This window comes from Felis catus, chromosome E3 (assembly GCF_018350175.1).
Source record: "Felis catus isolate Fca126 chromosome E3, F.catus_Fca126_mat1.0, whole genome shotgun sequence".
Taxonomy (NCBI): domain Eukaryota; kingdom Metazoa; phylum Chordata; class Mammalia; order Carnivora; family Felidae; genus Felis; species Felis catus.
In genome coordinates, this window is record NC_058383.1 from 32,295,609 (window position 1) to 32,355,502 (window position 59,894).

The 59,894-nt window shown below is 51.2% G+C and overlaps 2 protein-coding genes and 2 long non-coding RNA genes across 15 annotated transcripts; 2 read left to right on the top strand and 2 right to left on the bottom strand.

Moving 5' to 3' along the window:
• Positions 1–211: 211 nt before the first annotated feature.
• TVP23A (trans-golgi network vesicle protein 23 homolog A) lies at positions 212–39,591 on the top strand. 7 transcript variants are annotated; one of them, XR_006590911.1, is made up of 11 exons: positions 278–420; positions 690–769; positions 26,058–26,202; positions 26,717–26,806; positions 26,992–27,120; positions 28,085–28,213; positions 28,573–28,632; positions 29,527–29,779; positions 31,015–31,100; positions 38,739–38,870; positions 38,973–39,591. XR_006590911.1 is itself a non-coding variant. In XM_011290568.3 (8 exons), the coding sequence occupies exons 1-7, from the start codon at positions 412–414 to the stop codon at positions 28,630–28,632; spliced, it is 642 nt and encodes a 213-aa protein (XP_011288870.1). In that variant the 5' UTR covers positions 278–411; the 3' UTR covers positions 29,527–30,210. The 7 variants fall into 7 exon arrangements, 1 of the variants encoding a protein (XP_011288870.1); XR_006590910.1 differs by lacking the exon at positions 31,015–31,100; XR_006590912.1 differs by lacking the exons at positions 31,015–31,100; positions 38,739–38,870.
• Positions 14,142–15,099, bottom strand: LOC123382485. The gene is made up of 2 exons (XR_006590916.1): positions 14,583–15,099; positions 14,142–14,392 (listed from the first exon to the last, which is right to left on the bottom strand). It is a non-coding gene; the product is annotated as an uncharacterized LOC123382485 (long non-coding RNA).
• NUBP1 (nucleotide binding protein 1) lies at positions 28,356–56,080 on the bottom strand. Of its 6 annotated transcripts, none has more exons than XM_045047361.1 (13): positions 55,864–56,072; positions 54,461–54,555; positions 49,561–49,774; positions 49,378–49,482; positions 47,519–47,652; positions 41,013–41,081; positions 38,417–38,449; positions 37,275–37,365; positions 36,492–36,646; positions 33,810–33,920; positions 33,432–33,534; positions 30,098–30,181; positions 28,356–29,581 (listed from the first exon to the last, which is right to left on the bottom strand). In XM_045047361.1, exons 3-13 carry the CDS (start codon positions 49,577–49,579, stop codon positions 29,523–29,525), a joined length of 963 nt encoding a protein of 320 aa, XP_044903296.1. In that variant the 5' UTR covers positions 49,580–49,774; positions 54,461–54,555; positions 55,864–56,072; the 3' UTR covers positions 28,356–29,522. The 6 variants fall into 6 exon arrangements, 4 of the variants coding, with proteins under 4 accessions (XP_044903296.1, XP_044903295.1, XP_011288872.1 ...); XM_045047360.1 differs by having other exon boundaries at positions 54,461–54,579; XR_891221.4 differs by lacking the exon at positions 54,461–54,555 and adding an exon at positions 31,120–31,202 and having other exon boundaries at positions 30,086–30,181; positions 55,864–56,080.
• On the top strand, positions 42,778–45,219 carry LOC109495291. Its single transcript, XR_002150626.3, has 2 exons — positions 42,778–44,369; positions 44,775–45,219. It is a non-coding gene; the product is annotated as an uncharacterized LOC109495291 (long non-coding RNA).
• Positions 56,081–59,894: the final 3,814 nt, after the last annotated feature.

The window sequence follows — 59,894 nt, forward strand, 5'->3', positions numbered from 1 at the left end:
CTGTGCCTCCCAGAATCAGTTCGTGGTCCCCAAATGCGCCTCTGAGCCCGAATCGTCCCCTCCAGGCGGGTGCTGGGTCCTCCATCCCTCCACTCTGGGCGACAGCTCTTTCTCTCCTAGGCGGCGTCCGCAGTGAGCCCCGCCCCCGGACCCCCGCCCCGCCCCCGGACCCTCGCCAGCCCCGCCCCCCGGACCCTCGCCAGCCTCGCCCCCGCCCGGTCGGCCGAACCCACCTCCCCCAGCCCGCGACTGCGCTCTAGGCCCCGCGCGCCCCGCCTCCACCCGCGACCTGCACCCAGGCAGCACCGCGGAGCGCAAGCTCCCCCCCGCCGCTCCCCACCGGGCCCAAGGCAGCGAGAGGCGGAGTCCTTGAGCCTGGGCTGTGGGCTCCAGGTGGGCTCTGGGGAGAGGATGAAGCAGGTAGGGCCGCGGGGAGGCCGGGGGCAGGAGGGTGGGGGAGATGACAGGCGGAGCCTGCGGGAGCGCTGGGGGAAGCGAGGAGGAGGGATGAGGAGGAGGGATGCGCCGGCCGGGGCCTGGGCCTGGGCCGGACCCCAAGTGGTCCTCCTGGACCCAGGAGGGTGGAAGGCCTGGGATTGCAGCCGCGGGGGAGGGGCCCTGCCAGCGAGGGGGTGGGGTGGGGATGTGCACCGCCTGCCTGCCTGCCACCTCTGTTTGGTGTCCCCCAGGCCCTGGTGGACGATACTGAGGACGTGTCCCTGGACTTTGGCAACGAAGAGGAGCTGGCCTTTCGGAAAGCCAAGATTAGGTATGTTAGGGACCCGGCTTTGGCAAGCATCACCCACAGCTGGAAATTCACTTAATTACATTGACTCACACACCCATTCACTCATTCATTCAGAATGTGTTGAGCACCTAGTGTGTGCCAGGCATAGGACTAGGGACATACCCTGGGCAGATCAGACAAGGTCCCTACCCTCCTGGGGCCTAAAGTCTGGGGTGCTGGGGGAGTAACAGTGAACAGGCATATAAAGATGGTCATGAGATAATGACAGAGTATGAGAAGATTTGGGAAGAAACTCAACAGGTGATGAGGGAAGGCCGTGCAGTCCGGAAGGGCCTCTCTGGGGAGGTGGCGTTTGAACTGTGACCTGAATGCTGAGAAGCCAGCCATGGGAGACTCTGGAGGAAGACTGTTCCAAGCAGAAGAACAGCAGGTGCAAAGGCCCTGGGGCTGTGTTGGAAGGTTGGAGAAAGGCCCCTGTGTCTGGGGGTGGTGGGGAAAGGCGAGGGGTTGGCAGGAGGCTGGAGAGCGGGACAGGGGCTTAGCTTTTTATTCTTACCCCTGCGTCAGCACCAGGCAGACTGACCTAGTATCCTGGGTTGAGTCACTTGCCTACCAGAGATCTTCCCAGAAGGTGGCAGGACTAGGGTGTGAGGAATGACCCACAGACACGGTTGCCGATGACCTGGGCAGCTGCCACATCTAGAAACGCCCATGGATGGGGCGCCTGGGTGGCGCAGTCGGTTAAGCGTCCGACTTCAGCCAGGTCACGATCTCGTGGTCCGTGAGTTCGAGCCCCGCGTCAGGCTCTGGGCTGATGGCTCGGAGCCTGGAGCCTGTTTCCGATTCTGTGTCTCCCTCTCTCTCTGCCCCTCCCCCGTTCATGCTTTGTCTCTCTCTGTCCCCAAAATAAAAATAAACGTTGAAAAAAAAATTAAAAAAAAAAAAAAAAATAGAAACGCCCATGGCTCAGCCACCCTTACTCCCATCTCTCCTTCCAGCCCTCCGAGTCAGCGGGGTGGGGGTCTGGTGCCTACCTGCCGTTCCTTTTCAGTTCTCGATCCAAATCCACTGAAGCCCAAATTGGAATGTGACTGCACCGGGCTACTACGACAAATTACTATAAACTTGTTGGCTTAAAAAGAGCCGAAATTTATTCGCTCACGCTTCTGTAGGCCGGAGGTCCAAAATCAGTGTCACTAGGCCAAAAGAAGGCGTCGGCAGGACCATACCCCGCCGGAGGCTGTCGGGGAAAATCTGGCCCTTGCCTTTTGCAGCTTCCGGTGGGTGCGAGGCCAGCCCCGTAGCATCTCTGAATCTCTCCCCGCTCCATTTCACGCTGCCTTTTCTGTGTCAGACGTCCCTGTCTTCCTCCGCTGGGGTTGCTTGTGAATGCATCTGGGGCCCGTCCGGATTATCGAGGATAAGCCCTCCGTCTCAGGATCCTTCACTTAATCACACAAGCAGAGTCCCTTTTGCCACGTCAAGTGACATCCACAGGTGCCAGGGATTAGGACCTGGATATTGGGGGAGGGGCATTCTTCAGCCTGCCGTAATGACCCGTGACTAATTGTCTTTCAGGAAAGACACTGTAAGGGAACTGGAATCCTGGGAGAAAATCTTATAGAGCATCCGTACTCATTATATGGCCAACTCTGGGCTGGTGGCCGGGACTACATACATACAGGACACACTCCCTTCCTTTATGGAGTTGTCCAGTCTGGAGCAGGGATGGTCCACCCCAACATGGCCGACATCTTGGGCTGGATGATTCTTTGTTGTAGGGGTTGTCCTGTGCATTGTAGGATACTAGCAGTGTTCCTGGTCTCTACCCACCGGATGCCAGTAATGAATCTAGACACGGCCAGGTGTCCCCCTGGGGGCAGACTTGCCCCTAGCTGACAATTGCTGGTGAGGGGGTAATGGGCGTAGGTGTTCCCGTGGCTGTTGTGTCTCAGTGTTTAAATCTCGTGGTGGGCAAGAGCTTGAGCAATTGTCCTGGTTAGGGGAGCGGCAGCAGCTGAGACCTGAAGGGTGGGGAGGAGTTAGCCAAGCAGGGAAGGCAGGAAGGGTGTGACACGCACTGGTTTGGAGGTGAGACCATGAGTTTCAGGAGTTGACAGTGGTTCACTGTGACTCAAGACCAAGGACGCCGGGTGGGTGTCTGAGCAGAGGATGCTGCCAGACCCCGAAGGGCTCGTAAGCACAGTTGTAGAGCTCTGCTGTGCACTAGAACTTTCTGTGAGGACGGGAATGTGCTATATCTGTGCTGTCCAATATGGTAGCCACCAGCCACCCTGTGGTTCTTCACCTTTTGGTATGTGGCTAGTGTGAACTTTGGGTGGAACTTTGGACATTTGATCTTACTTTGTTTATTTATGTTTTAAAGATTTTATTATCTTATTTTATTGTGTATTAATTTATTTTGAGAGAGAGCGTGAGCACAGGTAGAGAGAGAGGGAGGCAGAGAGAATCCCAAGCAGGATCGGCACCATCAGCGCAGAGCGTCACATGGGGCTGGAACTCACGAGCCATGAGATCATGACCTGAATCGAAATCAAGAGTCACACTCTACCCACTGAGCTGCCCCGGTGCCCGTAAAGATTGTATCGTTTTAAGTAATCTCTACACCCAACATGGGGCTCGAACTCACAACCCTGAGATCAAGAATTCCATGCTCCACCAACTGAGCCAGCCAGGCGCCCCTAATTGTATTTAAATTTCACTAACCACATGCAGCTACCATATTGGACAGTGCAGTTCTAGAGTTGGGTCACCACTGTAGAGCTTTGCTCCGGGCAGTGACAGGATCGGAGTTGCAGGACGGAGGATGGACGGTAGAGGAAGGTGGAAACAGGGAGCAGAAGCTTGGACCGCGGTGCTGGCAGGGGTGATGGAGGGCAGTGGGGGTGCCCAGAGGCACGTAGGCAGTAGAATCAGCCAGCCTTGGTGATGGTCAAGATGTAGGGTGGGGACAGGGACAGTAAAAGGGCGACGCCCGGGTTTCTGGCCTAGTGATCGCGGCAAAGGAACACTTCTGGGCTCACGGATGTTGGGTTCAGGAAGTCCTTGTTGGATTGTACTGGAATGTCTACTAGCCGGGTCTCGTGGGCAGCTGAGGAGAGAGGCTGAGAGCTGGAGGGATCGTCTGGGCAGCATCCAGAGGTCAGGGGGGCCACAGCTCATGAACCCAAATGTGTCTCAGAGCCGCCAATCCCAGAATCCTCTGGTGTGCCTCATGCAGGTTTCTGGGCCCAGCTCTGCACCTGCTTAACCAGATCCACAGGGCACGGGCCTGGGAACGCGAATTTAAAATAGCATCTCTCCTTGACTCTGATGATCAAGGATATGGAGATGGCTGGAAATTCTTGAGGATAAGTGAGCTCCTGGATAGCAGGGCGGAAAGGGGGTTCTAAACGTGGTCAATGGAGGGGTTTCACGGGGTCCAGGAACCCTCTGAAAAGTAGTGTCTAAGTTTCCTATGTGTTGCTTTAGGAAAAGGATTGAGACTTTTATTAGATTGCCAAATGAGCCCATGATTCAAAGGAGTTAAGAGTCACTGGTACAGAGCAAGAATCACTTGGGAATGTCCTGTTGAAACGGATGCCAGGTTGACTTTGAAGGGAGGTGACGTGACGGAAGGGGCCCTATAGCAGGAGTCTGGGATATTGGGGCCACTTCTTTTACTGCTTGCTGTCTTTGTGGTTTTGGAAAGGTCACCTTGTTTCGCTGAGCCTCCTTAACCTGTCTGTAAAATGGGTATAATTGTACCAGCTTGACCTCACCGTGTGGATTTTATACAATTTGTTGAGCAAATAATTAGCCAACATCTGCTGGATATCAGGCGCTGAGCCATGGGGTAGAGACCAGACCTGTTCCTCCCCTTCCTGTCTAGGTCATCGAGTTCTAGGTCATCGAGGTGCAGTGTTGTGGAAGGGGGTCTTGGGGGGGGGCACCTGGCAGTATCGGGGGAGGATGCGATCCCACAGCACACCTGGGCAGGTAGAGGAACTGTTAGCCAAGTTCTCTGAGTGTGTGTGTGCGTGTGTGTGTGTGTGTGTGTGTGTGTGTGTGTGTGTGTCTGTGTTCCTCACTGGCTTCCTTTTCCTCTTTCTTCCTCCCTTTTCTTTCTTTCTTTCTTTCTTTCCTTTTCTTTTCTTTTCTTTTCTTTTCTTTCTTTCTTTCTCTTTCTTTCTTTCTTTCTTTCTTTCTTTCTTTCTTTCTCCCTTTCTTTCTTTCTCCCTTTTCTTTTTCTTTCTTTCTTTCTCCCTTTTCTTTTCTTTCTTTCTCCCTTTTCTTTTCTTTCTTTCTTTCTTTCTTTCTTTCCTTCCTTCCTTCTTTCTTTCTTTCTTTCTTTCTTTCTTTCTTTCTTTCTTTCTTTCTTTCTTTCTTTCTCCCTTTCCTTTTCTTTCTTTCTGTCTCCCTTTTCTTTCCTTTTCTTCCTTCCTTCCTTCCTTCTTCCTTTCCTTTCCTTTCCTTTCCTTTCCTTTCCTTTCCTTTCCTTTCCTTTCCTTTCCCCCCTCTCTCTCGCTTTCTTTCTTTCCTTTTTTTTAATTGTGGAAAAACCCCACAACCTGAAAGTTACCAGTTTTAACGACTTTTAAGCCTACCATTCAGTAGCATTAAATATATTTGTGCTGTTGTGAAGCACACCGCAGAACTTTCTTGCAGATCTGAAGCTCAGTACCCATTAAACACCTCCCCCTTTCCCCCGCCCCAGTCCCTGGCATCCAGCTTTCTTTTTCCTGTCCCTGTGAATGTGACAACTTCGGATAATTCGTGTAAGTGGAATCAGACAGAATCTGTGCCTGGCTCATTTCACTTAACATAAATGCCCTTGAGGTACGTCCATATTTTAGCAGGTGTCAGAATTTCCTTCCTTTTTAAAGGCTGAACAGTGATATACCACACTGAGTCCTTCCGTTTTTCTGTCGGTGGACCCTGGCTTGCTTCTTGGGTTTAGCTCTTGCGAATAGTACCTCCAGGAACGTGGATACACACATATATCTTCCAGACCCTGCTTTCAATGCATACCCAGCTGTGGAACTGCTGTGTCCTGAGGAAATTCTGTGTGTAATTTTTTGGGGAACTTCCGTACCATTTTCCATAACACTTGTATCATTTGGCAATTCTGCCAGCGATGGGCAGGACTAATTTCTCCACATCTTCACCAGCACTTGTTATTTTCTGTTTTTTTTTTTTCATAGTAGCCATCCCGATGGATGTGGGGTGTCTCATGGGGTGTCGATTGACATTTCGTTGGTGATTGTTGATGAGAATCTTCTACTGCGCCTGTTGGCTATTTGTATGTCTTCCTTCGAGAAATGTCCATCCAAGTCCTTTGTTCATGTCTTTTTAAAAATTGTTCTTAATGTTATTCATTTTTGAGAGATGGAGAGAGACAGAGCATGAGTGGGGGAGGAGCAGAGAGAGGGAGACGCAGAATCTGAAGCAGGCTCCAGGCTCCGAGTTGTCAGCACAGACCTGGACGTGGGGCTTGAACTCATGAACCGGGAGATCGTGACCTGAGCCAAAGTCGGATGCTTAACTGACTGAGCCACCCAGGCGCCCCTCTTTGCTCATTTTTTAATCGGGTGGAGTTTTTGCCGTTGAGTTGTAGGACTTCTTTATATACCGTGTATGTTAATCCCTTATGAGATATGTGATTTGCAGATATTCTCTCCCATTCCATAGGTTGTCTTTCCATTCTGTTGATTGTGTCCTTTGATGCACAAAAGTTTTTTAGTTGGACGTAGTTCTCTTTGTCTATTTTTACCTCCGTTATTGTTGCTTTTGGTGTCCTATTGTGTTGTGTGTGTTTTAAATTGGAATATAACTCACATATCATAAACCAGCTTTTAAAGTTTATGTTTTTTAATTTATTTTGAGAGACAGATAGAGAGCAAGTGGGGAGGGGGCAGAGAGAGAGAGAGAGAGAGGGAGACAGAATTCCAAGTAGGCTTCACACCGTCAGTGCAGAGCCCGATGCTAGATTCGAAGTCACGAATCGTGTGATCGTGACCTGAGCCGAAATCAAGAGACAGATGCTTAACCGACTGAGCCCGTAGACCACCCTTGTAAAGAATACACCTCAGTGTGGTTTTCAGTGTATTCACAAGGTTGTGCAGCCGTCTCCACTGACTGGTTCCAGAACTTTTTCATCTCCCCAGACAGGAACCCTGTACCCATTCAGCACTTACTTTCCCTACATCTCCCCCCACCCAGCCCCTGGCGACCATCCATCTACATTCTGCCCCTACAAATTTGCCTGCTCTGGATGTCTCATAGAAATGGAATCACCCAGCATGTGGCTTTTGTCTTTCTTCTTTTGCTAAGCGTCATGTTTTCCGGGTTTGACCGTGTTTGCACATTTCTTCGTTCCTTTTTGTGGCTGAATAATATTTCATCGTATGGCTAAAGCACATTTTGTTTTTCCATTTGTAAGTTGCTGGCCATTTGCATTATTTCTGCTCTTTAGTTCTTTAAAAAAATTTTTTTTAATGTTTATTTATTTTAGAGAGAGAGTGCAAGCTGGGGAGGGGCAGAGAGAGGGAGACACAGAATCCGAAGCAGGCTCCAGGCTCTGAGCTGTCAGCACAGAGCCCGACGTAGGGCTGAGATCACAAACCTTGAGATCATGACCTGAGCCAAAGCCAGACGCTTAACTGTATGAGCCACCCAGGTGCCCCTCTGCTCTTTGGTTCTTATGAAAAGTGCTGCTGTGAACATTCGTGTACAAGTGTTTCTGTGGACATTTGTTTTTCAGCTCTCTAGGGCATAAACCTAGGAGGGAGATTGCTGAGCCCTACAGCAGACTCTCTGTTTTAGCCACGCTGTGTTACAGACCCGCTTTGATTGAGTACTCTGGGCTTCCAGCTGCCTCGAGGAGTAGGAAGAGCCCAGACTCGAGATCAGACAGACCCAGGTTTGGATCTTGAGTCCACCCATCTCCAGCCAGGGTTCACTGAAGTCCAGGCCTGCCTGTCAGGTCATTTCCTCCAACCCATGGGCAATTCCACACTACCAGTGGGCAAATACAACACTGCCCTGGGAGACCCAGGACATTCCCAGGAAGACCTGATGGTAACCCTGTACTCGCAGTGACCTTGACCAAGTCAGAGCACCTCCTAGATCCCCATCTTCTTGTCTGTCCAGTGGGGATCACGTTGGCTCTATTGTAGGGTTGCGTAAAGGGGACTAGGTGAGGCGACAGACGTATATAGCCGGCTGAGTGGGACCCCTGGCGCCTTGCGTGGCTTTCATAAATGGTGCCTGTTATCCGCCTTCTGTGTGACTTCTGTGTCCTCCTGCTGTGGGCAGGGCCAGGGTGGGGGCATGTCCTCAGGTGGAACAGGACATCACACTGCGGCTGTCCCTGGAGCAGGAGACTGTCTCCTGTTGAAAGTTATGTCTATACTCTCAAGGCACCGTCTTTACACAATGCGCGTAGACCCAAAGGCCATGGGGTCCCGTGGATCCCCCTGAGTAGGGTTGTTTCCTCTTGCCGCGGACAGAGTTCTTACATCTGATTTTGGTCCTAATTGTCAGGGCTGGTTTGTTGGCGGGGTTCAGTCGGTGTTGCATGGCTGGTCCTCACCCGGCCCAGGGTCTCGAGTTGAGGAGGATGCTGTCCCATGGTCCCAGATGCCCCAGGGAGTCACATGTTAGCGGGGGCCAGGCCCTTGGGCAAAAATCACCAGGAGTCAAAACTACCCCCGCAAATCCCTGACCAGTCCGTCCAGCAGAATAATGTTCTGCCTCTCAGGAAGTCTCTCCACTGTCGCTTTGTGCTCCCAGGCGGGATATAAAGCCTGCTCATCCAAATGAGCCGCCGATGGAATTGTTGGCTGTTTTTGAGGGGAAGTTAGAGGGAATGAAAAGTAATAGTAATAGCAAACACCGACCCCGCAATTACGATTCATTTAATCTGTATCGCGAACCCGTGAAATGGATACGATGGTTTTTAGTGCTTTCAGGGCGAAGGCAATTGACAGACTGGAGGGAGTTGCTCAGGGGCGCGCGGCTAGGAGGCTGCAGATCTGAGCCCTAGAGTCTGAATCTTGCATCACACCCTGCTGAGGGGGCCAGATGCTCACGCAGGGAGGGACACTTGGGATGAACCGTGGGAACAGCACTTGTAGGGCTTCCGTGTGGGGGGGAATACGTTACATTGTCCCCTGTGTCCCTGGGAGTGCTGCATTGCTCCCGGTGTTCAGAGCGGGTTTTCTTGACGTCAGCACTAATTGCTATTTGGGATCGATAATTCTGCCTTGCGGGGGTTGTCTTGTGCATTGTACGATTTTAGCAACAGTAGCATTGCACCCTATCCCCAAGTGACAGCCAGGAAAGTCTCCAGAGTGGCCAGATGTCTCCTAGGGGCAAAATTACCCCTGTTGAGAACCCTGATTGGGTTATTCTCCCTCCCTCCCTCCCTCTAGGGTTTGGATTTGGATAAGTTAAATTTACATTTGAGGGAACTCAGAGCATTCCCAACCCCTCTACGTTTGACATTGACCCAAGGGAAGCTGGTGGGGTGAGAGGTAAGGAAGGAGCAGTCGGCATGTGACCACAGACAGAGCCTTGGTGGCCACTTGCAATGCTCTGAAATCAACACAGGTGCATCTCTAATTGCCACACACACACACACACACACACACACACACACACGCGCGTGCACGCGCGCACACACACACACACACACACACACACACACACACACCATGCTCCAACACAGAAAGGAGGAGAAGAATTTCGGTTTTTCTTTGTTGTTATCCCAGAAAGTGTTCGCCTCAGTAATTGAGGACCCCTCCCCTGGACCCCTGTCCCCAGTGACCTTGGGGAGGTCGTGCTGCCCCTCCCCCCACTCTGAAATCTATTTTAAACATCTAGAAATACAACACGTAAGCAGGTCCCACCAAGAGCTGAGGGTTTAATTTTAAGGAAGGTCCATGATTACCAAGGAAAACAGCCTGCAGAATCAGGGAACTGGACAAATTTCGGTTCTCTTTGATTAGAGCACAGAATTCATATTTTGAAATTAACTCCTGTATCAACAGCAGCCTAACTTCCCCTTACTTACATTTCTTGCTAACATGAAATCGATTGCATAAGCCCCGCCAACAATAAAATCACCAGAAGGAGATTTTTGCTCAAGTGTGGCCCACACAATCAGGGAGGGCACTGGGGGATGGTGGTCAGGTTCTGATGTTTGATATCGGACAGGAGGCTAACTGTGAGGACCCATAGGATTTAATTCACTCATTCATTTATTCTGGGCTGATGCTACTGACGTGTGGGGCCAGATGTTCTTTTTTTAATTTATTTTTTTTAAGTTTAGGTACTTATTTTGAGACAGACTGAGACCGTGTGAGTGGGGGAGGGGCAGAGAGCGAGAGAGAGAGCAAGAGAGCGAGAGAGAGAGTGAGAGGGAGAGAGAGAGAGAATCCCAAGCAGGCTCCGCAATGTCAGCGCAGAGCCTGATGCGGGGCTTGAACCTGAGCCGTGAGATCATGACCTCAGCCGAAACCAAGAATCAGACGCTGAACCGACTGAGCCACCGGCTGCTCCCAGGGCCTGACGTTCTTTGTTGAGAGGACTGTCTTGTGCACCGTAGCAGCATTTCTTGGCCACTACCCCACTGGATCGTAGCGGTCCCCGAGTTGTGGCAACCGAAAATGTCTCCAGATATTTATTGCTTTTGCAAAAGGAGCAAAATCACTTCCCTTTTGAGAACCACTGGTTTATTCTTGAGCACACTTCATTTGGTTGTTAAATCAACAGAAACTTTCTAGAGCCTCTGTGTGCTGAACACTGTCTTGGGGGACACAGAGAAAACCAGACAGGCCTGGTTCTGGTCCTCATGGAACTGACATTTTAACTAAGGAGAAGGCAGTGACCATCGAAGCAAGTATCTATTAAACAAAGAAACTTTAGAGAGGGATAGTCCCAGGAAGGGAAAGCCAGCAATGTAGGAAGTGAGGAGTGAGAGGGAGAGACAGTTGGAGATTGATTAGGGGGATGGACATGTGAGGCTTTGAAGAGCCCAGTGGCGAATTTGGAATTTCATCTGCGTCTGATGGGCGATCTTTGTAGAGATATGAGCAGGGAGGGGATGGTGTGATCTGACCGACACTTGAGAAAGTTGCCTGTGACTGGCATGTGGCCATAGGGCAAGGGTGGAAGCAGCGAGATGTGTTAGGAGGCTGGTGAAGGGGCCAGAGTGGAAGTTGCTGGTGGCCTGGACTGGCTGAACTCCAGGCACACGCTTGGGGACTTGGCTCAGACGGACCTTTGTGCAGATTCTTCTAGCTCCGGGGGTGGGAGTCCAAGGTCGGAGAGAGATGGTTGGAAGCGGTGGGGCGGGGAGCCTAGATGCAGGTTTTGGAGCCTCGGGGTCCCAACTTCATCAGCATCTCCGGGGACCTCAAAGAAGGGGCAAGACTTCGGGTCCTCAGGCCCCGTCCCTGAAGGTGCCGACTCAGTCCCTGTGGATATGGGTGTGGAAACCTCCGGCAGCATAGCTTTTCTGTGTCCCAGGCCCCTCGGGAGATTTTTCTCGGTTGTCCCTTTGTGGATGATAGGGAGTGTGCCCACTGTCTTCGGCACGGGAGGGTGGGTACAGAAACCAAGCTTAGCCCTCAATTGTGCCAGGTGGTGCTCGTGAATTTCCTTAGTAGAGACCAACTCAGTGGGTCTGGGTGAGAATGTGATGGGCCAGCTCCGGGGCGGGGCCCTTCCACGGCCCTGAGGAAATCCTCTCACACCGGGGCTCAGTCTTGGGTGTCCCGGGGCGGCCTAGTCACTCCTCGCTTGTTACAGGAGCAAGGTACTTTCAAGGTGACTCAGACGCAGCCACAGCTCGTTGTAGTAGATCCTGACCTTCTTCCTGCGTTGCAATACACATGACTCTCTGCCCTGGATTTTAAAGTACTTTACAATCGAAATTGCAGAGGAATAGTCAGGGGTACTGATTCCAAGCCTCCGACATACTCTCTTAGGCCAGGAAGGTATTTTAAATGAGTTTGATTTTACCTATTTATTTACTTGTTGATTTATACATTTTTTTATGTTTATTCATTTTTGAGAGAGGGAGAGAGACGGAGCGTGAGCGGGGGAGGGGCAGAGAGCGAGGGAGGCACAGAACCCGAAGCAGGCTCCAGGCTCCGAGCTGTCCGCACAGAGCCCGACGTGGGGCTCGAACTCACGGACTGTGAGATCATGACCTGAGCCGAAGTCGGATGCTTAATCGCTGAGCCACCCTGGCGCCCCTAAAAATTACTTATTTCTTAAACAATTTTGAAGACCAGTTCAAAACATGTGTATGTTGATTGCAAGTTTAATTCCATGTCCTTGGACAACTTAAACTACAGTTTTCATTGCAGCATTAGTCATTGTTTGGGCCCCAAATTGACCCACAAACACCCGCATACATACACATGCGCAGCAGTGACGAAACTCACTGTTCTCGATGTGATGGTTTGTGGGCCCCAGATGAAGAAATCATAAAACACAGCAACAGCATACGTTGATAGAAAATAATATTTTGGGGGCACCTGGGTGGCTCAGTCGGTTAAGCGACTGGCTCTTAATTTTGGTTCAGGTTGTGAGCTCCCGGTTTGTGAAATCAAGCCCCACGTCAGGCTGACAGTGCAGAGCCTGCTTGGGATTCTCGCCCTCCCTCTCTGCCCCTCCCCTGCTGTGCTCTGTCTCTCTCTCTCTCTCTCACTCTCAAAATAAATAAACATGAAAAAAAACTTTTTAAAGAAAATATTTTGAATCAACATCCTGAAAAGGACTTAAAAACCTTTCTACTTTGAAATAAATTCAAACTTATCAGAAAGCAAGAACAGTACAGAGAACTAACACATGCCCTTGACCTGGGTTTACCAGCTGTTAATACTTTGCTGTGTGTGTGTGTGTGTGTGTGTGTGTGTGTGTGTGTAGGTGTGTATGCATACCAACCCAGGATTACCCACTGCATTTAGTTATTCTGGAATATTCCTAGCCTTTCTTTTTTTAATTTTTAATTTTAGAGAGAGAGCACGCGTGTGAGCAGAAGAGAAGGGCAGAGGGAGGGAGAGACAGACGACAGAGAGACCGGAGAGAAGGGAAGACAGAATCCCAAGCAGGCTCTGCACCATCAGCACAGAGCCCCATGTGGGGCTTGAGCTCACCAGCTGTGAGATTGTGACCTGAGCCAAAATCGAGAGGCAGATGCTTAACCGACCGAGCCACCCAGGCACCTCTCAAGCTCTGTCACTATTGAATAGGTGGCCCAGAAATGGCATTTTTTGCCCTCCCCCACCTCTGAGCTGCACCCCAGCCCCCAGAATGGTCTTTGATTCTCTTCGCCAAAGAACCCAGGGTTCCTTAGAGAGGAGCCGGTTCCAAATCTGGATGCAGAAACTGCTCTGTCTGCATGTGGCAAATTCTTTTGTTGCCAGAAAGAACAAATATGTTTTGAAATGTCACACAAATTCTAAAGAACCCAGTTTAACAGGGCTCCCACGGGCTGTGCTGGTGATTCGGTATCTGCTGAATGAATTAACAGTTAAGTTCATTAATATGAATTAATATGATTTCTGTTCTCCCATTAAATAACCTACAAGTTGGGCCCTACCACCCACGGCCTTTGTTTCCAAGGTGCTGTAAGATGCACGTTCAGTTATAGCTGTTGGGGGTGTGGGGCAAGAAATGAATACCATGTTAATAATTGTGTCCATTTGTGCGTACGTCCTGATTCCAGAAACGTTAAAATGGCCAAAATGGAAGGAGAGACCGGATTCTCTCCATTTTGTGGATGAGGCAGCTGAAGCTTCCAAGATTCAGGCAAGAGACCCAACCTCACACAATAGCTAACATCTGATGCCTTCAAATGCTGCCCTTTCTGGCAAAATCTAGTAGGTCTTGAGAAATAAAAGCACATACATGGGTGAGTTAGGTGAATTCTGCTTTCTATTTTCAGTGCCCAAAGAAAGCACCCCACTCAGATCCAGGGTAAAAACAAATAACAATACGGATTTCTTACCTTGTTCAACTTCTCTGAGGTGCCTGCCACCTGCTCTAAAATACCTGTGTGCTGGCTTCTACTCCAGCCTTCTGGAAAATCAGTCCTTTCTCTCCCTCGGTTAATAACTCTAGGTCTCCCATTTAAAAGAGGTGAGCGTAACAGCATCTGCCCCTATGGCCTCATCCCCCTACCCCCACCTCTCTCCAAGTAAGCCTGGGACCCTTCATTTTACCACCTGGATTCTTAGAGGAACCTGACTCTCCTTGTCCTTCCTCCATTTGAAACCACCTGACAAAACATAACGTGGGTTACAGTTAAAACTCTTCAACATTAGAGCCTGTATCAGTTAGCTCCTGCTGCATAACAAATTACGTCAGACTTAGCGGGTTCAGACAGCAAACATTTATTATCTCACACTGTGAAGGTCAGCAGTGTGGGAGCAGCTTAGCTGAGTGGTTCTGGTTCTGGGTCTCATGAGGCTGCAGTCAAGTGATTAGCCAAGGCTGAGGTCATCTGAAGGTCCAACTGGGGCTGGAGGAGCCACTTCCAAGATGGCGCCTTCACATGGCTGTTGGTTGGGCCCCTCAGCTCCTTGCCATGTGGGCCTCTCCATAGTGCTGACAACAGAAGACAGCTGGCTTCTCCCAGGGAGAGAGAGGAAGAGAGCAAGAGAAAGTGACCAATCTCAGAAGTGACATACAGTCATTTGTAGTATATTCTATCAGTCATGCAGACCAGCCCTGGTTCACTGTGGGAGGTGACTATACAAGGGTGTGAACACCAGGAGATTGGGATCACTGGGGAACATCTCAGAGGCTGGGTACTTACAGAGCCCAGCCCAAAGAAGGAACGGATGTGCGTGTGGGCACAGAGTGCCCCCCGGGCTCCAGGCACTGGTATGAAGTAGATATGATTATCACCATTTTTCAGGGGAGGAAGCTGGACCAGGAAGGTAGAGTCACTTGTCTAAGGTCACACACTAAATAGGAGAACTGAAATTTGCAAGGCAGTCATCTACTTCCTTGGCTACTTAAAAAAAAAAAAATATGAACATATATATATATATATTATAGAGAATTCCAAACACGCATACCACATAGAATAAAATCATGAACCCCATGGACCCATCACTCAGCTTCAGAAATGATAAACTCATGGCCAGTCCTTTGAATTATCCCCTGGTTATTTTGAAGCAAACCCCAGACATCACATCATGTCACTTCAAGCATAATTTGATATGTTCTCTCTAAAAGAAAACTCATTTTTATTTTTATTTAAAGGACATTTTCTTTTTCTTTTCTTTTTTTTTTTTTTTTAAGCTTATTGATTTTGAGAGAGAGGGCCAGAGTGCATGCAGGGGAGGGGCAGAGAAAGAGGGAGAGAGAATCCCAAGCAGGCTCTGCACTGTCAGTGCACAGCCTGACGTGGGGCTTGATCCCATGAACTGCGAGATCGTGACCTGAGCTGAAATCAAGAGTCGGACGCTTAACCGACTGAGCCACCCAGGCGCCCCGAGAAAACTTACTTTTGAAAGCAGAACCACAGTAGAATTCCTCACTTTAAAATAATAATTCCCAAATACTGTGAAATATCCAGCCAGTGTCCAAAGTTTCTTGATTGTCTCATAATTTTATTTACTTATTTGTTGGAATTGCAGCCCAGTAACATTCCCACGTTGCCGGATTTCTTAGGTCCTTTTAACCCATAAGCTCCCCAGTCTCCTTCTGTCTTTTCTAACCCTTTGCCATTGCTTTGATGGTCTGTAGAGCTTCCTCCAGTCTGGATTTTGTTTGTCCTTCAGTATTTTCCTTGGCCCCCTAGATTTCTTGCACTTTAGTAGTTGGAGCCGGAGGCTGGATGGGATTCCAGTGTGGTTGATTTGACGCCAGTTTCAAGGGGCGGGGGGTGGGGTGTCCTTCCACCGGGGGCTCCTGATGCCTGCTTGTCCTCAGCTCTGTCCCTCCCTGAGTCCTCTCAGTGTGAACTGTAGTGATCTACAGTCTCCCCCTCGTTGACGTTTTGGTCATTGGCAGGTGTACGTTACAGAGACAGGGCACATTGTGTGTTAGATTCTTGCCCTTCATTCTCCTGTGTTGTAGACACAAGCGCGTCCTCTTTTTTCTCCCATAGGTGAGCGGAGGGCTTGTAAATATCAGATGAGTTGCAGATTGTTTCTCAGATGGTCCCACCGGTGGCCGGGCAGGAGCCTCTTCCAGCCGGTTTCTGAGTCTTTTGTCCGACTTCCATGGTCTTTGACAGCCTCCTTGCTACCTGGGGTGTACGGATGCCCCGGGCTTGTGTGCGTTTGTCCATCTGTGCCTGGAATCCCCCGCGTGGAGTCCAGAGGCCAGCGTCTTGGTGCATCTCTGGCCTCAGCTCCCAGGCTCTGTGGCCACACAGTGTGTCAGGTGGACCCAGACTCATCTCTTAGTGGATGTATTGGGGGGAGAGGTTTCACCAATGTCTGTGGCTCAGTGGGGGGCAGCTGACAGGTGTGGCAGCCTGGAAACTCTAGGCTGAAACGAAGGACTTGGGTTCTGGTGCAGAGTCTGCCGCTCAGAGCAGCTGCTAGCACTTAGCGAGCCTTCCCGACCCGTCTTTGGGCAGACCCGGTTCCCTCCAGGGCGTGAAGCCAGAGAGAAGGGAGGTGGGGCCTGATTCCAGCTGCCATTACCTACATAAATGCTTCTTTGCTCAGAGCCTGGGGCGATTCACTTCACCTTGCTTCCTGGCTTCCTCATCTGCAAGATGCCTCTGTGTCCCCTTCCTACCTGGCTTCCTTGGGCTCAATTGTCCCAAGGTTGGTGTTATGGGTTGACTTGTCTCCTCTCCCCCCAGAAAAGATCTGTGGAAGTTCTAACCTCTAGTCCCGCAAAAGGTGAGCTTATTTGGTAAGAGGGTCTTTGCATTTGCAGATAGGATTAGTTAAGATGAGGTCACACTGGAGCAGGGTGGGCTGCTAATGCAGAGTGACTGGTGTCCTTATAAAAAGCCAACCCCGGGAAGGCAGGCCCGTTGAGGACGCCGTGCGACACCGGGGGCAGAGATTGGGGTGAGGCAGCCACAAGCCCAGGCACGCCACCAGAAGGTAGCGGAGCGGCACGGGATGGATCGTCCCCCACGGCCCTCAGCGGAACCAGCCCGGTCCACGCTGTGAGTTTGGATTTCTGGCCTCCGGGTGGGCAGGGAGAACTTTCTGTTGTTTTAAGTCACCCTGCTGGCGGTGCTTTGTTCACAGTAGCTCCAGGAGACGAATACAGCGGGTGGCTGCTTTCCCCGGTTCCTGCCACCCCCAGGTTGCTCTGAGGCCCCAGCAGCACTGGCATCACCTGGATGCTCATTGAGATGCAGACTCTCGCCCCACCCCCGCTCCCGCCCTCCCGAATCAGAATCCTGATTGAACGAGGGACCCAGGTGATCCCTCTGTGGAAGAAGGGGGTGGAATGGCGAGTCCCCGATGCACTGTGTCTGGGAGCAGCTGGCATTTATTGAAGCCCCGCTGCCCGCCAGGCAGTGCCCCAAACCCTCAGGAACCTTATCGTCCCCTCGTGGGTTCCCCGCATCTCCCTGCAGTCAGCGCTGCCACCGTGCACGTGCTGCTCCGCTTGGGGCACGTGATTCACGTGAACTACGCCTGATTGGCACCCCACCCCCACCCCAGCAGCCCTTCTCGCCCCGTTTCATGGGTGAGGAGAACGGGACTCTCACAGAGAGGTGAAGCCACCTGCTCAGGGTCACCCAGGTCTTCGGTGGTGGAGCTGGGATGTGAACCCGGCCAGACCGCTGATCAGCGTGTCCCAACTTGTACCCAGAGCCGCTACTCACCGCTCCCCCCGCGCCCCCTTCTTTGGGAGAGCTCCTGAGGGCGGCTCTCATTTCCCCATTTCTTTTCTCTCGCTTGGAAGTCGTGGTAAACTACACATCATGTAAAATTGGCCATTTTTAACCATTTAAAGTGAACGATTCTGTGACAGGCGTGGAACCATCACCATTGTCTGGTTCTAGAAACTTTGCATCCCCCCGAAAGGAAACCCCCTTGCCCATTGAACACAAACTCCCCGTTCCTCTGTCCCCCTGCCCCCTGCAGCCTCTCCTGTGCTTGCCGTCCCTCTAGATTGGCCTGTTCCGGATGTTTCCCAGGAGTGGAATCCTACCCTACGTGCCCCGGCTGCTTTGGCTCAGCATTTCCATTTGTTTTCCAGGTTCCTCCGCGTTGTAGCAGGTGTTAGCCCTTCGTCCCTTCTTTTTTTTCATGTTTTCTATTGTGGTTACATATGCATCATCTAAAATGGACCATTGCGACCATTTCCAAGTACAGCTCGGTGCTGGTAAGTACGTTCACATTGTTGCGCAAGCGTCACCGCCGTCCGTCTGCCAAACCGAAACTCGGTACGCATTGAGCAATGACTCTGTTCCCTCGCCGTCCTGCTCTGCTGGCTGTGTGAACCTGCCTGCTCTAGATTCCTCGTGCAGGTGGATCCGACAGTATCTCTGCCTTTTTGTCTGGCTTCTTTCACTTAAGCCTCACGCTTTCAAGGTTTGTCCTCCCGATGGCCTGTGTCCATGCTTCCTTCCTCTCTGTGGCCGTATAATGTCCCGCCATGTGGATCGGTCCTATTTTGTTCATCTACCTAGCGCTGGGCACGTTTCGGCCATCGGGAAGGTTGCTGCTGTGCACACACACGTGCAGGTTTTGCTGGAAGACAGGTTTTCCGTTGTTTTGGCTTCCAGTTGTTGTGAAAACTCTGGGCTCTGTGGCTGGGGGAGGGGCAGGTGTCTCTGCCTTGGTGCCCTCCCGGGAAAGAGGGGAGGATCCCCCCAGAGGGCCCGCATGGGCCGAGCAGCCAGGGGCCCACTGACTTGTCTCTGGGGGTCCACTTTAACTTGCTGCTAAGCCTGTCCAGCCTCTAAAGTTGGGATGCCTCTTTAAGAAGAAATAAAGAACAGAAACAAGTTACAATCCTGGCAACCCAGAGGGAAGTCTGGTTATTTTGTTGGTTTGTTTGTTTAAATTTGCTAAAACACTCAGACTTCTGTCGTGCTGACCTTTGAATCCAAGCCGTGAGGACATAGCGGTCCGCATCTGTGTAGGCGTCCCAACTGTCTGAAAACCTGCCTGTCCCGGGCTCAGTTGACAGAGGTGGAAGGGGGACATTGTCACTTGAGGCAACGAGTGACTCTGCAGGACAGAGGTGTGAACACTACCTCTGGGGCATTCTGGAGAGGAAACCTCCGATTCTGTGCAGACGTTTCGCCCCCCCCCCCCCCCCCCCCCGGCTGGCCAGGCCCACGGGGTTTCAGAAGGGCACAGAGGGGTCCCCGCTTTTAGAGGCCGGAGGGACCCGCACCTGTTTGGTTTTTTTTGCTCCTGGAGCTGAGTCCATGTTGAGGAAGGAATAGGGAGGGCCCCTTGATTGAGAGGAGCCCACGAGTCCCCTGAGGTGTAGTTAAAATGCAGATGGGGGCTCAGGAGGCCTGGTGGGGGTCTGCTGATCACACGTTTCCAGTGAGACCCCAGCAGTCGAGGGGAGCGGATGAGGGATGGGCAGGCGGTGTTGCGCCTGGGGGTCCCCTTCCTCCCACGTCTTCGTGCTGGCACGCTGCTGGGAGCGGAAGAGACACCTGACTCTAAGTGGGCGTCGGGGCTGAAGAAATAAATAGCACGCTGCTCATTTTTAACAGTTGGGGGAAAACCTCTGACAGAGGATGTCTAAAAGGAGCATCACCAGCCCAGGCTTTCTCCCCGCCCGCCCCCCACCCCCCCCCCAACAAATTGTAACCATGAATGAGAAACAGCAGAGTGATTAGCCACAGCCACCTGATGCCCCCTCTCGTCTGGTGTCCTAGGGATTTCCTGTCCAGGAACGTCAGGCACCTGGGGCAGATGTTGTCCTCCCATCTTATAGATGAGTAAACCGAGGCCCTGAGCCTCGGCCAGGGCCGTGCATTCACTCGACAAGGATGGTGTGCGAGCCTGGGTCTAGGTTCTCTGGCTCTCCCTGCCCCCACTGTCTCTGGGTAGTGGCTGGGCAGGCATTTATGTTGCAAGTAGGAGTGGCCTTTTGTTGGTTGGTTGGTTGGTGGTTTCTTTCTTTCTTTCCTTTTTTTTTTTTTTTTTTTTTTTTTGGTGCGAGGAGCTGGTAAGCCCAGAAGAAAGGACCTGCTTTCTGGAATTTTCCTCATGCATCCAACTGTAATGGTCAGTTACTCAGTTGGGGATTTTTAGGTCTGGATTTTTATTTTGACCACAGATAACCCCCAGAATATCAATTCGTGGGCTTGGTTTATTCTTGCCTCAATGCAAAGTTGAGGTTGCCTCTGATTTCTTTTTCTACTTTTTAATTTTAATTTACATAAAAGTACAGAGAACAGTGAGCCTCCATTGGGATCAACACGTGGCCAGTGTTACATCCTCACCCCTGCATCCACTCCAGCCCCTGGGTCGTTGGGATGCAAATTCTAGGCACAACCTCATATGCTTGGTTGGTTGGTTGTGGCAGAGTAAACCGAGGAGTAAAGATACGGTCTTTCCTCATCCTTTGTCCCAGTGAAAAGCAGAGCTTTTCCCAGTGTCTGAAGGATGATATATATGACATATGATATATATGATATATATGATATATATCATATGTCATATATATCATGTAAATCATATATATGATATATATCATATTCATATCTATCATGTAAATCATATATATGATATCATATTCATATATATCATGTAAATCATATATATGATATATATAAAATGTATATTCTATAATCTAATTAAATATATATAGTTTTTGTTTTTGTTTTAAGTATGCTTCATGCCCAGTGCGGAGCCCAACATGGGGCTTGAACTCACGACCCTGACATCAAGAGTCGGATGCTTCAGTGACTGAGCCACCCGGGTACCCCTGAAGGAGGAGGTTTTAAATTGAAGGAAGAGAACGTAAAATAGAATGTTTGCTGAAGAATTCAAGCTGGAGATAGTCTTTAAAAACCAGAGCATGATTTTCAAAGTAATTTAAACAAACACAAGACAATTTTTTGAGATACTGTTCAATCTCTGCTGAATTTGGGATTAAACCAACCTTTCCCCCTCAAGTCAGACCTTCCTTAGAAGCGTATGGGAGGGGCGCCTGGGTAGTTCGGTCGGTTAGGCGTCTGACTCTTGATTTCAGCTCAGGTCATGATCTCACAGTTTGTGACATCGAGCCCCCTGTCGGGCTTTGCACTGATAGCCCGGAGCCTGCTTGGGATTCTCTGTCTCCCTCTCTCTTTCTCTCTCTTTCCCTCCCCTGCTCACCTTCTCAAAATTAACCTTAAAAAAAAAAAATGGGACAGGGGACTTGTGTCCTTGTGGGACCTCCCCCTATTTTATTTTATTTTATTTACTTTGTTTAGACACAGCCTCTCCCCAACCCCCATCCACCACCCTCTGTGTCCATTTTTTAGAGCAGTTTTAGGTTTACAGAAAAATTGAGCAAACAGTACAGAGTCCCCATGAGCCCTCCCCCGCCCCAAAGTTTCCCCTATTAACAGCTTGCATTAGTGTCTTGGATGTGTTACAAACCAACACGGCATTGTTACCTACAGTCCCTTGTTTACATGAGGGTCCGTGCTGGCGGTGGGCATTTTCTAGGCTTTGACATAAGCATAATGACATGTATCCACCATTGTGTTGTGGAGAGTATTTCACTGCCCTGAAAATCCCCGTATTCTTCTCTCCCTTCCCCCCACTGTCCACAACCCCTAGCAACTTTTTTTTTTTTTAAACTGTGTCTACCGTTCAGTTTTTCCCAGAATGTCCCTAGTGTTGGAGTCCTACAGTAAGCAGCCTTTTCACACTGACCTGATTTTGTAACATGCATCTAAGGTTCCTCTTGGCCTTTTCATGCCTTGAGAGCTCATTGCTTTTTAGGGCTGAATAACATTCCCCTGTGTGGAAGGACCCACAGACGATCGATTCACCTATTGAGGACATCTTGGGTCACTCCCAGTTTGGGGCAGTGATGCATAAGGTTGCTGTAAATAACTGTGTCCTGTGGTAGGTGTGGACTGAAGTTTTAGACTCATTTGAGTAAATCCTGAGCAGCGTGATTACTGGATTGTATCACATGTAGAGTTTTTAGGGTGATTTGCAAAGATTTCTCTGGTCAGGAGCTTCAAGCAAAACTTTTCAAAGGTATAATGTACATAAAGTACGCTAAAGTAGATGGTTTGAACTTTTTTTTTTGAAGTTTATTTTGAGGAGGAGAAAGGGGGCAAGTAGGGGAGGAGCAGAGAGAGATGGAGAGAGAAAGAATTTCAGGCAGGCTCTGCACCATCAGTGCAGAACCCAGTGTGGGGCTCGAACCCAAGAACCGTGAGATCATGACCTGAGCCGAAGTTAGATGCTTAACCAACTGGGCCACCCAGGTGCCCCTGGTTTGAACTTTTATACATGTATCCAGACGAGATGGAGATACAGAGTGTCTCCGTCATCTTTGTCACCTCAGTCACCCTCCCCTCAACCACCCCCAGAGAAAAAGATGTGGGGTGTGGGGGGAGGGAAGGGGGGGGCCATTAGTAGCAATTAGCTTTATTTTGGTTTGTTTTTAAAAATTTTTTCACTTTTATTTATTTTAGAGCATGAGCTCTCCAGTGAACAGAGAGGGAGGGAGACACTATATGAATGAGAGGATAAGAATCTCAAGCAGGCTCCCTGCTCCGCGTGGAGCCTGACGCAGGGCTTGTTTGTACAACCCTGGGATCCCGGCCTGAGCCGAAATCGAAATCAAGACTCAGATGCTCAACCCACCGAGCCAGCCAGGCGCCCCTATTTTGATTTGTTTTGAATAGCGCACAGTGTCATCATTGTTTATGCCGGTCTGGGGCAGAGGCTGGCATACTTTCTGGGTAAGAACATTGTCGACTTGGCAGGCTAGCGAATGAGTAAGCGTGGCTGTGTTCCAATAAAACTTTACTTACAAAACAGGAAGTGGACCAGATTGGGCTCCTGGGCCAGAGTTTATGAGTCCAGAGTACAGTGGTGCTTTTCCTTTGCAAAATTCAGGTCTGGGCTGCGCTGCAGGCCCGGCCCCGCCTGCCCTGGGAGGGGGTAGTAGCCTGGCGCACACCTTTATGCTTCCTCAGGTGGCTTGTACGCGTCTTCCGGGCCGAGAACCTTCCATATCCCCTCCGAGGGGAAGACCGCAGCTGTGGGGCACAGAACTGTGAACATGGATTTACACTAAAACACACGCCCGTAAGGACTCAACCCCCCCCCCCCCCACCCCCGACCACACCTGAAGCAATTTCATTTCCTCTCCTCTCCCTTCCTCCTCCTCCTCTTCTCTGGGCCTGGCCTCTCGAGGGTCGCCTACCGAGCGAGCAGAAAGCGCTACCTGTTCAAGCTGAGGAACGGAAAAGGTTCTTCGGTGAAATGGAGGGATGGGGGGCAGGCTTGATATGGAGAGGTCAGGAGTCTCGGGGGATCCCTGCAGAGACGAAGGTCTGCCCCTGGCTAGTGAGAGAGAAAGTTGTGGTCTTGAGGGAAATTTCACAGCTGGGTTCCTTGGAGGTAGATGGGTTTCGAGTGACTGAGGGCTGAGGTAAGCCGGCCACGGACTCTGAGCACGATCTGTGTTTCAAGCACTTTTGACGTGCCACCTTCCACTTGATCTTTTAATAGCCAGGATGTGGCTGGTGTTGGCATTCCCATTTTACAGAAGTGGAGATTGAGTGCCCAGAGGTTGCGTGGCTGAGGGAGGGCGGCGGAGCCGCTCCGAGGTCGGAGCGGGATTTGAACGCGGGCAGTCTGGCACCTCAGGACTGGTTGCCTCTTGAGGGGCAAGCGGGTGGGTTCCTGGGAGGGTGGAGTTGGAAGCCAGTGGCCTTGGGATGTGGAGGTGACTGTCAGGGTGCTCTGTGGCCATGGAGGTGGCAGAGAGAACCCCGGCGGGGTGGCAGACTGCCCCCTCCCCCCCCGCCGTCCCCCGGCAGGGAAAGGCAGACAGGCGAAAGCCATGGCCCTCACTGCTCTCAAGACCAGGAAGCTCCCCCTGTGAGTGCTGGCGGGGGACAGAGGCGGACCGAAGGAGGGTTTGGAGGGCGGCCCAGAGGACAGCCTGCATCGGACAGGATGAAAGCCGTATTTGAGGGTGTAGGAGGCATCCTTTTCTACTTTGGCCTTTGAGTAATGATGGCCACGATAATAGTACTTTCCATTATAAATTAAGGAAATCATTTGACGGGTACCCAACTAAGCAGAACCTTCCAACAATGGGAATTTTTCTGCATTCGTTAGGAAACCACAGCCAAAAAAAAAAAAAAAAAAGTGGGTGGGCAGGGGATTTATTCGAATGCATGAACTTCCAGGTTTTAGCCTGGATCTGTGGACATGGGTGGGTGTCTCCTACGTCTTTTAGGTCTACACTGTTGTACAATAGAAACTCAACTACACGACTTGGCACGACAAATATTTGCCGAGAATCTTAAATGCCAGGTACGATTATCAGGCATGTAAAATGATCTCAAACATGGCTTTTTCCCTGAAAGAACTTTCATTTCTGGAAAGAGGACTTCTTTATCTTCAGGGTGGAGGCATTAAGATTGTATTAAGACATTTCGTTAAAAGATTCTCAAGAGGGGCGCCTGGGTGGCGCAGTCGGTTAAGCATCCGACTTCAGCCAGGTCACGATCTCGCGGTCCGGGAGTTCGAGCCCCGCGTCGGGCTCTGGGCTGATGGCTCAGAGCCTGGAGCCTGTTTCCGATTCTGTGTCTCCCTCTCTCTCGGCCCCTCCCCCGTTCATGCTCTGTCTCTCCCTGTCCCAAAAATAAATAAACGTTGAAAGAAAAATTTTTTTAAAAAAAGATTCTCAAGATTTAAGGTTAGGGGCGCCTGGGTGGTTCAGCTGATTAAGCATCTGAGTCTTGATTTCAGCTCAGGTCATGATCTCAAGGTTTGCGAGTTCAAGCCGCGCGTCGGGCTCTGTGCTCTCTGCTTCGGATCCTGTCTCGGTTTCTGGCCCTCTCCGTTCACATATGTGTACTCCCTCATGAACATTTAAAAAAAAGATTTAAGGTTAAAAGGGCATCAGAGACTGCTGAGGGTCTTATGTTCGGGAATATTCCAGATCTGGAGAATCTATGAGATCACATCCGATTCTTCAGGGCTAGGTACATGTCCCCGGCTGGCTTGCACCCCGGCCACCGGGAGAGCTCAGGATATGAAAGGCACAGAGGAGAAGTGTTCTGGCGAATGGCCGGTGGTTTGGCACCTCTCGCTCCTCCTTTGGAACACCAGGAGTAAATTCAGAAGCCACTATGAGTTCCGGTTCTCAATCAGTTCACGTTCCCTTGAGAGTCAGAAACCGCACAATTACACAGGAACCCAGTTCGCTTATTCTGTGCGGTCCCTCTTGGAAAGAACGAGCAGGTGCCTGCCTGATGCCACTGCCAGTTAGAGGCTCATGGGCCAGTATGAAACACGGCCTGTGCCATTTTATTAATCGTATCAGTCTCTGTCCTTTAAAAATATTTTCCCGTTGCAACTTTTAATTTCTGGCTTCTCGTGCGAATACCAGATCCAGCAGAGCTGGGTGAGGAGGCCTGCCCCTTCCTCCCCTCCCTCCAGAGCCCCGGCTGGTGCTTTAACTGCCAACCACCGTCCCCCTTGCAGGGCTGCTTTCTCCATCTTGGCTGCTTGTTTCTTCCCGTGCTCTATCAAAGTAGATGCCAGAAGGGTCCCCTACCTGGTCCGTGTCACCCACCACCAGCACCTGCCTGACCCCTATAGGTCTTTGTTCTCTCCGCCCTGGATACGTGGGTGGCCTCGTCATCCATCTAACCTTGGGTCTCTGGTCTCTCAGACTTTTTTCTTTAGAAATTGCTGCGAGACGAGTCAGGATTTCCCTCTCTCCAGGAACACGCGTTCCCCGGTGACACGAGACTGCACCCATGGGCTGCACGTGGACTGCTCTGTTACTGGTGGAATAACCCAACCTTTACCTTTAGGGAACTGGTCCTTATCACTGCCAGGTGGGGAGGCAGTGACCACTGTCCTGTTTCACTTCAGAGGTACCCAAGTTTCGAAGAAGGCAAGTGATCTTTGAAATCGAGTTAGGGGAAAGTACTGGATTCTTCGAGAGGGGAGAGATGCTAGTATACTAATGACTGTTTCAGAACTTGTGACTTAGGGACGTTTGCAGAGCTGCGGCCTGAGTCGGGCTCGCGGTGCACTGGGGACAACGCGGAAAGTCAGAACCCACAGAGCGAGCTCGGTGACTGCCCTCTTGGCCTTTGCAGTGAGGGGGCTTCCGGGTTCTTTCCTAGGCACCCGTTGGCCACCTTTTTCCATCTGTTTTTCCGAGTGAGCGCCATCGTCACCTATGTGTGCTGTGACTGGTTCAGCAGAAGCTTTGTGGGCTGCTTTGTCACTGTGCTTCTCCTCCTGTCCTTTGACTTCTGGTCTGTGAAGGTAAGGCCCCTTCGCTCATGATGCCATCGTTCCAGAAACACAAGGGCTGTGTTTCTACATGGTGACCCTCCTGCTGCACGTGGCCGATTTGAGCCGAGAGGTACTTTCGTTGAAACTGCAAATACATACTGAGCCGACATTACTTGAAATTCAAGTTAAAACCCGTTGTTCAGAGCTGAACGATGGTTCTGGTCCTCGGTTGTCATCGCTGCAAGGACGTGTCTTATGCGAGTGACAGCTCCACCTGGCTTTGGATTTTTGGCAAACCTGGCATACATTTAAAATATGCCACATATTTTTGGGGGGTGTGTGTGTGGTGGTGGGGGGAGTCACTTACAGGTAAACTGAGTTGAAAATTAGGAGACTCCCACAGATTCTCAGAACCTGCCACGGTTCAGTTCCCCTCTCCCCCTACTCCCGGAACAAGTTCGACACGAACGGACTTTTGTCTGTCAGTGAAAAGACGACTTGTTCTTTACGGTGTGCCTGGGGTCCTTCTGTCCATGTCCCCCAGAACGTGACCGGGAGACTGCTGGTGGGCCTCCGCTGGTGGAACCACATAGACGAAGACGGGAAGGGCCGCTGGATTTTTGAGGCCAGAAAGGTACCGTCCGCTACGGGTCCGCCTCGCAGCGGAGACGTGGCTGTGGAAGTTTGCGCGGGTCCCCTCTGGGCTCCATGCGGGTCTGGCTGCCACCCCCATCGGCCCTGCGCCTGGTGGCCGCCGCATGCAAAGAGTGAGAACGGGAGTGCGCTCCCGTTGAAGACGGGGCCCTCCCTCCCCGGCAGGCATCCCCGCAGCACAGTGTGGCCACAGAAGCGGAGGCGCGCATCTTCTGGCTTGGCCTCGTCATCTGCCCGCTGATTTGGACCGTGTTCTTCTTCAGCACCTTGTTCTCCTTGAAGCTCGAGTGGCTGGTAAGGCACCGCCTGGCCCTGGCGTGGCTCCGCCATCTGCGCGCAACAGGGGGCACGAGCGGGTTCCGTTGTCGTCTGCCAATTGGTTGGAAACCGCTTTACCGAGATGTTTCACATACCGGGCCATTCGCCGGGTTTCCAGGGGATTCACTGTGGTGCCGTCAACACCACAGCCAGTGTGGGGGTAGTTTCATCCCCCCAGAAAGAAACCCTGTACCTTTTAGCCCTCACTCCCTCCTGGCCCTGCTCCTCATTCTTCTGTTTCAATAGGTTCACCTATTCCAGGTACTTCCTATAACTAGAATTCTAGAACATGATTGCTTGTGATCTTCTCTCACTTAACATGGGATTTTCAAGGTTCGTCGGTGTTGCAGCATTTATCAGTATTTCTTTCCTTTTCTGTGGCTGTGTAATAGCCCCCTCTACGGCCACGCTCCGTTTGCTTTATCCACTCCCCCACCGATGGCCATGGGCTGGATCTTCTGGATGCCTAGGAATAATGCTGAGGAAGGAGTTGAAAGCAAAAGCATGTGCTAGCCCACTCTGGAACCCTTCCTCAATAGGAATAAGCTCACCTCAGAGTTATGAAGTTTCATTTCAGTTTTCTTACCGTCTCAGTGCTGTGATCTGCCTCACTGGGAAAACAAAATCCCACAGACCGTAGGAGCAGCAGCATAATTAAAAGCAGGGGCTCTGGAGTCTGGATGCCAGTCCAGCCCTGCATCGGCTCTGGGACTGTGGGCAACTTTGGTTCTCTGGGCTTCACTTTCTTCCCTGTAAAATGGGATGATAACGGCACCAACCTCTTGGGTTGTTGACAAGGTCCCTATGATGATCGGCGAGTGCTCAGAGAAGGTTGGCTGTGACTAGGTACAGGCCAGAGTTGCTTCTATGTGGTTTGGGGGGAGGGGGTGGGTGGGGTTCAATATATGCTCTTAAAAGAACTTGCTTTGTCTGAGCGCAGGCCCTTGTGATAGCTGGGATTTCTCTCCAAGCTGCTAACCTCTATGGCTACATCCTTTGTAAGATGGGAGGTGAGAGGGACATCGGCAAAATCACAGCCAGTTTTCTGTCCCAGATGGTGTTCCAGACGGTGAGTTACTAGAGTCTTCCTCCCGGACCCCTGCACTCCAGACGCCGAAAGGGAAGGAGGCCCACTTAGCCAATGCAATTTTAACATTTTCTGTATCAACCAAGCTACCCTGTCAGTACCCCCCAAAAATACCACACAAAAATATTTTTTAACTTTGCATATATTTCTACACGTGAGAGTAATCTTTGAAATTTGACCAGGCTCTTCTTACAACTGGTTGAACCATCTTAAAATCTGACCAGGGCTGCTTTAGACCAAGACATTGAGCAATGAGCTCTGTGGGCTTTTGGTTACATCGTGGGTTTGCTCTGGCCCCTCACTTGTGAGGACAAAGCCACAGCTGACTTTTCCCCTTGCAGGCCAGCCCAAGGGACTTCCAGAAGCCTGGCCTCAAGGGGCTGGAGATTCACAAGCATTAGGTAAGAGGTGGGATCAAGGTGGGGGCCTGGGCACAGAGCCAGGGGCAAGCCAGCCTGTGTCCTCCGGGTTTTGCAGGCCTCCCCCCTGCCCTTTCCTCACACTGAACACATACAAAGTCAACCATATGTGCAGGCAGGAAGGGAGGGGGCAGGAAATGAGACAGAGGGAGAGAACGAGGGATTTGCCCATCTGTCTGCCCACGCCCCGAGAGAGATGGGAAACGGGAATTTACTCTTCCCTCGGTGTCCATTCCTGCACATCTCCTGGCAATGAAGAGAATTCTAGAATTTACATGGGTGTCTCCTTTTATGTAATTAAAAAAAACAAAAACCCTATAAGCTGTCTTATAGGATGCTGGAAATTACAGGATATAGTGTGCATAGGTACAGACACAGATGACCTCTTCTGTTTCCATGGGTGATTTAAGAGCTTTTCAAGGGCTTCTGGGGACTAATTTTTCCCTCATTCTGAAGCAGCGCTTGGACTGTGCTACTTGAAGCCATGACTGGGTTTTGCAGTGAAGCCACACATCCATCACCGGGGTTCTTGTTTAGGCTTATCTTCTGAGGCAGCGGTGGCTTGAGGGAGAAGTTCTATAACTGCACAAGCTTCCAGCAGAGAATTCCCCGACCAATAAGCCGTTGGCTCTTTCCTGGAAGCAGGCCTTGGGGGGAGAGGTTTGAGGTTCTTATTTTTAAGAGGCGTGTTTGTGAAGAATGCCTTTCTGTGTGTTGAAAAGTATACAAATCCTATGACTCAAGCATCTCTAAAAAAATGATTTCACGCCATACCAGAGTCTGGTCCCTTTCTGCCTGTGACCCCACTCTGTCCCCACGCTGCTCAGGCTGGAGTGCAAGTGTGGCTTGCGTCTTGAGTGTTCTCTTGTGTTTCAGGAGCTGATGAGGTGCTCTTCTTTTGGCTGATGGAGACCACAGAACTCCTGGATTTCTGGAACACGAGACACAGAAGCAGTGACGATGAGGCAGTGCCTCCGGCAGCCGTGCCTGTGCTGGTGAGGGCTGAACCCCCAGACGGCCTAACTCCCAAAACAGCCCTGTTCTGCTGCTGCCCTGTCTCCCATCGGCTCATTCCACAGATCAAGAATCCTGGGAATGCTGGTATTGGCCCCGGACACCATCTTCCTAGGTAAAAGGAACTCCACCGTGTGCCATGAGCCTATAAGCTTTAACAACTGACCCCTCCCAGCCCCCCTAAAATCCAGGCTTCTAATGGCTGCCCACCAATGTAGTCAGGTCGGCACAGGTTTGTTTTTTTCCTTTAACCAGTTTCTCACAGACGCCTGGCTTCCTGGGCTGAGGGTCATCCCAGCCCCTACTAGCCCTCCCGTCCCTCCCTGAGGCTGCATGGCAGTGACCCTAATGCTCCACAGATGACCCTAGACAGGATCTTCTCCCACTCAGCCCCACAGCCCTCTGAGTTCCCGGGACTCACACGCACACGTACTTTGGATGATACCTCTGTAGGCTAAAGCAGCTGGGGAATCCGGTGCATCAATCAAAAAAGACTGTCCTTTGTCACAACTCTTACCTTGAGATAAATGAAAAAACATCGGTGAAGACAGTGGCCACACAAACTGGGGGTTCTTTCTGGTCATGTGACCTTTGGAAGGCCTTGAGCCTCACCGGACAAGAGCAAAGCTGAGAAACACACAAAATGAACAGGAGCGTACAAGATGTGGGTTCCACCCGGTGCGTTTTCCACGGCAGCGGCCACGTGTCTGCTGGGCTTTCCCGGCCTCCTCCCAAGGACACACAGTGGGGTCCTAGGATCCAGGTGCCACGGTGCAGGGACCTCTGGCAGTGGTCGGAGACCCTGCCAGGCAGGTGCTCTTTTCCTCTCCCCCTATCCTGGGCAGAACCCCATCAGCCTACCCAGCACTGCTGGAGAAGCAGGTCTGTGGTTCTGCTCCCCAACCTTAGGTGGGCTGTGGCAAGGCCAAGTGCTGAACTATGCCTTCCTCACTTCCCCTCGTACTTGGGCACAGGGCCAGGGAAACCAAGGTGGGGGGGGTGCAGGGAGGATCCAAGAGGAGAGGGGGTTGGCAGAGGTAGAGCCCAGATGAGCCCGGGCTACCCTGGGACCATGGCAGAAATGTGGTAGCTAGACTGGGTCTGGGGAATCCCAGCAGCGTCCCGTGATGGCCACGATGTTCTCAAGTCTTCCCTTCCCCAGTAGGCCCTCCCCTTCCAAAGGTACCCTGGTTCATTCCCCATTTGCAAGGCTCCCCTTTCCTCTGTGCTCCAAGAACAGTCCTATCAGAAGAGCTTGTTGCTGAGGCTTTCTGGTGTCCTCTGGGGACATCGATGCAGCAGCAGCCCCCCCGCAGGGATGGGGGGCATTGTTATCACCCCCTCTTACAGATGCAGCTGTCAGGACTTGGAGCCTCCAGCCGGCGGCGGGGTGAGAAGCAGGACTCTGAGGCCGGGGAGGGGCTGAGAACCCCAGGGTGAGTGAGGTGGCCTTACCTCCTGCCCCAGGGCTCCCACCCAGGCTGGAGCGCACGCTTCATCCCTTCCTGTCTGTGTCCGGGCATCCACCTTGGCTCCCGCTGGACAAAAGAGTTCCCGAGGGTCACAGTGCCCTCACCACCTTGTCCTCCTTTCCACTGTACGAACGTGCTAACCCCCTTTCCTCGCTGGTCTCGTGATTTCAATGACAAATCAGGCTCGGGACATGTAACGTCACACGGGACTGCTCCCTAGAAGACACTTCATTCTCTCAGCTTCAGACTGAGCCGCAGCCGCCCCCGGGGGCCTCTGCTAGCAGCTCTTGTCAAGTGCTAGAACTTTGCTTCTTTGTGACTAGTGGACGGAGTCAGGCAGGAGGGCAGCTGCCTCCCTGCCTCTCTCCCTCACAGGGGCTGGGACCTGCACACTGGCTTGGGGCTCCCCAAGCCTGGACAGGCTCTTCCAGGCCCCTCCCATCCTATCATAGGGATGTGAGGGACCCGGACTCCAGCTAGGGTACAGGCTCACAGCAGTGGGTGCGCCCAGAGCCACTGCCCAGCCTGTCCCTCAGCAGCGCCCCTGTGCTCCAGCTGCCGCTGGGGACCTTTAGCGGGAGACCTGTGCTCTGACCACCCGAGGGAAAAGGGCGAACTCAGCACCACCCCTGGTGGGCGCAAAGTGGTTAATCGCCCTGGGTGTTTGCCCCTCCCTAAAAGAACAGCTGGGATTTCCTGTGGTACCTGGGGGGCCCCCAGCACAGAGTGCTTCTCAAGGGGGAGCAAAGGCTCCGGGAAATTCTCCTGGGCCCCAGGGTTCCAGAGAGGCACGCAGTCCTGGGGCAGCCCCGCACTCACCCTCCACCCCGTGCTCTGGGCCCCACCTCCCTCCAGCCCCCCAACAATCTGGCCTGCCTGGGCGTGGCCCACACAGCTCCCCAGCCTGCTGCCAACCCTCAAGCCTCCCCTGCCTCTAAGAAGCAGCACGGGAGTAGGAACCTGGTCCTCCCCACATCCGTTGTCTCCCATGGTCATGGCTGCCCATCGGCCCCAGCTCCTAGATGGCTGGGACCTCAGCCAACTTTCTCCCCAACCATCAAGTCCTGTCCCCTTCCCTCTCCTGCACGTCCCTTCCTCTACATGGCGACGCCCAGCCCCGGGCAAGTCCTACCCTCCTCCCCACTCCCCTGCAGAGCCGCCTGCAGGTCTCCCTCTCAGCACTCGCCCCTGTGCCCTGGCTCAGGGTCTGATTCTCATTTCCCAACTGCTGAAGGCCCAGCGGCCAAGCTTGGCTGCAAAGCTGTCCACACCTGGGCTCCAGCCTGCCTTCCAGCCTTCGCCCCTTGGCTTCCTGCAGGCCCAGGCCCCTCTGCTCGTGCTCCCACCCCACCGCTTCTGCACGTCACAGGCACGGCCGACATACCCAAGTTCAACTCTGTGGTCCCCGGGAAACAAATGTGGAGGCAGGTATAACTTAAAAGGCGTGGACTGCCCTCCCCACCATGCCACTTAGCAACAGTGAACACACAATGGGGATGGGGTCCACCATTCCCTCCTCCAGGCTCACTGCCGCTCACGGGGTTGTCTAGAGGGGATGTGCGGGACTCTGGCATTAAAAACGGGGCATTTGGGGGCACATGGTGGCTCAAGTGGGTTAAGTGTCCCACTTGAACTCAGGTCACGATCTCGCGGTCTGTGAGTTGGAGCCCCGCGTCGGGTTCTGTGCTGATAGCTCGCAACCTGGAGCCTGCTTCGGATTCTGTGTCTCCCTCTCTCTCTGAACCTCCCCCGCTCTTGCTCTGTCTCTGTATCTCAAGAATAAACATTAAAATAATCTTTTTAAAAAGGGGGCATTTTTCGTGTAACATAGCCCCTGAAGGCAAACCAACACCCTCACCTAGTGCTGAGAGACAGGGCCCTCAGTGCTGTGCTGGACCTCCCAAGAGGCAGAAAGTCTTCCTAAGGGGTTTTCCAGGCTAACTGTGTTCAGGACTTTCACCTCAGAACCTAATTCCTGAGACGGGACCGCCCAGCATACCCCTGCCCAGTCCTCCTCCGGCCCCCTCGCCTTGGGTGAATTCCTCTCCCATGGCCTCCCAGCATCATGCAGACAGTCGTGACCCATGTTCCAGGCCCCACGCGGCCCCCTCGTGACCCAGAGGTTTACTCGCTCTGACTACACACCCACCCGGCCTACGGTTTCCCTCGCCTGGAGGTGAGCACCTGAGAGCGGGCCCTTCATCTGTGGCCCCACCGTCCACGGTCGCGGCCGCGCGGGGTGTGAACACCCCGCTTGGCGACACAAAGTTGAGATTGGCGCTCAGACTCACCCACCTATGTGTGGGTCCAGAGGCACTTTTCCGAGGAGAGGGATCTTCAGATCCTGGCACAAGACCTCCGCGCCCCCCGTCGTTGGTGGGAATATCTGAGACTCTTTCTATGAGGCAAGTTAAAAGGGAAGAGTTAGGACTTTGTTTTCAGAATTAAAACTGGACATTTTAAAGCAACTTTAAAAAATGGCTGTTTGAATATGAAACAGTAACCACCCCAGCAGAGTTTTCCTTAAATCAGCAGTATTTTGTGTGTGTGTGATCCCACTTCCCAAAATGAGGGGGAAAGCAGAAACTGTGACACAGAAACCATGTCCCGAGCTCTCCTCCACCACTACGAGGAAGGGCCTGGGCGGCCAGGCCTGGGCTGCCGCACTCCCACCTTGCACTTGGGGCAGACGAAGACACTCATGTTCTCCACCACTCCGATGATGGGCAGCTTCACCTTGTGGCAGAAGCTGATTTCTTTGCGGACGTCCTGGAGGGACACCTCCTGTCAAGGTTCAAAACACCATTTATTTCAAGATCAAAGTGAAGACAGACCGTGTGCGGGCAGGGGCGGCAGTGCAGTGGATTCGGCACCAGAAAGCCTCACATTTAATAAGTATTTGGGGCCGACCATGTGCTGACGCCTGTTCGGGGCATGGACTCCCACAAACCCCGAAAGGATAAACCTGAACAGCCATATGGTAAACGTACAATGAATGTGCAGAATAATAACCTTTTAAGACACCTCAGGGTTGTTTTCTCAGCAGTACACGACTGTGCACCATTGTCTAGATCAGGGGACAGTGGGCCCCATCTGGCTGCCTGCCTGTTTTTAGAAACTTCTGGATGCAGCCACGCCCATTCCTTCACATCTCATCCCAGGCTGCTTTTGTCCTCCAGTGGTACAAGGGAGTAGCTGTGACAGGATGTAGGAGACATAAAGCCTAAAATATTTATATCTGGCCATTTAAAAAAAAAAAAAAGGTTTGCTAACCTCTGATCTCGACTTCTGAACACAGCTTTATGGACAAGAAACTAAGGCACATTCCCGTATCGAGATCGAATTCACTTCTGAACTCTGAAAGTTCGTCTGACAGCGTGAGCACTGTGTGTAATCCTTGCTTAGCACCCTCTCCACGCCCCGGTGCCACAGTATTGCAGACACGTCTGTGGCTTCACCACGTGGGGGGTGCCCGGGGGCTCAAGGCTTCCAGTCCTCCCTCTCTCCTGAGCACACCTTTGGTTCTCGGTCTCTCTGGCACGGAGGGAGAGACACAAAGACATTTAGTGAGAAGGTCAGCTGGTAAGAGTCCCCGCATCTCTCTGCACCTCTGTCGTTCTCTCCTTGGTGGCGCCGCTGTGTCAAAAACGCTCCCCAAAAGGGTCCACTGCCTGTAACGGTGGCTGTGAAGGGCTCTGAGAAACCGGGAGACCCTACTGTCATGTCACACCCTGCCGAGAGGTTCTGGAGGAAGGGCACACAAATGTGGAGTGTTCTTCCATGGCTTCCTGGAGAAGGGCCAGCCTCTGCTCTTGCTGTGCCTCTCTTCTTGAGCCCAAGGGGCAGTCTGTGCTCTCTTTCACAGTCAAGTTGCCTTAGTTTGTTTTGTTTTTTTTTTTAACGTCTCTTCATTTTTGAGAGAGCAAGCGTGAGTGGGCTAGGGGCAGAGAGAAGGGGACGGACGATCCAAAGCAGGCTGAGCCGACAGCCGACAGCCCAACGTGGGACTGAAACTCATGAACCTGAGCCGAAATCGGATGCTCAACTGACTGAGCCACTCAGGCGGCCCTGAAGAAGCCACCTTGATGCAAAGTGGATTTCTGTGGTTTCTCAACAGATGATTTTGAACCAGTTCACAACAAAACAGCGAGAGTTCCCGTATGCTCCCTGCGCCCACCCCCCTAACGCCTCCCCACTATCAACATCCCACGACACGGCGCTGCATTCCGAACAGATGCTTCTCCTTTGCGGTAACCTGTTGGGACCACACTCAATCGTGTGGCCGGCCTGGAGTGGCCCCGACCAGCCTAAGGACAAAGCCACCCTCCCTCCACTGCCGCTCCCTGGCACAGGTGCTCCCTCCGCTGCAGCCACCAGAGGGGCGTATCTGCTCCTCTGCACGCCCCGCAGAGGCCCCCTGACCAGCGCCAGAGCCCTCTCTCGCGCCTGTCGCGTCGTCCGCTCCCTGACCCAGGCACCCCCACGTGGCCCGCCGTGGTCACCCCCGCTTGTCGGAGCGCCACAAATGCACTGCGTCCGGCACCCACGTTCCTCCGTGAACCGCACAGGCCCTGAGGGAGGACCGGCCTTTTCCCTCCCTGGCGCCTGGCCCGGGGCGTGTTCGTAGTGGGTGCTCGGCGCAGGTCTGACAAGGGGTGATACTGACTGCCTCGCAGACAAAAACCTACTTTCTTGTGCTTTCTTAGGAGTGGAGGAGAGTACCGTGACGGGCGTAACTCGTTTCTTGGGACCCTGTGAGAGCAATGACAAGAACAGAGCACATCGCAAACCTGACCGTGTTTGTTCACCGCTGGGCTCACTCAGGCTGACGCTACTGCTCTCTCCTCAGCGTGCTCCCAGCACGGCCTGTGTGCGACTGGGACAGGAGGACCCGTCGTCGCTAAAGAAGGGGCAAGGGCTGTAGCAGCTTATCCAGAAGCCTGTCTATACCCGAAGATGGCTGTACGGAAAACCAGACTTCCTCCGTTTGTCGGAGACGTGAACAGAAGCACTGCAGGGGGATGGATGCAGGGGCACAGTGAGGGGGGAGGTGACCACGAGGGACAGGCTGAATTCTAACAGCACCAGTGGCCTTGCGGGCTTGGTGAAGGACACTTCAAAGCGATTTCGAGCCGCTGTTTAATCTGTGGACAGAACTGCGGCATGCTCATTTCGTACACAGCAAACGCCTGGACCACAGACAAAACATTTCACAAGTTTCTGCAGATCCGAACCGAGGGCGGTCGGAGCACGTGTTGGCGGGAGCTGCTTCAAGAAAAGGGGCTCGAGACCGCACCAGAAAGAAACTGTTCGACAGGGCACAGCGTGGCGCCCTCTGCCCGGGCGCTCGCTCACCTGAGGAGTAGTGATGATCACCGCCCCATCGACGTGTGCCGCGGACAGGTACTGGACGGCCGAGAGGTGTTCGTCCGATGTGCCCGGCGGGGTGTCCACGATGAGGTAGTCGACCTCTCCCCAGTCCACGTCCCGAAGGAACTGCTTGATCATGCCTGGAGAGAGATCCAGTGAGGCCCTTCTCTTTCTCGTTTCCGTACTCATGACTCTCTAGAGGCAGTTCAGGATCTTCACGTACACTTGGTCTGTGCTCTACATCAGGAGTGTCTGCCCACGGCTGGGCTGGGGCGCGCTACTGGCATCTGGCAGCTAGAGGCCGGGCATCTGGCATCTAGGCATCTGCCTAGAAGGCAGAACACAGTCCACCCCTCCCTTAACAGAGAATTCTCTTGGCCCCAGAAGTCGCGAGGGCCTGGCCTCAGGAGCCCTGTCCTAAAAGACACTTTTGCATGGTTACCTTAAGCCTCAGCGGCCCAATCACCTTGCTATGATGTCACATCACACCTTTCTTGGGCATAGAAAAGCTACTATAAAACCACAGTGAAAATAATTTCAGAGTTACAGAGGTCTTAAGGAGAAAAATCCCATCATAGATGTTAAAAATTGTCAAGCAGCCCCTGGTATTTCTGTTAGGCTCTCTTCAACCAGTGAAGGCAACAACAGAGGCCACGAGATGCTTACAAATGATACAGTGCAAAAGCCCGGCAGATCACAGTTGCCATCCTGACGGGCCAGGCTGCCCTTGGAAGATGGTAAGCAAAGAGAAAAAGTGGAGTGGCAAACCATTCTTCTTTGGTCCCCTCCAGATAACGGCATCGTCAGGACTGCTGAGCAAGAAACCCACGGACATCACCCCCAGGTTGTCTTCCAAGAACTAAACAGGATGAAACAAGAAACATTTAAAACCACAGGGCAAGGCACTTCCTTGTCATTTATCTGAGCTCAAAATGAAAAAACCATTTGGGGAACTAAATGACCACGTGACTTATGGGTCTATTCATTATTTTTTGCCAGTTTATTATTTATTTTGAGAGAGGGAGGGACGGACGGAGGGAGGGAGGGACGGACGGAGAGAGAGACGGGGAGAGAGAGAATTCCAAGTAGGCTCTGCATTGTCAGCACGGAGCCTGACCTCACAAACTGTGAACTCACGACCTGAGCTGAAACCAAGAGTGAGGCCATTAACCAATAGCCACCCAGGCGCCTTGGGTCTATTCATTCTTTAAACCCACAAATCGTTTTGAGCAGGGGGAGAAGAAGGGTTACCATATGGGGGGGGGGACTTGAAAGAGGCCCCCTGGGGCCCTGTGCTGCAGCCTAACCTCAGTTGAAGCATCCTTTAACTGCTCTCACCTGGGTTGGCAAACCTTAGCTTCCAGGACAAATCTCGCCCACCTTCTGCTTTCGTACGTCAAGTTTTATTGGAATACAACCGTGATCATTCGTTCACGTATTATTACCTTCACACTACAACAGCGGGTAGCATACCATCCCTGAACTGCAAATATTTACTATCTGACCCTTCGGAGAAACAGTTTGCCAGTCCCTGATCTTAACTGTATTCCCTGCACCTAAAACAGTCCTTCGAGAGTAAGTATCTGCTGACTGAGTGTTGGGTTGAGGAAAGTGTTGCCAGCCCAACCCACATCTGCTACGTACACAGGACACACTACCCTGAAAATAAGGCAAAGAGAAATAATAGGGTGCTTGCGTGGCTCAGTCAGTTAAGCCTCTGACTTCAGCTCAGGTCACGATCTCACGGTTCGTGAGTTCGAGCCCCGCATCGGGCTCTGTGCTGACAGCTCAGAGCCTGGAGCCCGCTTTGGAATCTGTGTCTCCCTCCCCACCCCCCGCCCCCACAACTTATGCGCACTCTCTCTCTCTCTCAAAAATAAACATTGAAAAACAAAACAAAACCAACTCACCACTGGAGACCAGCCCGAGCCACTCTGGTGAACCTGCACAAACACAAACATGGACACACGCATTTATAAGAAATGACACACTTAGGCACACTTCTCACACAGACCGACTTACACATTAAGAAAACAACTTCATAAAACAATTCATCCTCTCAAATGCTACCACTAAATCCTTACTAGAGAGTGAACAGCTGGGGAGAGGCCATGGGTCATACAAGCTCTATTTCTCAACCCCCCACCCTCCCTGAGTTGGGTTATTTTGAAACCCGGGCTGGTTATGTCTAGTCAGGTTCAAATATAACCTGGGGCCGGGGGTATTTTACAGGTGTGGCAGCAACCAGGCGGGGGTTGTCGAGGATGTGCAGGGGACTGTGGCGCAGCAAGGCCGTCTCTGTAAAAGGCCAGGTGTGAAGCAGCGACACAGACCCTGGCCCATCGGCGGCCGGGGTGTCAGCCTGTGAGCACAAGAACTGGAGGGGGGGGGGGGGGAGGGGACAGGGGAGAGGTGTCGACAGGAAGCTCAGGGGCCACTTCATGATTCACACTCTCTTTCCAGCAGACGTTCGTTAACAGCCGGCGTTCAACCCCACCCCGCCTCTTCCTCTTCAAGCTGGACCTGACTCCACTTCCAAGTACACGGCAATCTTAGCAGCTGTGTCGCCGGGCAGCACAGGAGCCCTACTGTTAAAACGCTCTCCGGAGATCTCATTCCCACGCCACGTCAGTCTCCCACAGCCAACAGCTCAGTGGCTTTCGGGATATTCGCGGGAGCTGGGCCCCCACCACCAGTCAGTTTCAGAACATTTTCGTCACCCCTTAGCGGTCGTCCCCGATCCTTCCACCTCCCCCCTATCCTAGATGACCACCACCCACCCTTGTCTCTACAGAGGTGCCTGTTCTGGACATTTCACAGACATGCAACCATAAACCAGGCGGTCTCTGAGGACTGGCTTTAAGGGTTTTTTAGCTTTTCTTTTTTTTAATTCCAGCAAACATGCAGCGTTGCATCGGTTTCAGGAATACACCACAGCGACTCTACAATTCCATCTGCGACTCTGCTCATCACAACAGGTGTGTCCTTGGTCCCCCTTCACCTATTTCACCCAGGTCTTCATTTAAACAAACAAACAAACAAACAAAAAAAAACGGGCGCCCGGGGTCTCAAGAGGTTGAGCATCCGACTTCAGCTTAGGTCATGATCTCACGGTTCATGGGTTCGAGCCCCGCATCAGGCTCTGTGCTAAAAGCTCAGATCCTAGAGACTGCTTCGGATTCTGTGTCTCCCTCTCTCTCTCTGCCCCTCCCCCACTTGCGCGCACGCGCTCTCTCTCTCTCTCTCTCTCTCTCAAAAATAAAGATTAAAACAAACAAAACAACAAACCTTCTTCCTTATTTAAACTCATCCTGCACAATGGCAGGCTTAAAAGAGGGGGTAAAAAACATAATAACCCCACAGGGTATGAGAAGAAAACAGCATCACTTCGATTTTATCTCACCATGTAAAAAATTCAGCGTCTATAAAATACTCACCTGTTGGTACATTCAGTGCTACGTACCCGTAACTGACAAGTAAACACAGAGCCGTGCTGTGGGCATGTGCGAAGAAGCTGGTTACTGATGGCACATGAGCACACGTGTTGGACCCCTAAGCTCTTCCTCCCTCCTGGATGGTATCATGCCCCTTCCCGAGGCACCCTCAGCAGCAAATCCCAGCCCTGAGTAGCGCCCATAGGCTCGGCCTGCCTGCCTCTGGCTACTGTCCAGCTCCCCTACCCGTCACCCTGCCACTAGTCATTGTGCTGGTGACACTCCTGCTCCAGGGCTCCTGCACCTGGCTCCCTCAGCCCAGGAGGCTCTTCCCCAGCAGGATGCCCTGGACCACACCCTCCTAAGCAGCAGCTCCCCTTGCTCCTCCCATCCCCCCTACCCTGCTCTCATTATCTTTGATCTGTCAGCTGCCCCCCTCCCACCAGGGCTGGATGTTTATTTGCCTTGTTGACTATGCTGCCCCAGCTCGCGCACGGTGCCCAGCAGTTATGTGAAGAATGAGCCAATCTAACACCCTGGGAACATCCTAGCTCTCCGGCCTCACTTTAATGCACTGTCTTCAAGGGGGACCCTTTCTGGAACGGCTTCTTACCACCTAGGAGGGAGAGATCAGCACCTGTACAGACTGCTATAGGGCTGAGGTCCTCCTCCGGGTCACTTGCCCGCCTCGCAGCCTCAGCTCCCTAGGGGTGACAATGAGGGCAAAAACATTCCCCTATTTCCAAGGGTATGGACCCCTGGCAAAGACCGGCCTAGCTTTCCCAGGCAGAATGAAGTTTCTGTGTCCTACTTCTGCATTTCACTCGTGTTTCCCTTCCCCTCCAAGAAGGCATTGAAACTAATACTTCTTAAAGGGCGTGGGTGGACTTTATATACAATCCCACCCCCCCCACCGTTCACAGCTGTCGTTCACGTAGACGGACCAGTGCATGTTTGTCTGGTTTCAGCATGGCCGGGTGGAGACGCACGGCTCTGCTCCGTCTGGGATCGGCCGCTCGGCCCAGCCGTCTGCCGTGAGGATACTGGCTGTGGTGTGCATTACAGTTCTCACCTGTTCTCCTTCCAATCCCATCATCTTGGGAATCGATGGCCCACATATATCAATGTCCAGAAGGGCGACCTGAGAAACAAGAAGAGACCAGAGCAGTGATGCAACTGAGTGTGCAGTCCTCCAGATGTGCACTACTGGGAAAGAAACGGGGCTTGAGGAAAAGAGGAAGTGCAGAAGATTTGGTCACATGTGGACCAAATGGAATCTCAGGGGAGTTACAGCATGCATCTTCCAGGCGACGGAGACACAGTCGAGAACTCCTAAAGAGAACGCGGCACAGTCCATCAACGCCAATGATTTCAGCACCCACCCCCAGGTCTGGCCCAACTCCAGGGTGATCTAACAACCCAATGTCCGGTCAAAGATTCGGGTGCAGCCACTGCTCTCTGTTCACTCGGCCCTGACCGTGTGCCCGAAGGGGAGGTGGGTATCATCATCCCTGCTTTACAGAAAACGAAACTGAGGTTCAGAGAGGTCCACTGACTTGTTCAATAAGCAAGAAGAGCTGGGACGTAAACCAAGGTCTCCCGACTCCAACACCGGGCCCCCTTCCGTGACCCCATGGGGCCTGGAGAGGAGGGCCAGAGTGGAGGCTCTCGCTGACCTCTGACCAAGCTGCACTGCACTGTGATCATGAAAGTTAGTGATGGCTTCCCCTTAACGCCTAACAGGACACTGAAGGTAAGAAGGAAGTCGAGGGAAGCTGTGTGAAGGCTGGCAGGACTCCTCCCACCCCAAACGCCCCAGCTTCTCCGTGTGACACAGGACAGGCTGGGAGACGCCTTCAGGAACCCTCTGGAGAGCAGGAGGGTTGGCATTCCTCTCAAGACTTCGACGTCAACAATCCGGAGTGCAGCACCTCCGGGTAACTTTTGAACTTGCTCCAAATCCGCTTCTTGCTTCCTCTTCGCTGCTCCCAGCAGACCCCAGCCTCCACTTCCTCACTCTGCTCACCCTGGATCAGGAACCGATTCATGATCACATCAGCCTCTTGGCTCCCCCGCCCCCTGCTGGGCCACCTCGAGAACGCAGCCCAACGATTCTCAAGCTGAGGACCCGGTTTCTTTCCCTTCACGCTGGCACTCGAGGCTGGTGGGTGTTAATGATCTAGACATTTTACCTCAGGGCCTCACGACTCAGGAAATTACACCATCACTGCAATCCTAACAGGCTTTCCTCGCACTCTCGGTTTCTACTCACTCAGTCTCTGCACCCTTTCTTAGGGGAACGATTTTATCAGTTTAGAGGAACCAGGCTCCCCACAACCAAGGGGGCAAATCCTGAGTGCAGAGATGCAGGAGTGCAAGAAACACATCCCATGCATTCTCTTCCCTGGTGGTGTCCAAAAAGACTGACATGTCTCTGCTATCCAGACCTCTGGGCGGCCATGTATCCTGTCCCCTTCACACTTCCTTTTGAACCTGTCACTAGCCCAGAACCGATCCAACTAACTCCCTTTCTGCTCAAGCCAGAGAACCCTAGTAGAGGCAAACGTGCCTGAGTAAACCTTACTGGGGCCTCTGTGGAAGGTTCTAGAAGCCTGATGAGACAAGCAGGCTTTGCCACAACGATCTCCCAGCCAGAGACTGTGGGAACAGGGTACCATCAGGATCCCAAACTTCCCCTTAAGAAGAGGTGATGGGGACACCTGAGTGACTCAGTCGGTTAAGCGTCTGACTTCCGATGAGGTCATGATCTCACAGTTCGTGAGTTCGAGCCTGGTATTGGGGTTTGTGCTGACAGCACAGAGCCTGGAGCCTGCTTCGAATTCTGTGTCTCCCTCTTCTCCCTGCTCCTCCCCTGCTCACACTCTGTCTCCCTCTCTCTTTCTCACAAAAATAAACCTTAAAAAAATAATAAAATAAAATTAAAAAAAAAAGAGGTGATGGGAGGTAAGCTGTAGCCCTGATGGCATTCCATCCAGCCACCAGTGTGGACTGTTCTCTCCACCCCAACCGTCATAGCTCCTGATCCCAGAAGCCAATGTTCCGGAGACCATCGGACCCCTTCCAAGCTCTAAAGGCTACAAGCCCCGGACACATGCCTTATTCAGTCCAGAAGCCCCCAGAGAGGGCCCGCTAATGCTATAATCCCCTTTCAGATCACAAAGTAAGATGACCACTTGGTCCCTTGTGGGAGTTGGTGACTCTGCCGCAGAAAGACAGTGTGTGAGCTTTTGTGGTCTCCCAGCTGAGGTGTCACTTTCGAAGCTTCTGCTCCCTTTACCACGACTCACAAAATCCCAGACTGCCGGTGGTCAGTGGGAGCGGGGGGTGCGTCGTCCTAGTTCTGTTCCCTCGTGGCTCAAGACCCTTCGGCTAACAAGTTGTTGGGACACCTGCCTGCCTTGAGTGCTAACACAGAACAGTCCTGCTGAGAGTCAGGGATGCGCTTCCCCAAGACAGTGGACAGAAAAGGGACCAGAACTGCCCCCCTGAATTTAGGGAAGGAAGGAACATGTGCTATTTGAGATTAATCAACACAACAGATGCAGAGTCTACTGTCCGTCTGTCAACAGCCTCCAGCCTTTGGAGACAGTGACGTTCCCAGTCATGAGAAGGATCTATGGGGAAATACACTTTCCTAAGTGCAGACTTTTTTTTTTTTTTTTTTTTTTTTTTTTTTTGTAAGCCACCAGTGCATCAAGAAATCCAGCCTATCAGCCCTATTTCCACACTGGATGGTGTGTTTCCCTTCAGTTGCGGAGTCCAGACAACTACTTCAGAACGTAACTAGTGGAAGCATCGTTGTGTGTGTACACAACAGTCTCCTTCCAAGTGGTTACTTGCCTCTGGCCTGGTTAAAGCCCATCTTCGGAGAGCCGTTTAGGAATATGCCTGACCGCTTCTAAAAGCAGAGAGCATTCTGGTTAATGTGGATATTCTCTCAGGGAAACCATCACAGTTTTTGGCTGACCAACTGGCCAATGTAAATGTGATCCTCAAACGACAAGGGACTGACAGAAGAATCAGTCAACAAGTAGATTTCGAACCTCCTCAGCACGGTGCTTGGGGTAGGCTAAAGTCGAAATCGTCACCACCTCCCCCTCCTGTTCCAGTTGGTGGACGAAGCAGTAAGGATGGCCGTCACAGAATTTACTGAGCACTTCCCACGCCGTCAGGCACCATACTGAGAGCCCTTTACATTTACACCCATTACTTCCTTCGGTCCTGACGCTCATTTTACAGAGAAAGCGGAGGCAGAGAGCCTGGGAACCTGCCCGAGGTCACAGAAGCGGTGTGGACGAAGCTGTGATGGGAACCCAGGCCGTCTGACTCCAGAGCCGGTATTCCTGCCCACCACACTCTACAGCACCCACCACCCTGGAGCTCCGATTCTGCCCTTTCTCCAAAAGCGGTAAGGCCCTGCTTCTTCAGTCTCCTGGACTCTCCCTTCATTTGTTCCCTGGCCACTGTTCCACCCACTGCCCTACTCCGGGTCCTCCAGGAGCAGCCACAAACACCGCCTCCCGCCTGGCTTCCTGTACCCTCTAATGATACTCAGTCACGTGCTTGGCCGACTTCAGTGCAATGCTCTCAACACGACGCTCAAATCCTACCTCTTTGCTCGCCAAATGTCTTACCAGGTCATTCAAAGCCTCCCTGGTCTGGCTCAGCCTCGTCTGTGGCTCCCTTCCCTGGAGGAACCCCACTAGACTGCCTGCCGCACACACTTCCCTCAGTCCCTGCCAGAGTCCAGAGGCCGCCTTCTTCAAGCCCAGGGGTCCCTCCAAGTTCTCTCTCCTATGTCCGAAATCCCTAGAGCACATCTTGGAGGGTGGACGCCAAATTCCAGAGAAGCCCACCTCAGCCACTGGAGGCCGGCAGGAACAGCTCCAGCACCAGCAAACGATCAGAACAAGAAGAAGGAAGAAGGGAGAATTCAGAGCCTGGGTGAGTCAGAGAACACCGAGCGTTTCAGATGACCCAGCCCAGCCGCTTCACTCCCGGCCTGTGGCCTCCCCAAGGGTTCAGCCTTCCTCCAAAGAGGCACTTCCCCTGCCAGCACCGGTGCTTCTGGTGCTACAAACCAAACTGGGGGCCAGGAAACTACAATCTGGGCGCCAAACCCAGCCCATTACCTGTTTCCGTACAGCCCACAAAGAACGGTTATTACGTTTTTAGAAGGGTGGAGAGGGGGAAGAAATTACACAGTTTCAAGCTATAAAATTCAAGTACCAGTGACAATAAAATTGTATTAGAACATGGCCATGTTTGTTTCTTTACAGATTGTCTATGGCTGCACTTATGTTTAAGGGCAGGACTAAATACTTGCTACAGAAACGATTTAGTCTTTGTAGGCCTTCCTATGGCCTGCGAAACCTAAAATATTCACATTTTGTGTAAAATGTTCTTTACGCAAAAGTTTGCCAACCCCTGGAGCAAACTCTAATTTCTTTTTTTTTGTTTTTTGTTTAATGTTTATTTACGTTTGAGAGAGACAGAGACAGAACGCAAGTGAGTTAAGGGCAGAGAGAGAGGGAGACACAGAATCCGAAGCAGGCTCTGAGCTGCCAGCACAGAGCCCAACGTGGGTCTTGAACTCCCAAGCTGTGACATCATGACCTGAGCTGAAGTCGGCTGCTCACCGGACTGAGCCACCCAGGCGCCCCGTAAACTCTAACTCCTTAATCCAGTGATTTGAAAAATGTATTCCTAGAGTCCCTGGATACTGGTGAGGTGTCTCAGTGGCCCCCGTGTATATTGAGGGCACGTCAAAATGGTAGGCTTGATCTCCTACCCACTGTAGCTGGCTTTTTTGCAGAAATGAAGCCTTCTGTTAAGATCTTACGGTGGTATTTCACACTAACGTAGAATGGTTTCTCTCCTACAAGGATAAAACGCTGAAATTCACCCAGCTTTCAGAATTTAAAAATAAACACATGGCAGTTTTGAAACTTCGATATTGAATTAATTGCACTTCTACATTCCCTTCTGGCACTTGTTTATTTTTTTTTAAAGTCAAAAAGCGGAGGGCCATTTATCAGAGTTAGAAAAGAAATCTGAACTGAAACTCAGCCCTCGTATATAAAAAAATTACTCCACATTCAAAACGCACGAAGAGAAAACTAATACCCAAAGATAAGCCCATGTACGAAAGGAGGCACAAAGACCACGGGAAGAACGGAGAAAAGAAATGGCTTTCAACACGAACAAAACACAACTGTTTTTCCACGTAGGCCCTGAAGAGTATCCTGATGCACCAGAGCGCAGTTCGTTGCCAATTCACGTCCAGAGAACAGCAGGCTCTCTGACCCACAGCACGCACAGGGCCAGGCAAGCCACAAGCCTTCAGCGAGGGCTGTCGTTTCGGGGTCAACCTACCAGAGACTTGGAGTCTAAGAGACACCCAGGCTACTCTAGTAACTCTGATGTGTTAAGTATTTATTGGAATTTTAAACAAAATTTCATTCTAGAAAAAACCAAAAACACAGAATGTGTTCTGTGTTAAAACACACACAAATCATAAACCACAGTATCCATGGTTTTATTAGGCATAAAGTGGCAACCAAAGTGAATAGGAGGGTCATTTTTCTAAGGTCAATGCAAAATTATCTTGACTCCCATGAATAATCCAACGTATTTTTAAAAATCGCAGGGACTGTAAATTTCCGTTTGAACTTTGTGGTAAAAACATTTTTCCCCCCTCTTCCTCACCACATCACACCAGAGAGCAGGCCCAGGCAGCTGGGAGTTTTCACGCCCATGTGTATACTTGGCCAGGAGTGAGTGGCCCAGTTCAGGGGTTGGCAGACGTTTTCTTCCTCAAGGGCCAAATAGAAAATACAGTTGACCTTTGAGCAAGACAACCCCTGTGCAGTCGAAAATCCATACAGAACCTTTGACTCCCCCCAGTTTTAACTACCAATAGCCTACTGCTGACCGGAAGCTTTACACATTAATAGTCAATTAGCACTTACTTTTGTATTGTAACTATATTCTTACACTACAGTGAGCTAGAGAAAAAAAGGTTACTAAAAAACTCATGAGGAAGAGAAAATACATTTATGGCACCATAAAAAACCCACATGTAATTGGAACCATGCAGTTCAAACCCCTGCTGTTCAAGGATAAACTGCATTTTAGGCTTTGTGGGCAAAATCAAGGATGCTATTTACCACTTTAAAAGCAACCATTTTTAAATGTAAACATCATTCCAGCTCACAGGCCATAAAAAGAGAGGAGCTGTATTTGCCCTTGGGCTATAGTTTGTAGACTCCTGGCCTAGAAACAGGCAGAAAGGGGCTAATAAAGAGAAAGAAGTCTGAACTTGACAAAATCATCAGCATACCAAGAGATTAAATGTCCACCTGCTATCCATTTTCATAGCTAGAGAATCTAACAAAATACTTCATTTCACTGTTCAACAGCTATGCTTTCCTCCTTCTCTTTGCAAGGATCTAGATTCCAAGGAAGCCAATCCAACTTAGTCTAAGGAAACCGTTCTCTACAAACCCTCAGGAACCCTCACACAGGAGTCTCTCCCAGTTTTGCCCAAGGTCCCACCTGTGTGTTTTCATCCTCTGCTAGGCCGTGGGCAAGGTGCGCACTGAATGTGCTTTTTCCAACACCACCTTTCCCGGATAACACCAAGATTTTGTGTTTCACGGTCTTCAATTTTTCTTTGATTTCTTCTATGGCTGCAAAGAAAGCAAATCAGGTGATGAAGCCTCTAACCAAAGGGACTTGCCAGAGCTAAATCCTTGGGGCTCTTTCAAGGGATTGTGGGTGAAATACAACCTAGCTAACGGCGATAATAAGGACTGCCAAGAAAATAAGGCAATTAGCACATCTGAAATCTCGTTTATCGGTTGACCGGTCTGTGTCCTCTTTCTAGAACATCAGCTCCAGGAGGACAGAGACTGTCTGCAGCATCCACTGCTACATTCCCAGCTCTAGAAGAGCTTCACCCACATTAACACGTCCCAACCGGGGACAAAATCTGCCTGGGAACATTTTTGGTTGTCACAGGAAGGGGTGCTATTGACATGTAGTGCATAAAGGCCACGATGCTATGACATGTCTAACAACGGGCAGGACGGTCCCCCACCCCCCAAAGAATTATCCAGATCCAAAGTTCAGTAGTGCCAAGGCAAAGAAACTCTCACAAACAGCAGGCACTTAGGATGACCACGGATGACGATCACATACTACACATTTACTACACATTCAATGTTTCACCTTCCTGCAAATCCTTAAAATACCCCCATGAGAGAACTACTGCCCCTACACACACTTATTTAAAAAGCAGGCTCCTGGGGTGCCTGGGTGGCTCAGTCGGTTAAGCGTCCGACTTCAGCTCAGGTCATGATCTCACGGTCCGTTAGTTCGAGCCCCGCGTCGGGCTCTGGGCTGACCGCTCAGAGCCTGGAGCCTGTTTCAGATTCTGTGTCTCCCTCTCTCTCTTCCCCTCCCCTGTTCATGCTCTGTCTCTGTCTCAAAAATAAATAAACGTTAAAAAAATATAAAAAAATAAAAAATAAATAAAAAGTAGGCTCCAAGCCCAACGTGGGGCTTGAACTCATGACCTTGCGATGGACAGTCGCAGGCTCTAGTGAGCCAGCCAGGTGCCCCTTGCCTGTTTTTGAGGAGAAAATGGAGGCTCAGAGGAGTTAAGACCCTCGCTCAAGGTCATACTGTTTGTGGGACCCAAGAACCAAACCCAAGTCTCTTTGAACACCTTCAAAACTCTCCCAGCCTCCTGCTTTTTAAGATCTTTCTGTAAGTCCCCAGAGTCTTCCCCCACCCTCCCATTTATCCTTCGTACTGATTGCTGTGGTAAGTTACTTGCTTGGTTGCTTATTGTGGGTCTCGCCTGTTAAACTAACATCCACTGGGGCAGTGACCCCGTCTGTCTCATTCACAGTACCCCCAACACAGACCATTGTGCCCAGGAGGTGATGGATGCATATTTCTGTTAAATGAACGCGAGAATTGCTCCTTTTTCAAAGGAAGACGATGTTGTCCAAAGAATAAGCCCGAGCCCCGCCTCCCCCACCCCCCAAGTTCAAAGTCTACCCTACTCCTCGTGCTGAAGGCCTCCTCCGACCACTGCCGGTCACTGTCCCTCAAACCTCCGGCCGCGCCCACGCTTCGCCCGGACTCCGCTCACTGATCCTTCAGGCTCCGCCCCAGCCCGCTACTTCCCTTTACTCTTCCATGACTGAAGGCCCCGCCCCAACCCTGACTTTTCCACGCCCCGCCTCCTCTGGGACCACCCCTCCTAACAGGCATCCTGGTCCCGCCTCTGTCACTCAACCTTTGGGCCGTCCCTCATCACCACCAACCATCAGCTGTCCCCGCACACCCCACCTCTTCCCGGCTGGCGCCCTTCACTTCCGGCTCAGGTCTCGCCCCTTCCTCACCTGGGTCCGGAGCGGCGCCGGCTCCGGAGGCGCAGAGCCGCTGGTTGGGGCACCCCTGACATGAGGCCCCTCGGCCCGCCTGGGCGCTGCCGGTCCCGGGACAGCCTGCACGGGGACAAGGTCACAGTTAGAGGGGTTCCTGTCCCTCCAGCCCTCCTATCCATGGCCCCTCCGCGCGCTCACCCTGAGGCACCTCCTCCATTCCGGCTGTCTTCGACGTCTGCGCGGGTCACCGGAAGCCGCCCTTACGTATTTCCGCCCCTTGGAGCCCAATCTGACTCTCCAGCCCCGCGAAATAAGTCTCAGCAAGAGGGCTGTGTGCATGCGCAGATCTTGTCTGAGCCGCTGCGAGTTCTGAGCTGCAGAGATCCTTTGGGAGTTCTTCAGCACCTATCTCCTGGGAACAAAGGCATTATCCTACGTGATCTCAATGCCATTTCATACCCAAGAAATACTGATGCAAAATTGTTAGCTAACATACACTTTACATTCAAATTTAAGAGCCATTTAATCCATGGTCCCAGATAAAACATGCCCTCCACATCCCCATCCTGGATCCAATCAAAGGTCGTATCTTTCTTTTGTTCTCTCTTTAGCCTCTTTTAAATTGTTTTCATTTTTTTAAATTAAAAAAGTGTTTGAATTTATAAGAGCGAGCCCCCCCCCCCCCCCCAGGTACACATGAAACGGAGAGCGGGGTGGGGGCATCCCAAGTAGGCTCCTCACTGAGCCCAACCGGGGGCTGGAACTTACTAGCTGTGAGAGCGTGATCTGAGCCGAAATCAAGAGTCAGACAACAGACTAAGCCACCCAGGTGCCCCATTAGTCTTTGCAAATAGAGAACAGCCTTCCTCCTTCCCATGTTGCCCTTGTTTTGTCTTTCAGGACATTGATAAATTTGGATAGTCCAGGCCAATTGCCTTATAGAATACCCCATTATCTTGATTTGTCTGATCCCCTGCCCTTATGATTAGATTCAGGTTGGAAGTTTTCGGCAGAACATACTTGGGTAATGTGCTTTATTGTTGTATCACAGCTCAATGCCCCGAATTCCCAGTGGGAATGTGAGGGCTTGGTCACCTGGGGAAGCTGCTGTTACTCCGGCGAACGGTACCCTTTTCCATTTCCATCCATTTGTAATGAATAAAGATTGGGAGGTGATTCGTTCAGAGCCTGTGACTAGCCTGCTCATCAACGTGCCACTCTGGTTTTAGCATCGTTATTGCCTAAATCCGTTATACCTGTGTTCCAAAATTGTGCCTTTGGAGGAGAAAAGCTCACGGTCAAAATAGTTTACTTTTCCTGAGGTCACACAGTTCATGGCGAGGGAACCAGAGGGATGAACCTCGGCCTCCCAGCTCCAGAGCCTGCAAGGTCATCCGTAACATATGCCAGGTGACTCCGTGCGAGGTGCTGGTGCCACCAAAGTGCCCTGATTCCTGTCGCTCTGGTGCCCGTCTGGTTGGGACAGCAGATAATAAAGCAGGGAATTACAGAATAATAAATGCTATGGCAGAACACAAACGGGGAAGAGTCAGGGAGGAATTCCTTAAAGCTGAGCAGGATACATAGATTAGGACAGGGCGGTGGCATTGACAAGTGGGGTCTCAGACGGAATGAACGGTGTGAACCAGCCCAGAGAGGAATTCTGACCTCTTAGGCAGGGACTGTTGGGATCTCCAGTTTGCAGATAAGACAAGGTCAGAGAGAGGGACTTGCCCGAGGTCTTAGAGCCAGGAGGCTGCACAGCCAGGCTTCCAACAGAATAGGACCCGGGCTCTTGACCACTAGGCCACACGTTGGGACCCAGGAAGCAGATTCCTCTTTGTGAGACTCAGAGAAGCGAAGGGACTTGACCCTGGGCCTCCCAGCCAGCAGGCCTCACTCGACTCTTGTGACCACAGGCCCTTTTCCCCTCGACCAGACAGCAGAGGGCTGAGGCCAGCCCCCCACTTCAGATCTTCCTTACTGATGTCCCCCAAGACATTTCCAGCGTATTCCTCCCAGCTCTTTCCAGCAGCCCTACTGCTTCATAGCTCTCTTCTGTCTCTCGTGACCCAGGGGCCCGCCCATGCGGCGAGTCTGCTCGGTGGCAGCGAAGAAAAGACCTTCTGTTCTTCAACCCCTGTCTCGCGACTCATTCCTCACCACCAGGCTATAGAAACGATCTCCTTCCACACTAAAAAGTGAAATCGGGGCGTCCGGGTGGCTCAGTTGGCTGAGCGTCTGACTCTTGATTGTGGCTCGGGTCATGATTTCATGGTTCGTGAGATAGAGCCCCGCGTCAGGCTCTGTGCCGAGCACGAAGCCTGCTTGGGACTGACTCTCTCTCTCTCTCTCTCTCTCTCTCTCTCTCTCCCTCCTCTCTCTCTCTCCCCTTCCCTCCCTCTCGTGCTCCAACTAAACTCTTTAAGTAAAATCAAATAAACCTCTCAGCTTTGCTCTAGGTCTCCCCTCCTCTCCCCAAACTCCTGTCTCACCTGGGATGGAATTTTCCATCTGTGGGAGGGGGAGCAGATGGGCAGCAACTAGGCTGCAGAGCAGATTCCCAGGCCCATCCTGACCACCTCAATCAAAAACTTCAAGGGCTGGGCCAGGGAATCCTCATCTTTACCCACTCACTAGGTAGTAATTATATTCACTAAAGCTTGAGAACCACTTCTGAGGACGAGGACACCTCAACACTCAGTTCTTGGCCCATTTCCGGTCACACTGTCCACATCCTCCCAGGACGACCAGCTTTATGCTGATGGCATCCTCCACTATCCAGTAGGAAACATTCTCGAGTGTTTAGCTCGTTTCTTCCTAAGTTCAGACACATGTCTCCCAGTCAACACCTGATGGATTTTACTCCATGGGTGTCCCTCAGCTGTAACCAACTTCCATCCACAACTTTTTCCCCCAAACTAGTTCCTCCTTCCGGAGTTCTGATCTCAGAGAACAGTCCCACGACTGCCCTATGAACTTGAGTCCAAAATCTGAGCACCAGCCTTGCTTTCTTCTCACCATCTCCCTTGTATCAGTCATCCACTGCTGTGTAAAGAGTCACCCCAGAGATCTATGTAGTGGTTAAAACAATGGTTTATTTCTCACGAGTCTTCCGTTTTTATCTGGGCTCACTCGTGTGGCATCGTTCAGAGGAGAACGGAGAAGATTCTCAGGTGCGCCTCCATTTCCCTCCACACGGCCCCCGTGTCTCTACACGGTCTCTCATCATTCAGTGGTCTTAGCCTGAGCGCCTTTCCACGGCAGCTGTACAAGTCTGCAAACAGGTGCAGGGTCACTTTCCCACACTGTGCTGGCCACATCAAGTGACAAGGACAGACTAGGTTCAAGGGGCAGAGAAACAGAGGCCACATCTTGATGGGTAGAGTGGCAGGTACATAAAAGAAATGGCGGTCAAGACTGGTGGCCATCGCTGGAAACATTCTTGAGGTCTCCCTTCAGGTCCGATCAGGGATCAAGTCCCATGGCACACACCTGTGTGTGACGCGATGGCCTCCCTGCCCAAATGCCCCAGTCCCTCCCCCCTTGGTGCATCTGTGCCCTCCCACTGTGAACAGGGCCTTCTATTCCCGGACTCTGTGCTCAGGCACGTGACTTACTTTGCCAACGTGGTGTGTTAGCCAACGTGACCTAACAGAAAACAGACATTTTGCCCGTTTTCCCTTTCTTGCCCCTCTGCCATCGCCAGGAGAACACGTCTGGGCTGGTCTGTGAACGGTAAGATGTGGGACAGAGCCACCTACCCAGACCCACAGGTGACCACGGATGTGGGAGTCCAGAAGGACCATCCGGTCGACTCCCAGACTCATGAGCCAAATAAACACTAGTTGTTTTGAGCCCTCAAGTTTGGGGGAGCAACAGACCCGTGATGTCTCCTTGCTGCCTTCCTCCCAGACCTCATCCTCCTGGGCCTTAGCAGGCCTCGCCAGGCTGTGCCTAGCGGCTGTGCCTAGGCCGGGATGAACACCCTCCAGACCACAGAGGCTCAAGGCAACAGTTTATTTCTTGCTCCTACTTGTACAGCTTCACTGGCAGAGACCTGTTCGTTGTAGTTCCTCGACGATACAGAGGACAGAGGCCCGACCATCTCCTGTCGACACTGTCTGAACACAAGCCTCTAAAGATCGTGTGATTTGGGGGCGCCTGGGTGGCTCAGTCGGCCAAGTGTCCAGCTTCACCTCAGGCCATGATCTGACGGTTTGTGGGTTCGAGCCCCGCGTCGGGCTCTGTGCTGACAGCTCAGAGCCTGGAGCCTGCTTCCGATTCTGTGTCTCTGCCTCTCCCTGCCCTTCCCAGCAACCTGTTCTCTCTTAAGCGTGCACGCTCTCACTCTCTCTCTCAAAAATAACTATTAAAAAAAAAAAAAAAGAAAAACAGATAGCGTGATGTACACACTGCTTCTGAAATGCCTCCAGCCAGAAGTGTCCTCTATTTGCATACCTTCCGTTCCAACGAACACATGGTCATACCCAAAAAGGTGTGGGGAGTGTGGTCAGTCGCATGTGCTGGAAGGAGAGGAAACCCAGACCGGCACGGAATCATCTCTGTGGTTTCTGGGGGTTTCTCTCCTACACGTCTTACGGTCCTTTCCCCTTACAGTTTAGACTGGGTTACTCTGCTACTCTGACACCTTCAATGGCTCCCTATGGCCCAGGCTAGCACCAATCTGGATGTGGTTTTCGGTGGCCTCCATGACCAAGTTTATTCCTCCGGCCCCACTCCTCGCCAGGTGCCAGTGTGCATGCCAAGCTCTATCTAAAATATCTCTCCAGGGGCACCTGGGTGGCGCAGTCGGTTAAGCGTCCGACTTCAGCCAGGTCACGATCTCGCGGTCTGGGAGTTCGAGCCCCGCGTCAGGCTCTGGGCTGATGGCTCGGAGCCTGGAGCCTGTTTCCGATTCTGTGTCTCCCTCTCTCTCTGCCCCTCCCCCGTTCATGCTCTGTCTCGCTCTGTCCCCAAAAACTAAATAAACGTTGAAAAAAAAAAAATTTTAAATATCTCTCCAGCACACATTTCCCCGGGCACCCCAAGCCATCACTCTGTGGCTCACACAGGTCCTTTGACAGGAATGTCCTACCTGCTGGCCCTTGCCCCGTCCTGTGACGTCTCAGCTTTCCACATCATCCCACGGAAGTCATTTCTGGCCTGTGGAATCCACGGCATTCTCCTTTCCTGAACACAGAGTGTTCCAGAAGCCTGTGCCCAGTTTTCTGTTTTAGTAACTTGGGAGGTGTGAATGCTACAAACTTCCCAGAATCAGCGTTTCAAAGTGTATTTACATCTCCTTTGCATTGACTTAGTTTGGGGAGTTTGATAGATTTTAAATTTAAGATTTTTATTTCGGTCCCCCTGATTGAGGATGGCAATGAGGACGAAAACAACAAAGCGAAAGCTGGAAATTTTGTCGTTTTCAATGTGGAAAACTTAGCAAGTGCCAAAAGATTTAATTAGCTACATTTTTAAATGCTTTTAAAAATAAGTTTGGAAAACTAGAGACACAGCGGAACGATCGGTGATTGCCAGGGGTTGGGGAGGGAGGGACGAACCCGCAGAGCACAGGGGATTTTCAGGGCAGGGAAACTTACTGTGTGACACCATCAGAGTGGGCACTTGACATGATGCAGGGGTCAAATCTCACAACCTTACAGCACCTAGTGTGAGCTCTAACTCAAACTGTAGACTTTAGATAATAATAACGTATCAATATTATGGTTCACCAATTGTAACAAATGACCACACCGATGCCGGGTGTTAATAACAGGGGAAATTGGGGTGGGGGAGGCGGAGAAGGAACTGTTTGGGAACTTTCTGAACTTCTTGATAAATCGTTCTGTATGCCTAAAACTGCTCTGAAAGCCAAGTCTCATACTTCTGAAGTTGTTAGGGCTCAAATGAGCACGGGGAGGGCTGGGACACGCATGTGTATGCCTCCTGGAGGTCGTGTTTCTCAACCTACCCACATACTATGATCACCTGGGGGCTCCTCTGCCGAGGACCTGCTCCCCCACACCTGTTAAGTTAGAGTCTTGGGCAAGGGCCCGGGCATGTAAAGGGGTGCTGAACCCCGTTTCCAATGTGGGGTTGCGGTTTCCCCAAGCCAGTAAGTAACACTGCGGGCGCCAGCCAGGTGGTCCAACAATTCAACTCAGTTTCTCCATTCTGAGGCTCTTTACCCGGAGATAGCATTTGATTCCGCAGGATGCGGGCTCACTTTTACAGGACTGCCTCCCCACCCGCACCCCTCCCCTTCGCTGACTCCAAAAGCCAGTTGCAAGCCTAGGCTGTCACCTGTGCTTCGGACTGCCCGGCCGTGGAGTGGGGATCCCAACCTCCTTGGACCTCAGACGCCGGTCCAAAGTCCAGCTTGCTTGGTCTTCTGACCGACTAGCTACCAATCAGCTTTTCCAGGACCTCCCCCGCTTTGGATTCGATTAGTTTGCTGGAACGGCCCACAGAACTCAGAAAAAACTTGTCACTTACCAGATGACTGTTTTTGTTTTTATAGAAGGAGAGAATTCAGAAACAGCCAGACGGGAGAAATGCACGGGGTGAGGTTACGGGGAGAGACTTGCAAGAGCGTCTGTGTCCTCTCCAGGCACGGCTCTCTCCCCAGTTCACCAAACTGGAAACTCTCCACACTCGGTCCTTTCGGATTTTATGGAGGCTCCATTACACAGGCACGCTAGATGAAATCCGTGGCCGTTGGTGATTGGCTCAAATTCCAGCCCCCGGGAGGTGTTGGGAGGGTTGGGTGGGGAGGGATGGAAAGTTCTAACCCCGCAAAAGCTTAGTTGGTTCCCTGGCAACCAGCCCCTTCCTCCCCGGGAGGTCCGAGATCACTTCGTTAACATAACAAGAGACACCTTAATCGCTCTCTTTGGAAATTGCTCGGGTTTTAGGAGCCCCTTGTTGGTAAGGGGAGGAAAAATGCTGACTCCAATTCTTTTGTTGTTGTTTATTTTTGAGAGACAGAGTGAGCAGGACTGGGGGAGAGGAAGAGACAGAGAGAGACAGACTCCAAATGGGCTCCAGGCTCTGGGCTGTGAGCGGTCAGCACAGAGCCCAACGCGAGTCTCAAATTCACAAACCGTGAGATCGTGGCAGGAGCCGAAGTCGGAAGCTTAACCAACTGAACCACCCAGGTGCCGCTCCTGACTACAAATCTTATGAGATGAATAACACTGGGCAAGTGCCTTCCTATCTGCAGTCTCCGTTTGCTGGTTTGTAAAACGGAGATGATAAAAGCATTTGCTCCGTGAGGTTGCTGTGGGGGCTAAAACACCGTAATTCAGGTAAAACACCAAGCACAGACCATCCCGAGAGCAAAGCTCCAATACAGGCTCGTGTTTAAGTGAACTTAGGGTTGTAGGTGAGAACTACAGAGGTTTTTTTGCAAACGGGGGGACAGAGGCCTAGGCAGGGAAAGTTGCCCGAAATCAAACTGCAGGCTAGTGGATGAAACAAGACTATCACCTGGGTCAAACTGGTTAGACATTTAGACGCTCATTCAGCAGGACGGGAGCATTTTAAACACAGGCAGGTGGAGAAAACATGCCCTTTTGAAGTGCAAGGGAGCTGCCTGCAGTTCTGCCTTTGACCAGTGGGTGGCGCTCTCCTCCCGCCTATGATCAAAGTAGTCAGGCAAGACCCGGAAAAACTAAGTCTAGGTGTAGAGAATTTTCTACCTCTTCCCTTGGATCCAGCAAAAATATCTAACAAAGAGCTATCTATACACACCGTGGGCACTTAATATACAATTGAGTCGAAAAATAAGGTTCAGATCTCGTGTATATAGGGAAGCCTCCTCGGGTGTAGGCTTCCAAGAACAAGGGTTCTAGAATCCGGGTGTCTGCGTTCAAATCCCATTTACCAGCTCTTGTGTCTTCTCTTCAGGCCACAGCTTCTTCCTCCGTCAAATAGCAATAATAATATTAACTACCTCAAAGGGTTAGTTGTCGGGAGGATTAAACACGTTGACATTCCAGTAGGTGAACAGTGATATCTTGCTGTGGCTTTAATTTGCATTTCCCTAGTGTGTAATTATGTTGAACATCTTTTCATGTGCTCATTTGCCGTGAGCATATCTTCTAAACCGAAATGTCGGTTCAGATCTTAAGCCCATTTAAAAACCTTTTTTGGGTGTTTCATTTTGTGTTTCAAGAATACTGTATGTTCTGTATACAAGTCCTTTATCAATTATATGTTCGGCAAATATTTCCTCCTAGTCTGTGGCTTGTCTTTGTCTTCTTTTTAGAATGTCTTTTGGGGTGCCTGGCTGCCAGTCGGTAGAGCAGGCAACTCTTGATCTCCACGTTGTAGGTTCAAGCCCCATGTTGGATGTAGAGATTACTTAAAAAAAAAAATCTTGGGGCACCTGGGTGGCTCAGTTGGTTAAGCGTCCGATTTTGGTTCAGGTCACCATCTCACTGTTGGGTTCATGGTTTGAGGTCCGTGTCAGGCTCTGTACTTAAGCTCCGAGCCTGGAGCCTGCTTCGGATTCTGCGTCTTCCTCCCTCTCTCTGCCCCTCCCCTGCTGGTACTCTGTCTCTCTCTCTCTCTCAAAAACCAATAAACATTAAAAAACATTTTTTACATAAAATCTTGAAAAAAAAAGAATGGCTTTTGAAGAGACATTCTTAATTTCGATGAAATCCAGTTTGTCCGTTTTTTCTCTTATGGATTGTTTTCAATAGCTCATCTGGGAACTCTTTGCCTAACATAATGTCACAAAGATTTTCTGTTTCTTTCTAGAATCTTTATATTTAGGTCTGTGACCCATTTGGAGTTAGTTTTTGTATAGAATTTTGGTATACAGTGCAAGATGTGGGTTGAAATCCATTTTTTTCGTATGTATGGACATCCAATTGTTCTAGCACCATTTGTTGAAAAGACTATTCTTTCTCCACAGAATTAACTTTGTGCCTTTGTTGAAAGTCAGTTGACTGTGAATATGTGGGTATATTTCTGGATTCTCTATTCTGCATTGATCTCTTGGAACTCTGTGCTGTTCCATTGATCTTTGTCTATCTTTATGCTGATACCATACTGTACCTTTATAATAAGTCTCAAAGTCAGAAAGTCTAAATCCTCCTACTTTTTCCTTTTCAAAGTTGTTTTTGGGTATTTTAGGTCCTTTGAGTTTGCATTTAAATTCTAGAATCAGTTTATTAATTTCTACCCTCCCACCCCCAAAAAAGAGCCTGCTGGGATTTTCACTGGGTTTGCTTTGATTCTAACTTTCAATTGGGGAAGAACTGACATCTTAATGCTATTGAGGCTTCCACACACATAATACATTTCTCTATTTAGGTCCTTTTTCATTTCTCTCAGAAATATTTTATACTTATTCTTCCCCCCGTCTTTCTTTTCTCTGTTACTTGTTGGAAACTTTCTATTGCTGTGTCTTCAATCTCACTGATTTTTTTTTTCTTCTGCATTGTCTAATCTGCCTCGTTATGGACTGAATGCTTGTTCCCCCACATTCACCCCTAATGCATATGTTGATTCACCCCTAATGCATATGTTGAAGCCCTGACTCCCAAAGTGATTGAATTAGGAGGTAGGCCTTGGGGAGGTGATACGTGTAGTCATGAGGTAGGGTCTTAGGATGGGATTAGTGACCTTATAAGAAAGGAGTGACACCAGAGATCTTACTTTCTCCACACGAGGAAAGGCCACATGAGGACAAAGAGAGAAGGGGGACATCGGTAAGCCAGCAAGAGAGCCTCACCAGAGCCAAGGAGGCTGGTACCCTGATCTTGGACTTCCAGCTTCCAGAACTGTGAGAAATATGTCTCTGTTGTTCATAAGCCACCCCAGCGTGTGGTACTTGGTCATGGCAGGCCCAGGTAACTGAAACACGCCTTCAATTCCATCTTGTATATTTTTCATCTCAGACATTATACTTCCTTCTCTAGATGTTCAATTCATGTGTATGTGTATGTGTGCATATATATCTGCCCTGTTTCCATTCAACGAGTCCTATCTTTTCCCTAACCTCTCGAATACGTGTAATGCAGTTGTATATTTTTTAAAAGTACATTTTGTAATATTTATTTATTTTTGAGAGAGAGAGAGAAAGAGAGAGACTGCATGCACACAAGCAGGGGAGGGGCAGAGAGAAAGAGGGGAGACACATAATCTGAAGCAGGCTTCAGGCTCAGAGCTATCAGCACAGAGCCTGACGCAGGGCCCGAACTCACAAACCGTGAGATAATGACCTGAGAGGAAGTTGGATGCCTAACCGACTGAGCCCCCCAGGCGCCCCATAGAAACATTTTTATCGTTTGAGATCTTGGTTTTAAGCTTTGTTAGACAGGACCAGAGAGGTATTTAAATCCATGGCTAATTTTGCCCTAACACTGAGGCAAAACCCTTCTGAGTATTTGACTTGAGGCTGCCCAAATTATGAAATTTTCTACTGTGGTTGGTGGGATGGAGAGCTATTCCTAGCTCTGGGGATTGTTCCCTCTAATCTGTCAGGATGATTCTCTCCCCAGCCCAGGGCTGTG

Coding starts and splice junctions, on each gene's coding strand:
- NUBP1 (XM_003998868.5), bottom strand. Junction 36,647..37,274: donor GAGGGGACCAAAGAAGAATG/GTTTGCCACTCC, acceptor ATCTCTCTCCAG/GCATGATCAAGCAGTTCCTT. Junction 30,182..33,431: donor GCCTCTGGACCCACACATAG/GTGGGTGAGTCT, acceptor ATTTATCTCAAG/GTAAGAGTTGTGACAAAGGA.
- TVP23A (XM_011290568.3), top strand. Junction 26,807..26,991: donor GGATTTTTGAGGCCAGAAAG/GTACCGTCCGCT, acceptor CCTCCCCGGCAG/GCATCCCCGCAGCACAGTGT. Junction 27,121..28,084: donor CCTTGAAGCTCGAGTGGCTG/GTAAGGCACCGC, acceptor GTCTGAGCGCAG/GCCCTTGTGATAGCTGGGAT.